The 60,948-nt window shown below is 52.0% G+C and overlaps 5 protein-coding genes across 9 annotated transcripts; 4 read left to right on the top strand and 1 right to left on the bottom strand.

Moving 5' to 3' along the window:
* Positions 1–445: 445 nt before the first annotated feature.
* Positions 446–6,963, top strand: Fxyd3 (FXYD domain containing ion transport regulator 3). Its single transcript, XM_057757526.1, has 8 exons — positions 446–532; positions 3,918–3,971; positions 5,250–5,282; positions 5,373–5,396; positions 6,158–6,232; positions 6,318–6,354; positions 6,602–6,639; positions 6,752–6,963. The coding sequence occupies exons 2-8, from the start codon at positions 3,932–3,934 to the stop codon at positions 6,769–6,771; spliced, it is 267 nt and encodes an 88-aa protein (XP_057613509.1). The 5' UTR covers positions 446–532; positions 3,918–3,931; the 3' UTR covers positions 6,772–6,963.
* Positions 6,964–7,457: 494 nt separating this feature from the next.
* Lgi4 (leucine rich repeat LGI family member 4) lies at positions 7,458–17,734 on the bottom strand. 2 transcript variants are annotated; one of them, XM_057756834.1, is made up of 9 exons: positions 17,084–17,734; positions 16,618–16,689; positions 16,217–16,288; positions 13,998–14,069; positions 13,818–13,889; positions 13,437–13,606; positions 10,231–10,395; positions 9,643–10,148; positions 7,458–8,650 (listed from the first exon to the last, which is right to left on the bottom strand). In XM_057756834.1, exons 1-9 carry the CDS (start codon positions 17,251–17,253, stop codon positions 8,336–8,338), a joined length of 1,614 nt encoding a protein of 537 aa, XP_057612817.1. In that variant the 5' UTR covers positions 17,254–17,734; the 3' UTR covers positions 7,458–8,335. The 2 variants fall into 2 exon arrangements, with proteins under 2 accessions (XP_057612817.1, XP_057612825.1); XM_057756842.1 differs by lacking the exons at positions 16,618–16,689; positions 17,084–17,734 and adding an exon at positions 15,199–15,288 and having other exon boundaries at positions 16,217–16,266.
* Positions 17,735–21,848: 4,114 nt separating this feature from the next.
* On the top strand, positions 21,849–25,978 carry Fxyd1 (FXYD domain containing ion transport regulator 1). Of its 2 annotated transcripts, none has more exons than XM_057757502.1 (8): positions 21,849–21,965; positions 23,169–23,233; positions 23,674–23,706; positions 24,150–24,224; positions 24,578–24,614; positions 25,473–25,522; positions 25,666–25,721; positions 25,843–25,978. In XM_057757502.1, the coding sequence occupies exons 1-7, from the start codon at positions 21,961–21,963 to the stop codon at positions 25,686–25,688; spliced, it is 288 nt and encodes a 95-aa protein (XP_057613485.1). In that variant the 5' UTR covers positions 21,849–21,960; the 3' UTR covers positions 25,689–25,721; positions 25,843–25,978. The 2 variants fall into 2 exon arrangements, with proteins under 2 accessions (XP_057613485.1, XP_057613495.1); XM_057757512.1 differs by lacking the exon at positions 21,849–21,965 and adding an exon at positions 22,522–22,849.
* Positions 25,979–26,177: 199 nt separating this feature from the next.
* Fxyd7 (FXYD domain containing ion transport regulator 7) lies at positions 26,178–35,301 on the top strand. 2 transcript variants are annotated; one of them, XM_057757588.1, is made up of 6 exons: positions 26,178–26,303; positions 30,468–30,497; positions 32,607–32,681; positions 32,897–32,930; positions 33,034–33,074; positions 34,915–35,301. In XM_057757588.1, the coding sequence occupies exons 1-6, from the start codon at positions 26,273–26,275 to the stop codon at positions 34,935–34,937; spliced, it is 234 nt and encodes a 77-aa protein (XP_057613571.1). In that variant the 5' UTR covers positions 26,178–26,272; the 3' UTR covers positions 34,938–35,301. The 2 variants fall into 2 exon arrangements, with proteins under 2 accessions (XP_057613571.1, XP_057613563.1); XM_057757580.1 differs by having other exon boundaries at positions 26,185–26,303; positions 32,897–32,939; positions 34,915–35,293.
* Positions 35,302–35,708: 407 nt separating this feature from the next.
* Fxyd5 (FXYD domain containing ion transport regulator 5) lies at positions 35,709–46,061 on the top strand. Of its 2 annotated transcripts, none has more exons than XM_057757396.1 (9): positions 35,709–35,770; positions 36,378–36,435; positions 37,625–37,693; positions 38,580–38,642; positions 39,707–39,814; positions 41,429–41,506; positions 42,564–42,593; positions 42,690–42,764; positions 45,773–46,061. In XM_057757396.1, exons 1-9 carry the CDS (start codon positions 35,765–35,767, stop codon positions 45,820–45,822), a joined length of 537 nt encoding a protein of 178 aa, XP_057613379.1. In that variant the 5' UTR covers positions 35,709–35,764; the 3' UTR covers positions 45,823–46,061. The 2 variants fall into 2 exon arrangements, with proteins under 2 accessions (XP_057613379.1, XP_057613378.1); XM_057757395.1 differs by lacking the exon at positions 35,709–35,770 and adding an exon at positions 36,054–36,263.
* Positions 46,062–60,948: the final 14,887 nt, after the last annotated feature.

The raw sequence follows: 60,948 nt of genomic DNA, 5'->3' as shown, positions 1-60,948 counted from the left end.
CAGCATTTGGGGGGCAGAGACAGGTGGATCCTGATGACACCAAGGTCAGCATGGTTTGCAATGTGAGTTCCGGGCCAGCCAGGGCTACATAGTGAGACCCTGTCTTAAACAAACAAAGAAAAAGTCCTTCTGAAGCTAAATCCGAGAAGGATCGCATAGACGTTCCACTTTAACCATGTCCCTCCAAAAGAATGGCTTGACACTAAGGAGACGGGAACCTTCCCCATTCTGGGTCTCCTTTGGAGTTCAGGAGACTGGATAAAACATCTTCCCTCTTTTACGATGCTAATCCCCAGCCCACCTTGATCCCCCTGCACTTCACCAGAGGCTACTATAGCTAGAGAATGGGTAGGACTGTCCCTTTAAGGGAGGAATGGGGTGGGGGCGTCCCTGGCCTCAGGGAGACCTGACTTGTGCCTGCCTGCCCAGGTTTGCTCAGGGCGTGGCAGTTGTGAATAAAGGGCTGCCCAGGCTTGGCAGTCCGCTTTCTGCTTTCTCCCGGAACCGCCTCTCAGCCTGTTGAGCTACTCAGGTGAGCGGCCCTGGGGGCCCCTTCCTCTCGGAGCCCTTTGCCTCTGTCCCCCTCCTCTCCCTGGATCTCCTCTGATTATCCTTGCTACATAGAACTGGGGTTAAAGTTCCCAACAGTCTTCCAGCTTCAAGATTTCTTTTCTGGGGGCAGGAGACTATCCTCTCCTGCTTCAGTTGACTGCTCCTCACAGCTCGACTCTGTGGGACTAGATTAGACAACTGGGGTAGCCCACCTGGCATTTACAGTGGCTATCAGGGAAGACTGGGGGGGGGGGATGTCTGAGTGGCTGGGAAGTCTAGGTTTAACGGGTGGGAGTGTCAGAGTAGACAGGAAGTGATTACAACATGGTATCACGATTGGGGATTTTCTTGGGGTAAGGTGGGGAGGGGTACCTGGGGGTAACTCAGTAGACAAGAAGTAATTTAAGTACAGAGGATGATGCGGATGGGGGCTGTGTCTGGACGGACACGCATGTGATATAGGGGCACACGGATGATGATAAATGCCAGGAACGAGGGGTGCTCTCCTCTCTGGAGGCTGTAAAGTGGGACTTGGGTAGGAGATGTGGGGGACTCAGATGACGAGGGTTTCTGCAGGATACCCCGGCAGATGTGGCCATCCTGCACCGTCGTGGAGGAAGAGAGAATGCAGGAGGCAGTGATTGCAGCTGTCCTCCGGCTTGCACAGCCAGGAAGTAGATGGGGGTAGGTAGTGTCTCAGGCAAGCAGGCAGCTTTCTTCAGAATACAGCACCAGCAGGACAGGTCAGCGAGGGTAGATGGTGGTTTCAGGCTCCCTGAAGCCCTGCAGATGCCAGGGTCGAGACTGCGCGCTGGCAGGGCTGCAGATGGAATCTCTGTCTTCCTCCAACCCCGCCCAGGCTCTCAGATTTTGGGTGTTTTGTGGGGATGGGAGAGTGCAGGCTTTGGGGGGCCTCGGAGGGGTCTGTAGGGAGAGACAACAGCGTATGGTGTTAAGATGAGTTCAGAAGTGACAGCTGTGACGGCAGCGCCGACTTCATCCAGCTGTGAAGATGATATGAGGGAATTAGGGTCAAACTGAGAAAAATGCATGGGCTGGGCACTCAGGCGGAGCTCAGTGGTAAGTGAGCTAGTGCCTTACACACACGGGCAACGAAGTATTAGGAGGCAGCCTTCGACCACAGACATCTGCAGCATGTACCCCTAAACACCACTCCAGCTCCCCAAAGTGCTTGCTGGAGCCCTAGACATATGAGATATAGTCCCCAAGTTTACTACAAAGAAAAAAATAGATACTCAATCTAAAATAATGAGTCATATGTGGTGTGTGTGTGTGAGAGAGAGTGAGTGTGTGTGTGTGTGTGTGTGTGTGTGATGAGTATTAAATCCAGGGCCTGGAAAGCAGGCCAAGCAAGCCTCCAGTGCAGAGCCACTCTCCTGGGCCCTCATGGAGGAATTCTAGGCAGAGGCTCTATCACTGAGCCATACCCAGTCCCTCACTAGGGGATTCTAGGCAGAGGCTCTATCACTGAGCCATACCCAGTCCCTCACTAGGGGATTCTAGGCAGGGGCTCTACCACTGAGCCACACCCCAGCCCCTCACTGGGGGATTCTAGGCAGGGGCTCTACCACTGAGCCACACCCCAGCCCCTCACTGGGGGATTCTAGGCAGGGCCTCTACCACGTCCTCACTGGGAGAGCCTATCATTGAGCTGCATTTCACATCCTCTTTTTACTTTTTGTTTTGTGACATCTCACTAAGTTGTTCAGTCTAGCCTTGTACTCTGTATTCCAGGTTGGCCATGAGTTAGCATCTCTCCTGCCTCAGCTTCCCTGGTAGCTTACATCACAGGTCTGGACCAATTTAGATGAATAGAGAAGCTGAAGGATTTCCCAGGCCTCTGGGGGTGGACCCAGGGAAATGGAGATGTCTGTGTGAGCATATGGGACACCCCTGCACCATCGGTGGCTGGCTCCATTCCTTCGAAGTGTGTGCTTTGTTGGGTAAAAAGGGTTAGTTCTGAAGGGTGACATCAGGGCTGCTAAGGATTGAGAAAGGAACCTGCAAGGTCACTGGGCAGTGTCCAGCATGTGGGGAATGGGGACAAGTGTTAGCACTTACTATCTTGATGTGTTTTGTGTGTGTGTGTGTGTGTGTGTGCACCTGAGCTTCTGATAGCTGAACAGGGCAAGCGCAGGAAGTGCACAGAGACCAGGAGTTTATTGCAGGCCTCCAGGGTGACAGAAAGGCAGACTGTTATGGCCAGAGCTGTATGGAAAGGAGCTCTGTGCTGAGCGAGCCTCACTGGGGAACTAGGGGGAGGGGGAGGTTGCTGCCAAGTGAAGCCCCAAAGGGCCAGGGACTGGGGTGAGGAGCAAGCTCAGTGGCGAGTCAGGGGCGAAGGCTGGGTTTGAGCTGGGACAGGGGAGAATGCTCAGTGGGGTCTGAAGGGCAGACCCAAGGGTGGGACAGAAGCTAGGACCCCCCCCCCGCACATGTCCCACCGACCTGGCATTATTTCTGCCATACTCCCACCCAGGAACTCAGGGAGTCAGCTCAGGCCCCAGCTAGAAGCCTGCAGTGTGTGGGCAGAGCCGGGCAGGCTCCAAGCTGTCTGTGGGAGCCACTCCCAGAACCCGGGCCTCATGCCACCTGGCTCCTGACACCCTACTCCCCCAAACACCCCGAGGCCCTCACTGTTCTGCATTATAAACCTCTAGTGGGGGAAAAGGCATTGTTTAAATCTTGTTTCAGGACCAAGTGATCTTGGACATCAGTTTTCACCTCTCAGAACCTCGGTTTCCCCGTCATACAGACAGGGATAACAAGCTGAATGTGGTGCTGGAATCCTAGCACTTGGAGAGCTGAGGCAGGAGGATGACAGGTTTAAGGCCAGCCTGCACATAGCAAAATACCACTCCCCCTCTTCTCTCCGAGAAAAGATTCATGTTGGGCCGTGGTGGTGCACACCTTTAATCCCAGCACTCTGGAGGCAGAGGCAGCCAGATCTCTGTGAATTTGAGGCCAGCCTAGTCTACAGAGTGAGTTCCAGGACAACCAGGGCAACACAGCGAAACCCTGTCTCGAAAAACAAAAACAAAAACAAAAAACCAACCAACCAAACAACAACAACAAAAAAGATTCATTACAGTAAAACCTAAAGTCACTGTCCAGGCAATGCAATGGCTGCTCCTTCCCGGAGCTTGAGTGCTCGCCCAGCCCCCACTTGACTTTGGAGTTTCTTATCTCCAGCCCAGCCAGCTTCAGGCTCACTACCAGCCTTCCTATGTGTACCTTGGGCTGTGCTCCTGTGTGAGCAACAGGTGGGACAGGGAACCAGTGGCGCAGGGCCTTGTGTCCTGGTCACTCTGCTAAGACTGGTCCTATTCTCTGGACTCCTCTAGATCAACGCTGTGCCATGCAAGAGGTCGTTCTGAGCCTGCTGGTCCTCCTAGCAGGTGAGTGTCTGGCCACCAAACTGCCCTTTCCCCTGGGCCTCTCAGCTGGGTGGTGACGAGCTGTGTGTGTGTGTGCTCGCGCACGCGTGCGTGTGTGCGTGTATGTGTGCGTGCATGTGTGGAGTATGTGGTGTGTTTCCAGTGGGGAGAAGCCATTAAATTTTCCATGACAGCAAGCCGAAGGATGGGCCCAGTAATCTTGTGTGTCATGGCCTCTCTACATCGCCTTCCCAGATGCATCTAGGAGCCTAACAGTGATGTAGCGGATAACTGGAGTACCCCGTGCCTCAGTTTCCCCATCTCTGAAAACACAAGAGAAGAACAACACTTAGTCATAGGGGCTTTGTAAGGCTTCAGGGCATTAATGTTTGAACAGCGTGAGACAGGGCCTGGGTGTGTGCAGCTGTGCATGTGTGTGTGTGCATATGTGTGGGTGTGTGCAGCTGTGCATGTGTGTGTGTGCATATGTGTGAGTGTGGCTGTGCCTGTGGCAGCCAGAAGACAACTTTGGCCATCATTTCTTAGGAGTTAACCACCTTTTCTTTTCTTTTCTTTTCTTTTTTTCTTAACATTTTATATGTATGGCTTTTGCCATTTGAGTGCTTGGCAACTGCAGAGGTCAGAAGAGGGTGTCAGGTCCCTTGGAACTGGAGTTACAGATGTTTGGGAACCATCATGTGGGTGCTGGGAACTGAACTTGGGTCTTCTGCAAGAACAATCAAAGTCATCTCTCTCCAGCTGCCCCCACACCTTTTTTTTTTTTTTAACTACTTTTTACTTTACCATTCTTTGGGTACAAGTGGCATTATTTGGAATAGGGGTGTAAGAATTAATTGAAGTTGCCAACTGAGAGTCATTTCAAAGGGGATGGTCGGCAACCCCGATAACGGCAGGTTAGCGCTGTGGAGGACTGTGGGCATTGCTGGTGTGGAGGAAACAGTCCTGGGAACAGAAACCATCTGCTACCTTGAAGAACAAAGCTTCTCCAGCAGGAGGCGTGGCCAGGCCGCATGTCTGGAAACATTCACTCAGACAGAAGCCAAAAAGTACCCAGAATAGGATCTGTTTCCGGTGGCAAAATGCTGGCATGACTTACAGCTGGGGGTGGGTGGGTGAAACCAAATCTCCATGTCCATCCAGGTGGGACAAGCCAGCGGCTGAATCCTGTGCACTTCGGAGGTGGGGCTGCCCCCTGCAGAACAATTCCCTCAGGCAGCAAACCTCCATGGCTTTTCTAGGGCCACCATAGTCACCACTTGTCATTACTTGTCCCCACAGGCCTTCCTGCTCTAGATGCCAATGACCCTGAGGGTGAGTCAGAGCCCACCCCTCCAGCCCACTTACCCCAGACCCCTGCTATTGTCTCAGACTCATGTGTGTGTGCCCTCTTTTTCTTTGCAGATAAAAATAGTCCTTTCTACTACGGTAAGAACGGCGTCCCTTTTTGCTTCTTCCCAATCCTACACATTATTTTGTATCAAGGGTCCCACACAAGGGTGCCTGACAGTTCACAGTGACCCAGGGGCCAGGATAGGAGAGGGTTTGAAATGGGTCACTGAGCATCCAAGCAGATTAAAGGAACCAGTTGTGAGGGATAATGCAAGGCAGACACGGGACTGAGTCCAGTCTGCAAGCTGCGTTAGGTTCAGATCAACCTCCAGAAAGTTGGTCATGAAAATCTTCCCAAAGAAGGTAGGTAATTCTACCCCACTCTTCTCCACTTCCTGCTTCCACTGGGAGCTGCCCCTTGCCCCCTGCCCTCTCCTTCTCCGCTGACCCTCACCCCAGCTCCGGCTATTGTCCTCAGATACAGAAGGCATCTGCTAATCTCACGACCTATACACGTGCTTGTCCTTCTGCCTGGACCACTGTCTTCCATGTGTCTTCAGGGCCGCTCTGTCTCCCTGCAGATCTCCGTTCCAATGGGGCCTCCTCAGAGAGCCCTTGCTTGACAGTGCTCTCTAAAGACCCACATCTTGACTTTCTATCTTTCCCCCAACACTGATGCTTCTCTGCCCCTGAATGCACATGAAGCATCTTGCTTGCTTGGATATGAACTGCAATGTGAGCACAACGGGGCTGGGGTTTTGCTTTTTCCCTTTTACTGCAGCGGAGTGAGTTGGGAGATAGATGTTGGGGGTAGAAGGGGCAGGGGAGCTAGCTTTGCGATTTTCTCTGTTTCTCAGATTGGTATCGACTCAGAGTCGGCGGGCTCATCTGTGCAGGGATTCTCTGTGCTATGGGCATCATCGTCCTTATGAGTGAGTACAGGAGCTTTGGGAGGGGGCGGAATGAACAGGGAAGGGACTGGGTGGTCCTTCCTCTGACCAAATCCCTCTCCAACAGGTGGAAAGTGCAAGTGCAAGTTCAGACAGAAGCCCAGGTGAGATGGGTTCTGGGCATGCCCAAAAGGCTAAGCCTTGTGCAAAGAGAACAGGCCTGGGTACTCTGCCCTGTGGTCTCCTGGGCTTTGTTTCACACAAATCATCCCTTAGAAGGCTTTGGTCCCTAGCTTTGTACAACCCTACAGGGAGAACCAACCAAGAAAGTGTCTAGCTGAGAATCCCTTAGCCCTGTGGGAGAAAACAAAAAAGGGATTTATTTGTATGTTATCCTTTTTATTTCCCTAGTCACCGCCCAGGGGATGGGCCGCCTCTCATCACACCAGGTAAGACACTCAGGGGGTTAGGGTCACAAGTGGCAGCCGGAGAGGGATTATGCCTGCCCTGGGGAGAAGGGGCTCGATAGATCCTTGCAAACGGACCCCATCCCTCCACCAGGCTCTGCTCACAACTGCTGAAGATGGACCAGCTGACGAGCACAGAGTGCCTCTGAGCCCAGGTCCTGGCTTTGGAGGTGGCCTGAACTCTAAGATGGCTGTCCCATCCTCTCCTGGCACTGCCTTGTTGGGGTCTCATTCTTACCTCCCTCATGGTAGCAGGCTCGTTGTTCAGTTTTTAATCTAAAATAATTTTACACCGTGCTCATGCGAGCTAGAGACTCTGTGTGTGTTCTGGAGTGTGGCTGTGGGCAGTGAGGAGGTGGGCGGATGTTGGAGTGGGCGGGGGAGGGCTTGATGGGATAGGCACTTGTGTGCAGCCGGTGGCTGAATCTCGATTAGACCTGCGTGTCATGACCTGATGGTGGACATGAGACGTCCCTCTCTGTCCAGCAGCCTCCTGTCCACTTAGGATGTTTTAGTGGTCAACTAGGGACACTTCTGGGAGTGAAAAAGAGCCCTAATCTCAAGCAGTGACGTTGAGAATAACTAGGGTTATAAATAAATAGGGTCATCCTGCTATGCTGAGGCCACTCAGATATCTTAGCCCCACCCCCACCCCTGCAGTGGCTTTCCCTCTCATTCTGAGACCTCACTTTATCATGAGACCTTCCCATATACCAAGTGTCCCTTTAATTCCCCAGGGCACCCCTAATAGTATACAGTGGTCACATAGAGTGAGACCCTCCACTGACCCCAGGTTTTTTGAGACTCCCCAGCACCTTGATATCAGGGCCTCTAGCAGGATGCCATGTGACACCCTGGAAAATGCCTAAAACCTTTCAAAACAAAATTCTTGCCCAAGGTCCCATCCAGGGCCATCACCCGCCACTCAACAACATTCACAAGACCTTCCTGCCATGAGCCCCCAGACAGGGCAGGTCGTGGGGAGCACAGGGCATTTATTGGACTGATACACTTTCTGTTCTTGCCCCTGTCACATTCTGGGAACCCCCAGACTCATCATTACTGCTTCACCGTTTCTGCACACACGTAAAAGCAACAAGACGCCAGCAGTCAGTCTTTGGCAGCAGACATACCTACATGCAGCAAAGTACCAGGCCCGAAAACTGCCCAACAGCTGTGATGTCACTGAATGTCACAAACATACATACTCCTCCACTAAAGTTTGAGTGGCCAGATTGGGTTTGAGTGGAAAAGAAAGCTTTCTCTAGGTACTTTATATGGAGCAGGACCAAGGGATCATTGAGGGCGGGATATTTGGACCTCTTGGAGCTCAGCAGATTGCCCTTTTGGTTTCTGTATCCCAGCTCCCTGCTGTGTCCCAGACTGAGCACCCAAGTCATTGTCTTTGGGAGCATCTGTCCTCAGTCAAAATGTGGCATCAGACTGCATGGGATCCAAATGTTGTTGGGAGCAGAGAGACCTCTTCCCATTTGCCCCTAAGCTGCAGATCCTCCAGAGTATGGGCTAAGCCTGACCCAGGCTGATGCATTTGGATAGTGAGTGGTCTGTATCATATAGGCCTGACTGTGATGGCCAGGTGACCAGGTCTGAGAGGGTACCCCGATGTCACAGGACGCCCTTGCCAGCCCCTCAACCACTTCCAGGGTTCTGCCCAGCCTCAGGCACTGAGATCCAACTCATGGTGCTGGTAGATCTGTGTGGGGCCCTTGAAGCACGCTGCGAATAGAAAGCGTCTTCCCGCCACGGTGACTTGGGCAAAGGCTCGGGGGGCCACCAAGGCCGGGGGTCCCAGCTCCTGTAGCGGCTCCAAGATCCCTTTATCAGGCTCAAGGCGGAAGACCTGGCTGAAGGCGAAGTCGCTGCCCAGGATGGCCAACTGGTCTCTGGCGATTAGCATTGGCTGGAAGACATGGGAACCTCGAGATGGAAGCTGCTGTACCAGGCGGAACATGGAGCCATCCCAGCGCATGACCTGCAAGGTGTGGAAGATAGAGCTGGTCAAGAGGCGCTGGGCCTGCCCGTCATCCTTAAGGCTCTGGAGGACTTGCAACATGAGCCTGTGGGTCCTCAGTTTCTCGTTAGATTTTTTGTTTTTTAAGACTTGCTGGGAGTGACTGACTGTCTCAAAGCTTCCTGGTAGTGAGATGACTAGCCTGTGACACCAACGCTATGCCTAGCAGCTTCCTTATTGTATAGATAACATTCACCTTCTCAGAGCAGATAATTAATTGTTCTAGACCTTTCTCTCTCCCTCGCATGCTACAGATTGCCCAGCAATGGTCTATTGATCTTACTGTCGTGCGTTACATTTATCCAATCTGTTCTGGCTACATCCTGACCCAGCTTCCAGTCTCCTACTGGTCCCTGACTCCTGTTCTTATCTCCACTGTTTTCCCTTGGAGACCCCTCAAATAACTGAGTTGGGGGGTCTGTCCCCGACTGTACCTCATTCTGAAAAGAGAATCCTGGAGACGGTGAGCGGGGCCTAACACCAGCTCAACCTTGAGGGGGTAGTCTCCCAATGGGAAGGGTGTGGTTGGAGTTAACTGTCATCCTGGAATGTTCTAGCGTTACAGAGCCAAGCTTAGCAGAGTAGAACAAGCTTAGCAGAGCAGATCATGTTGGCACATTCCTGTTACAACAGCACAGGGCTGAACCACGAGATTGAGGCCAGCCTGGACTGCATGTTAAGACCCTATCTGATTCTCTGCCTCGGGCTCTAGTTCATCAGTTGAGGGTCGGGAGTGCAGCTCCATTGTAGAGCTTATGCCTGGAATCCACTAGAAAGGAGCTGGGGGTGTGGCTTGCTTGCCTAGAATTAGTCAGCGATTGGTTGTGGGTGAGGCTCAGTGGTAGAACCCATGCCTGAAATTCACCCTTGAGGGGCTGTGCTGAAATAGCGGTCCAGCCCCCTGTCAATTGCTGTGATCAGGCTTGGCCACCACTGCCTGCCCCCAGTCTCACCATGGAGTCCCCAATGTATCGTGTCAGGCACAGGAACACATCTCCACCGGCCTGAAAGTGTTTCGTGGCATAGACATCTTCGGCCTCTGGAATGTCTGTGCGCCTTTCGAAGCGGCCACCAAACCAATGGAAGAGCACTGGCCTCTGGGAGGCCGAAGCAAGCAGCAGATGCGGTCGGCCATCCAGCTCCAGGACCTCAGCATCGGTGTCGCGGTGCCAGGCGTGCAGGCTCTGGCGTGGGTAGAAACCGGACCCGTCTTGGCACAGCAGGGTGGTGCTACCAGCTTTGGAGGCATCAGCCACAACGAAGCAGGGCTGCCCATCCAACCACAGGAGTTCGGCATCATTGGGTCGCAGTAGGCGTTGAGGGGCTAGGACCTGTATTGGGGCCAGATGCAGGTCGGCGCTGGGCCGAGACCACAGATATGAGCCTCCCCACAAACGGGCAGCCAGTATGAAGAGGCGTGGGCCCAGCACCAGAGGTTTGCAGGACACCACGGAGGGCGCTGTAGGGAGAGTGGGACACAGTCAGGCTCAGTGGCAATTTGGGGACAGGAGGGAAAGGGCCAGGAGAGGAGGGGAGCTCACCAGACACCTCTTCCTCTGTCCGGAAGCGGTGCACGCTGTAGTCCCAGACCAGGATCAAGCAGCGGCCAGCAAAGGGCTGTGCCAGGATCACGTGAGGTTCCCCCTGATAGGAGAAGGACTCCACGCTCAGTGCTGACTCCCCAACAGTCTGGAGCCAGGACAGTTCTAGAGGCAGCAAGAGAGTCAGGGGTGCTGGGAGTGGGTAGGAGACCTCATTGCTGAGCCTTGGTTAGAACGTTTTTGAAAAGACTTCACAGAGTTCACCACATAGGAACCTACAGAATGGAACCTTTTTGTCTACAGATGTGTTAACTCTCAGAAACATGAACGTCTTTCTTTTCAAGGTTATGTGGCATCATCAAATAATCCCTTGGAAACTGTCTTGGACAGATGCCATGGGACACGCTTGTGATCGCAGCCTTGAGGAAGCCGAGGCAGGAGGATCTCTGGTTGCTGGCCAGCCTGGGCTAACAATATAATGCAAGCAAAAATAACATGCTATATATTGTCATCCTGTCTCAAAAACAGAAAACAAATCAAACAGCACATTTAGTTACTCAATTAACTCCACAGCAATCCCGTGAGCTACACTCTGTTACCGCGAGAACTTGAGGATAAGTGGCCGGGGCAGCCAGCTAACCAATGACATTCATTCTCCCCAGCTGGAGCTGGGACATAGAAGACAGGCCTGTCAGCCCAGCTATTCAGGAGAATGAGCCAAGATGATTGAAAGTTCAAGGCCTGTCTGGGATACAAGAGTTCAGGATAGTCTTGGCAACTTAATAGCAGACCCTATCTCAAAACCAACAAAAAGTAAAAAGAGGGTTGGAATGTATGTAACTCAGTGGTAGAGCCCCTGCCTAGAATCCCCCAGTGAGGGGCTGGGGTGTGGCTCAGTGGCAGAGCCCCTGCCTAGAATCCCCTAGTGAGGGGCTGGGGTGTGGCTCAGTGGCAGAATGCTTGCCTAACACGTGAAAGATTCTGAGTCTAATCCCTAGTAACACACACACAACACACAGATGCACACACACAGATACACACACACCACTTTTTCCATGAAGCATGGAGATGACCATCAGGCAGCCCACCAGAATGTTCCAGCCCCTGCTAACACGCTCCCCAGATATCGTGATCAAGTTCACAACAGACAAGAAGTGCGATATCCACTTCACTGTGTGAACATGACTTGTCCTGGATCTGGCCTCTTTCAGTCCCTTTCTCCCATACCCCAAATCACACAGCACTGTCACAACCTGGTCTGAACCATAAAAACAAGGGGCACTCACGCAGAAGATGGGTTATCTGTTCCCACTTGTGTTTTTATGTGTACGGTTGTATGACACATCCCTGGGGGTCAGAGGGCAAGTGTGAGAGCTGGTTCTCTCCTTCCATTAAGTGAGTTCTGGGGATTGAACCCAGGTCATCAGGCTGGGTGGCAAGTGCCCTTATCCACTGAGCCATCTCACAAGCCCAGGAAGCTCTTTAATTCACTCTTCAGCTTGCCAGTGAGAGACCCAGGCTGTAACTCCATCGGTGGTATGCCACCCTATATACCAGGCCCTGTTCTTAGGTTGAAATAATAAGCTAAAACCGAGGACGTTCAACAAAGGGAATCTTTGTTTTTAGGTAGGCCTTTACCATATAACCTACACAGGCCTCAAGTTTATAATCTTCCAGCCTCAGTCGTTCCAGTGCTGAGATTGCAGGCATGTGCTTCCATGCCCCGAAGAATCTTTGAAAACTCAGAGTCCTTTAAACCAGCCCTTCCTGGGCTGGGGAGATGGCTCAGGACACTTGCCAGTCTGATGAAGCTGAGTTCAGTCCCAGAACCCATATGGTACAATGAGAGAATCAGTTCCCGCTTGTCCTCTGATCTCTGCACGTGTGCCATGATACACATGGGGCCACTACTCCCTCACACACATATTTTGAAACAAACAAAGCCAGTCGGTGGTGGTGCACGCCTTTCATCCCAGCACTGAGGGAGGTAGAGAAAGGCGGGTCTCTGTGAGTTTGAGGCCAGCCTGGTCTATAGAGTGAGTTCCAGGACAGCCAGGGCTACACAGAGAAACCCTGTCTCAAAAAGCAACAACAAACTGCAAACAAAACCCGTATTACTGGTGTTTGCACCCTTCCTTGGCTTCCCTGGTCCCAGCTCTGGGCTTCCTCAGATGCTAATATCTTCTCCAGTCCTGACCTCCTCACTCCTACCCCAGACTCTGCCTGTGCCTCCCAATTCTGTCCCTACTCCCTGTCTATGCCTTCTCATTTTGGAGGAATCATCCTGGACTGTGAGGGATTGCCTGACTTCTCTCACCTCAGGAAGGGTGAGATCCAGGGCCACCCATCTCCTGGTCCTTCTGCATGACCCAGAACTCAGAAAATGTCACGATATATTATATATACTTGTGAAAGAGCTAAAAGAAGACAAGCTCCAGGGAGGAGGGATGTACCTGCAGCTACCAGGACCAAACAGGTGCATAGGAGGGACATTTAAAGGCCTCCTATTAACAAGACCAGCAAAGACTCACAAAATGCTTGCAACCCAAGCATAGAGCTGCACACCTGTCTTCCGTACTGGGGAGGCTGAGACCAGAGGATTGCTACAAGTTTGAAGCCAGCTCTGGCTCCATAGTGAGACTTTGTCTCAAAAAAACAAATCAAAAAAATGGCAACCAACAAGGGCAGGAGAGATGGCTCAGGGTTAGGAGCATTTGCTGCTCTTGCAGAGAACTGGAGTCCCGGTTCCCAGCTCCAGTGTAGGACAGTTTACAACGCCTTTAGCTCCAATTCCAGGGAATCCCACATCTGCACTTGAATTCACATGCCATACACAGACAGACACGCATACATATTGCAACAACAACAACCATAATAATATAAAAGTCTCTTGTCCCTGGACCGGCATCAGAAACTGTCCCCACAGAAGGTGGAGGAGGCAGAAGAGTCACAAGTTCAGCGCCAGCCTTGTTGGTGAACTGAGAGCCTGTCAAAAAGGAAAGAGAAATACTGCCCAGCATTCAGTCCTCACAGAGATCTGTGACCACTGGATACATCCCTGCTTTACAAGTGAGGAACCGAGGCTCCGGGAGGATAACGCCTCAGTCCTGTGGCTGTCCCCTTCCTCCCTGATTTCCTCTCTTCTTTGGAGGCCCTGTTGTCCCTCCCACCGCTGAGGAGTTGGGGAGGGGACAGGAAGACTTCACCTGTAGCCCTGCACTTGAACTTCTTCGGGTCAAGGTGGTTGAGTTGCATTTGGGCAAGGGCAGAGGGGCCTGCACAGGCCCCCAGGCCCACGCTGGCATTCACCGTAGGCACCCACTGCAGCAGCCAAAGTACTCGGCAATCACACTGAAATGGGTTTCCACGGAGGTCCCTGGGGTGAGAAGCCAGGAAGAGGCTGTGACCCAGTGTCCCTGGCTTAGAGGCCTAGAAACCTTCTCAAGTGAGGGTCTAGGATGGCACCCTCAGGTGACAGGAAAGTTCAAGAGAAGCACACTGGCCCAGCAAGCCCAAGGAGGTCCACCTCTCCCTTTCTATCAACATTCCCAGGCCCCGCCCTCAACCCTCCCTGAGCCTGAGCTCACAGGTGAGTCAGAGTCTCCAGGCCTCGGAACAGGAATCTGGGGAGAGCCTCGAGGTGGTTGTTGGCCAGGCTTCTGATGGAGCAGGAGAAGAAAGAGTGTCAGCCGTGGCCAGGAGATGCTATGACCTTGAGGGATGGGTCGGGTGCATATGGTGGAGGACTGGGCTGTGGAGATACACACAGGTGTGTGAGCGAGCGGAGTCCTCTCAGGGCATTCTTGGAGATGGAGCCAATCTTGTTGTCCTCAATGAAGCTGTGGGGAGAGGGTGGAGTGAGGGAGAGGCCCCCAGTGCTGGAGAAACCGGCCCTAGAAAGCCACCGGAAGGGCTTCTTTCTCCTCCCTCACCTAGAATGACCACAAGGAGACCATTCTTCACCAGGATGCTCTCACAATAGCCAAGGTCTTGGCTCTATGGCCACTGACAAGCTTATCATAAGTATGGCTACCACCACCACCACCCCCTAGCACCAGTGGCACCAACATGAGTGCCTCTCTTATCATCACTGAACTCAGCATCAGCAACTGCCGTTAACCCCAGAACCATGCTGGTCATCTTCACCCACTTCCAGCAACACCTCCACTAACACCTTCTATTAACACCCATTGCCAACCCCACACCAACATCACACCTTCATGACCAGAAGCAAAACTGTCACCATGATGCCACCACTGCCACTGTTGTTACAAACCTCAGCTGGTACCAACAGCATCACCGTCACCACCAACATTCTCACCACCCACCACCACACCCCCGACCCCAGCATGGTTTTTTCATGAAAAGCAGCAGCTTCATCATCATTGGTAAACCCAGAGCCAACACCACCATCAAAACTGACAACAGGGCTGGGGCATGACTCAACAGGTAAAGGCAGTTGCCACCATGGCAACCCAAGTTCAATCCCTGGGACCCATGTGGTGGAGGAGAGGCTCTGTTCCCACAAATTCTTGTCTGACTTCATATATGGGCCATCGAGTATGCACTGTCACCTCACCCCTCCAAATAAATGCAACATTTTTTTAAAACATGGCACCTGGGCTGAGGTGTGCCTCAGAGATAGGATGCTTACCTAGAATTCCCCAGGGAAGGACTGGGCATGTGTTTTTGGCTTGGTGCTAGAGCCTCTGCCTAGAGTCCCCCACTGAGGGGCTGGGGTGTGTGGCTCAGTGGTAGAGCTCCTGCCTAAAATCCCTCAGTGAGGAGTTAAGAACTACTTTCCTAGCATGCCTGACAGACCCCAGTTTTCAAAACAAACAAACAAATAGAAAATACAAAACTAGAAAATCCCCACCAACATTCTACCCATTGCTGTGACCAACATCAATACACACTATAAGCACGGGCCCCTACACTGACATCATCACAAACACCAGTCCCACACACCTTATACATAGCCCCAATAACACCAACACTATTGTGGCAGCCATTTTGGTCATCATCCTTCATACTCTGTTGGCAGTAATATAACTGTCACTGAAAGAGAGATAAGGCCATGTGGCAGAATGTAGATGAATAGAAATGGGTTAACTTAAGTTGTAAGAGCTAGTTAGTAATAAGCCTAAGCTATTGGCCAACCATTTATAATTTATATTAACTCTCCGTGTTGGTTATTTGGGAATGGTGGGCAGGAAAGAACAGTTCATCTACAATCACGTCCCTTTCATCAGTTACAAGTAACACCCCCTACATGCCATCACCCACAGCAGCATTACCACACTGCCAGGGGCACTGCAAACCTATCATACAGCCGTGCCCTCCAACAACCTGACTCCCGCACACTGGCACTGCCATCCACACTGCCACGTGGTCACTGCATAGCTTCAAGTGGCTTCTGGGTAATTTTTAAATGTTTCCTGGCTCTGACCTCGTTGTATACACTTTCCTAGAATCCCCCTGCATCAGAACAACTGAGTCTGGCTACCTAGACCTTTTGCTAATTCTTGGTTTCCAAGACTGGAACTGAAACCTGGGGTCTCACACAGGCTAAGCAAATATCTACCCCCAAGATGTATCCCTAGTCTTTTACTTTATTATATTTTAATTATTTCTTATTATGAGACAGGGTTTTACTGGGTTGCTCAGGTTAGCTTTGAACTCACTCTGTAGTCCAAGCAGGCCATGAATTAGCCATCCTCCTGCCTCAGCCTCCTGAATAGCTGGGATTACAGGCCTGAGCCACCAGGCCCAGCTTCCATTGTGAATCTTAAAGAACACAGAGGTGAGATTCAATTCTGACCAGTAGCCCCTGAGCTGCCCACACTGCATCCTTCCTCCTAGGGACCTGCTATTGGCCAGATGTACCCTTCCCCAGGCCACCTCCTATTGTCTTCTTACACTGGGAGTCACTGAGAGGCTCGCCCGCCCCTCCAGACCCACTTCCCCAGTCTCTGGCTGTACTCACAGGTACTGAAGGTAGGACAGGCCGATGAAGGCATCGTCCTCAATCACGGAGAAGGTATTGGATGTGAAAAGCCTGGCAAGAGGGCAAGGCAGATGTTTTCAGAGTTGCAAACCAGTATCTATGGCTGTACCCTTAACCTCCATCCAATTTAAAGACACACATGCAAGTGTGGGCATATGTGAATGGGCACAGATGCTGCCATAAGTACACCCAACGTACACGTGTCTTCACAGGTGTCTGAGCACTCCCCATGAATGTCCACATGCATGAGTATGCATGAGATGCACGCACACACAACACACACACACACACACACACACATGCACGCACGCATCTCCACACACACAGGAACAGCCGTTCCCTTGAGAAGAGAGTCGTGGGCCCAGCCAGGACATACTCACAGGAGGTGCAATGATGGCATCTTCATGAAGCTGCCAGCCTTCAGCTGGGAGACCCCCATCCTGACAAGGGATCTGGGGGCATGAGATCAGTGAGCAGGAAGCCATTTCAGCTTCCCTCTCTAAAGTCAGAGGTCTTGGCTGCTCTGGAGGCCCTGGTCTCCCATGTTGAGCCTGGGGTGCCTCATACTACCCTCTATCTCTGCCCTCTGCCATTCCCTCCACACGCATACAAGGTCCTTGGCAGTACTCAGACCCGGGATACTGCACTTCCAGTGTTCCCATTGTTCCCCCTGCTCTTTGGGACACCCCCAATGGGCACCTTTCCAAATCTCAGCATCCCTCTTTCATACATCCCAGAATTCTTTGGTATCCAAGATTCTGATAAAGACCCCCAACCTCCTACCCCAAGCCGTGTAGTTCCAGGTCTCCTCCCTCCCTTTAGGCCCGCAGAGGGCCTGGCACTCACAGTGACAGAAGCGTGGTGGAGAAGCTCTCGGGCAGCTCGGTGGAGCCCTCACACAGAGTACTTTCCTTGGAGCAGGAACAGCGTGGAGGACACTTTCCTTTGGGGGGACTCCAGGCCACTCCTGCCCCAGCTCCGGCCAGCAGCAACAACAGAATGCCTGCCCCTCCCATGCCCCCGGCTCCTGCCCAGGCTCCCACCGACCCTAGTCCACCAGACCTGAACCGCTACATCTTTGTAGGATGCCCCTCCACCCTGCTGCTGGCCATGCTGCCTGTGGCTGCCTCGCCTTGTTCTCTCTCTCAGTCCCTTCCCTGGGGACTCCCTGTATCGGCGTGTGGGATTCTCTGTCACTAGCTTTCTCTCCTATCTTTCTATTACTCTGCTTCCTACCCCTGCAATCTCTTGTCTATTTCTGTCTTTGTCTCTCTGTGTCTCTGATTTGGCCTCTAGAACTCTGGTGTGTGTGTGTGTGTGTATGTGTGTGTGTGTGTGTCTGTCTGTCTGTCCTGGTCCTTCTGCCTGATGTCTGTAACTCTCATCTCCCTGCCCCGTTTCAAGTTTCCATTACTTTCTGTGTGTCCTCCCACACTCTTGTCCCACTTGCTGTGGCCTGGGATGCGCCCAGCAGAAGGGTAGGAAGGAGGGGGTCAGAGGCCATAGGAAGAAAAGGCTCAGGGAAGGGACTGAATGGCCTTTGAGGGGGCGGGGCTGCCAAGAGCTTGAGCCACCCTAGGCACTCCCAACCAACCCCCTCATCAGAGTCCCTACTCAACCCCAGTTGGGGAGAGTGGGTAGGATGTCCCCAGGGTGGAGACCAGATGGCTCTGCAGACTGCAGATGGGAGGGGCTAGGAGGAGAAGTCCCTGGGGGATGGGGGATATTCTAGCTGTCCCACCAGCCCTTTCTCTTAAAGGGTGTGGTCCATCCTGTCACCAAAGCTCCACCAGGCCAGTACCGGTCTGGCTGCTCCCCCTGGTGGTCAGCTTTGGCAGGACTGCTGCCTACCCCAAAGTCAGAGCTCCCTCCAGGTCCCTGGGAATTAACTCTGTGTGATCCAAGACTGAATGCAACTAAGGGGATGGCGCCAGCCTCTCTCTTCCACATCAGATCTATCGAGCTTTGTCCTAAAACGTCGCTACCAGCGTTTTACTCTTCCCATGACCCCCAGGCCAGTGTCATTTGCATGACCAATTTACAATTGAAGAAAGGTCAGGGGCTCAGGGTGGCCAGCTCCAGGGCCCTCATGTTATTCTGTGCGCTTTCTTTGGAGGCTGAGATGTGCAGACATATGTACAACCGGGTATTGTCACCTGTGCTAAGCTTTTAGAAACCGAGACAGATTCTCTCCATTAAATGAGAAAAATATGTAAATCACACAGAACCCAACCAAAGGTCCCGATGGGACGTCCCTCCTATGCCCCTCAAGCTATATGCCAGTCTTTTATGTTTGCTTGCTTGTTTTGAGACCGGCCTGGGACTTATTTTGTAGTCTGGGATGCCCTCAAATGTATACATCTCCTGGCTTCGCCTCCCAAGTGCTGGGATGACAGATGGGCGCCACCATGCTCAACTGTGTGCCAGGTTTTACACGTGTTAGCTCATTGACGTCACAGCAGCTCTGTGAAGTGGGGAGGTAGGTCAGTACTGTTCCTGCTTTACAATCCCTGCTCCAAAATGGGGAAACCGAGGCACGAGACTTTCAGATGCTTAGCTTCACAGAGTCAGTTATGTCTAGCTTAGTAGAAACAACCACTTAATTGCTTGGGGGCAAAAGGCTGGGGAACACCAAGCCTCTTGCCACTAAGATGCCCTGGAGTACTGGAGCCAAACAGATCCTGGGTCCAGCCCAGGCTGTGTTGCCTCAGTCAAGTTACTCAACCTCTCTGCTCCTCAGTGTCCTCATTTGTCAATGGGATCGTTCATGCCATCTATGCCCCGACTGAGGAGATGGCTCAGTGGGCTAACAAAACAAAGAAACAGCTCCGGTCTCTGGGGTTCAGGCAGGCGTGGGGGCAATTATTCTAGACAGGGCCTCACATAACTCAGGCTGGCCATAAATGACCTTGATCTCCCAACCCTCCTGCCTCCTCCTCTGGGAATCAGCCTGTGTGCTCACTCCTCCAGTGTTGAGGACTGAACCCAGGCCTCCGTGAGTGCTGAGTAAGCACTCTGCTAACCGAGCCACATCCTCAGTCCTACAGGGGAGTGCACTAAGAAAGGCTCAGAGTGGTGGGCACACCGCATCTGCAGCGCTCAGAGTGGCGGGCACACCACATCTGCAGCGCTCAGAGTGGCGGGCACACCGCATCTGCAGCTCTCAGAGTGGTGGACACACCGCATCTGCAGCGCTCTGAGTGGCAGGCACACCGCATCTGCGGCGCTCAGAGTGGCGGGCACATCGCATCTGCAGCTCTCAGAAGCCGGAGGCAGAAGGATCCCCGGTTGGAGACTAGTCTAGGCTACATAGTGAGTTCGAGGCCAACCTGGGTGTGTGAAATAAGAGCCTGTCTCAAACAAACACACACACAGATCAGAGCAATTTAAAAGTTTCTACTAGGGGGGCTGGAGAGATGGCTCAGTGGTTAAGAGCATTGCCTACTCTTCCAAAGGTCCTCAGTTCAATTCCCGGCAACCACATGGTGGCTCACAACCATCTGTAATGAGGTCTGGTGCCCTCTTCTGGCCTGCAGACATACACACAGACAGAATATTGTATATGTAATAAATAAATAAAAAAAAAATAAGTAAAAGTTTCTGCTAGGAATCCAAAGGGGACAGTGGCAAGCCTGAACCATTCTGGCAGGTTCTCCCTCCAGTTCATCACGAGAAAGACGGCTTTTACAGTGAAGACAGGGGTAACTTGGTGAAAACAAATATTTACCGTGTGCACTGGCCTTGCAGGACAGGCACCAGTTTTCACTGCTTCGCGTGGACTGTTCTAGATAATCACACCTCCTCCCTCTGTGGGGGAATGCTGCTGGTTTTTTCCATTTTACAGAAGGGATAACTGAGCCCCAGACTGGCTGCCACCATTGTAGCATCACACAGCAACAAAAAAAGGACAGAGCTGTTCCATCCTGAGGCACTGAGCACTTCAGAGCCACTCTGTAAGCAAGGGAAGCTAGCCAGGCAGGTTGACTGCCCCCTATCAGCACCCTCACGGTGTTGTGTGAACATGGGGGTTATCTGTAACCAGGGATGCTGGGACAGCCTGGGTAGAAGAAGGCTGTGGGAGCCCGGAATATATGAGGCTAGGCTGTGTCTGTGACAGGGCTGAGCTCCTGTCTGTAGAGCACGGTGCCTGGGCTGCTGTTTGCCTGAGGCTGAGGACATTTCTACCAGCGGGAAGGCTTAAGGAAAATCAGTTATCTAGACCTCAGTTTACCAGTCTCTAAAATGGAGATGACAAGAAAAAAAAATCAAGTTTGTGGCCCTCTGAGCCTGGCAGGAGTTGCAGGACGTCAGAGGCTTCTCCATTCTGTAGCCCAAGACAGCCAAGCAACAGTGAGGTCTCAAGAGCTCCCCAAGGTCAAAAGTCATACAGCAAGGAGTTTTGAACCCATGCCTGCCTCCCCCCCCCTCCCCCGCAGCACCGGTTTCTCTGTCTCTAGGGCCTGTGAAGATGTTGAAGGTGTTTTCCCCATGGCACCGTTAGGATTACACGAGCTCAGGAAACGGGAAATTCAAGATCAAGTGCGTGTCTGTGGCTTTGGAGCGTGTGGCCCTGCGTGTCTGTAACTTTATAAACCGTGACGTGCCCACGGGTCATCTGTGACCGCATATACCACTGGTCTGTGCATAGTGTGTGGGCTGGAGGTGGCCGTGCAGGAGAGGAGCCCCCACTGCCAATTCGCTGGTGTGCCCACATTCCTATGGACTGCTTGAGTTCACGCGCTCATCTCCTTGTGGTGTGGGAACAGAAGTGCTGGGTGTGAGTCTGTCTTTGAATGTGTTCCTGTGGGCTGGGTGGGATAGTGTGCAGCTGCGTGTAAGAGTAGTCAGAGGCACAGCAATGTCCTTTTTATGAGAAGGAGTGTGTCTCTCTGTGTCACTCTTTCTGTAGCTCTGCAGGCCAGGCTGACCTTGAAATCCCCATCTTCCTCTGCTTCCTGAGTGTACTACCAGACCCATCCAGTGGTTATATCCTGGCTCTATCTGCCCAGATACCCAAGTGTGTGTGTGTGTGTGTGTACGTGTGTACAGATAAGCTGTTGTGTGTACAAATATGCTGGTCACGCTTTGGGTCTAGTGTTAAAGGACTAGCGAGCTAGCTAGGTGTCTGTGACTTTGGTGTACGCGTGTGTGTTACTCCTGGTGAATCTGAGTCAACAACACACAATACACATACAAAATCGAAGCACCACACATTTAAAATAAAAAGCTAGTTACCAAAAGCTGGCAGAACACTGGGTCAGAGGTCAGTGCCCTCGTAAGCACTTAGGTTGTGTGACCTTAGGCCCCAGCTGGGCCAATTCCCAGGAATCCTAGCAGAAAACATTCTCTGACTTTGGTCTAGAAGCAGGCTTGTATTTGTGTTGCATTGTGTGTGTGTGTGTGCGCGCGCACACACACACACACACACACACACACACACACACACACGTCAGTCCACATGCGCCCACATGCTGCTCCCGGCCTGTGCTGAGAGAGTTAATCTAGCGGGCCAGGGCGGTCTGGGCTGGGGGCCGCCCCCTGGCCCCCCTCCAGCCTGGGCTCCAGTTTCAGTTGCTCGTTGGGGAGGGCAAGAGTGGGGTGGGGCCAGGAGGGAAGCCTGCGGGGGTGGAGCGTCCAGTTCTGGGCCAGGGGGTCTAAAGTGCTTAGCTCCCAGGTTGCACAGCTGGACATTTGGGGGTCTCCTGTCAGCAGGGACAGCGTGAATGGGGTGAGCATCGCCCAGCCCTCCCTCCAGGCCTCTCTGCTCTCCTAGTTGGGAGGCCTATTTTGGGAACAAGAGTGGCCAGCCTGTGGCTTCTCAGGCAGGCCTGACCCGAGGGAGGAGAGCATGGGGACAGTTGCACAGGGGCGGGAGAGCCGGTGACTCCTCCCTTTTTCAGTGGCTGCTGTGTGAGACCCCTGGCTGGGGTTGAGGATTGGGTACTCATTTGTGTAGGTCTGTTTCGGTCACTATTTGAGGCACAGAGGGTCCGGAGGAATATGTGCTTATGTCTACACCCTGTGTTCCTCCAATCAGCAGTTTGGGGAGAGGGTGTTGTCTGACACCATTCAAGCCACACCTGTTCTTGGTTTGTGTATGCGTGTGTGTGCACCCACATATAAGTGTGTGTGTGTGCTCATATGTGTCCCTAAACCAGACATCTAACTTCTCTCAGGCCCACTAGCATGGGCCTCTTGTCATTCACTTGCCTAATGTTGTCTTGTTATGAAAGATGTCATCCAGGGGAGGGCTAAGGGAGGGGCACTGTCCCCTTTTCTCACAGCTTCCAGGAAAGGAGATAGGGTGGCCTTTGGGGATGTGGCTCCTGGCTGAGCCTCACCCCAGCAGCATTATACAGGACCCCCCGAGTTTTCAGGAGGGGGGTCTGTTGCCATGGTGGCCTGTGTGCAGCGAATTCCTCCAGGGTGAAGTGGGAGATATTTATACCCAGGGTCAGGGAGAGAGCGGGCAGGCAGCCGAGGGAAGGAGAGCGGGGACTTTCAGGGTCCAGAGAGACCACTGGTTGAGGTGTATAGGGGCAGGTGGGCCCTGGCGTATCCTGGCTGTCTGTTTCCACCTGTGTCCAGAGGCAGCTTGCTTCCCTTACACGGGTAGGTTTGGGGACTCTGGGACCAACAGTTGGTGGGGGGTGGCCTGAGGGAGGCCGCCCGAGGGCTGTGTGTCTCCCCACAGCCTTGATGCTGTGTGTGCTGTGTGGCCTGTCTCCTGATCCCCATATGGAGTTGTTTCAGTGACATAGTTCCTGTGAAGCTGGGGAGCCCCTGCTTCTCGGGCAACTAAGTTGAATGGCTCACACTCCTCCTTCAAGTCCTTCAGCTGTCCTTGACCTAACCCTGTGGGTTCAGGCCCTTCCTAGGAGGGGAGGCGAGCAGGGGAAAGGACATTTCTTGACCCTGGCTGACTCCTTAGGGCAATGGCATCTCCCAGCCACATCCTGGCTCTCTGCGTGTGTCTCCTCAGCATGGCCAGTGCAGGTGAGTCCAAAGGAGATGCCCTCTGCCTCAGCCCTGTGGGTGTCAGAGGGAGGAGAAGGCCCCTGAGAAAACCAGGTGGGAGACCCCAAACTAAAGGAATCATGTAACTGGAAATCAAGAATCACCACAGAGGCTCTGTTCATGGCTGGCGTTTGGGGGAGAGAGGAGGATACCCGAGTTACACAGAACGGGGAGTGGATAGAAGCTGGGTCTCTGGTTGACGGAAGCATGAACAACCTGTAAGATATCAGGGTACTGGGTCACCACAGGAGGTTGCTAGGATACAGAATAGACTGGCAGTCTGTCTGTGGTCCTGTAGCACCCAAACTCCCAGCCTAAGAAGGTCGGTAGAGCCCCCAGAGGGTCCTGCTATGCTTCTCCCTGTCACCAACCCCAAGAGATACTCAAACGTTCATTTTTATTTTTATTTTTGTTTCTAGAAGGTCCACAGGAACCGGATCCATTCACCTATGGTGAGGAAAGCTACTATGGGGTTTGGAGAGAGGGACTGGGTGTTTCCATGCTCTCTCTCTGTCTCTCTCTCTGTCTCTGTCTCTCTGTCTCTGTCTCTCTGTCTCTCTGTCTCTCTCTCTCATTCTTTACTTTCTCCTGCCCTGCTTGTCTTAGACTCCTTTGCCTGTCTTTTGATCTCCTTGTCTCATTTGTACTGGTTTCTCAGTATCAGGGGCCCCATCCCCTACTGCCTCCACTTTTTTTGGCACCCTCCTCTCCAACCTTCCCTTTTCCGGCTACCCTCCCGTCGTCCTCTCTCCCTCTCTCCCTCTTTCCTTTGCCCTGCCCTCTCCTTTCACACATCTGCCCTTCCCTTCCCCTCCTCTCTTCCCCTTTGCCCTGCATACTCTTCCCCATTGGACCCCTCTTCCCCTACGGTCATTCTCCTCGGGGCTATCCACAGATTACCACACACTGAGGATTGGTGGCCTCACCATCGCTGGGATCCTCTTCGTCCTGGGCATCCTTATCATCCTTAGTGAGTGTCTGCACCTGCCTTCTTGGCCCCGCCTCCAGACTTCTCTCCCAAAGCCCGCTCCCGACAACCCACACAACTTGCCCTACCCACATAGGCTCAGCCTTCAACCACAGCTCTCACATCCCACCCCGACTCAAGCCTCGCCCCACACAGACCACACCCCACTTTAAACCACGCCCCTCATCTCCGCCCCTTTCATCCAGACCTCGCCCCCATGTCTAACCACGCCCCCACACTCTACCCTTCCTCCAACCCCGCCCCACGCCCCACCCCCGCAGCCTCCCGAGTTTGGAGGCGAGCCTGGGGATGCGGGAGCACGAAGAAAGCTCAGCCTATACCCTCCCACTCCACAGGCAAGAGATGTCGGTGCAAATTCAACCAACAGCAGAGGTGAGTGCTCCCTCCGGGCCTTCCTCGCTCCTCCCGCAGTGGAGAGGCGGTTGGGGAGAGGCGGCAAGCGCACCCATCCTGCAGTCAAACACGAACCACGTATTAAGCGCTTAGCGTGTGCCAAATTCCAAGTCAAGCTCCTGGACCCAAGCGATGGTCAAGCCCTCTCTTTACTTGGCCCAGTTCCCAGCCAGTGGGGGCGCTGGGCTCCCACCAGCTCGGCAGACGGAAACTCAGGCATAGTGAAGCGAAGCTGGGCAGGAGCTGCCGTGCTGAAATGAGATCACCTCACAGGGCGGCCCAGTTTAGCTCCAGTCCCCATCCTCGCGCAGGATACCTCTCGAAATAAACCTTTAAAGCGCAGGCAACGTAGGCATGCCTTCTGCGTGGTAAGACGATCACAGATGCCTCCATATCACCCTCTGGCATGCATGAGTGCACACCACGCGCCAGGTGCCGCTTCCTTCCCTGTTATGTACCCCTCACCCCACCTGGATGAGGTGGGTACCACCATCAATCCCGTTTTGCAGACGAGGAAACTGAGGCACGGGAGGTAAGGTGACTTAGGGTCATTCACTGGACTCAAGTACCATCAGGGCTGTCTCTCAAGACCCTGTAACTGCCCTCTCCCCAACAATGTTAAGTCCCTTCCCCAACATCCCGGAGGCCTTCACCATGGCCGGCTGGGAGCACCTCCTGTCTCACCCCGAAACAGCAGCAGAGGTTTCTAGATTTGGATGGACCGTGCCCATATCCAAGTCCCCGGTGCGGTTTGAGAAATAAGGCCTGCACTGGGGGCTTCTAGGAAGTGACAGCCTCTCCTGGTCCATCCGAATTCTTCTGTTTGTCCCTTCCCAGAACTGGGGAACCCGACGAAGAGGAGGGAACTTTCCGCAGCTCCATCCGCCGTGAGTTCGTGGACACTGCGGGGGTTTGAGGGGCAGCTGTTTCCAAGAACCCCTCTTCCTGGGCGTGCAGCACGATGGGTTTGGCGGGGAGTTACCTCGGGTTGCCGATACCCCCCTCACCCTGAACTCTGTGTCCCCTTCAGGTCTGTCCACCCGCAGGCGGTAGAACCTCCACCTGGCTCCGGGGAAACTCAGCCAGGTCCTGCAGCTGATGGACTGAGCTGGAAGGGAGGGAGGCAGAGGGGCACAGTTCCAGGGTGGGAGAGTGGCGAGGAGAGCTCGGGGTCTCTGCTTGCCATTCACTCCCTTCACCCCCACAGGCCTCCCTTGACACCTGACTCCTCTCCCAACCCAGCTGCTTGCCGGTGGCCACCTCCAGTGTCCCTTGCCTCAGCCCTGCCTCTCGGACACCCCTTACTGCTAAAACCTCCAATAAAACTCGGTTTTTCCTCTTTATAGCGCTTGGTTGATCTCAATGCCTCTTGTGCGAAAACCCTGGAGCCCCCTTGGCCCCGGCAGGGGGCGCCCCCACCCTTGGGAAAGGGGCGGGGACGTCAGCAGTGGGCGGGGGCGGGGGCGGGGGGATGGCCTGGACGGGGGCGGGCTCTTCGGGCCCCCATTGGCTACAGGCCCCCCGCCCTACCAGGGCTCCCCCACCTTACCCCCCCCACATCAGTCTGTCCTGCTTCCAGCTGCTGCAGCCGCGCCTTCTCTGCCTCAGCATTCAGCAGCCCCCTGCTCCGGCTCAGCATGGCCACCCCAACACAGAGCCCCACAAAAGGTGAGCGTCGCCTAGGGAAAGGGTGCTAGTATGGAGGTGGGGGGGAGGACCCTGGATCTAAAAGCTTAGGGGACAAGATGTGGGGTTAATCCCATACTGAAAGGAAGAGGAAGGGGAAATGTCTGCCCCTATCATGGGCAGAAGCCCAAGAGCACATTCCTTGACGCCCCTTGGGGTTTCTTGGGCACCCTGTACAGGACCTATGATTAGAGAGTGACAGTCCCAAGAGAAAGGATGCTCGGACAGGTTGCTATGGCAACCGGGTGCCTGGTCCAGCACAGCGGTGGAAGCTAAAGGGAAGAGATGGGATTTTAAGGGTGGGAGCTGATGGATCCTGCCTGCAGCCAGAGAGGTTCTGGAAGACTTCAGCACCCTGAGGTGGGCCAGTTAAAGGGGTCATTATCCCATGACTGCCTAGTATAGTGTGGGTATTTCCTGAACTCCCTGACAGGCAAATGCTAAACGACCAGAGGGACTGTTGAAGGGGGAAGAGGGTGGTAGTGGTGTGGCAAGAGATGAGCTAAGAAAGCTTGAAAGAGAAACCAAGGGAAACAGGACAGCCAGAGGCACAAAAACCCAGGTGACAGTCTCTCAGAGATACAGAGTTGGGAGGAAACAGAGAGATAGAGAGACAGACAGAAAGGAAGAGAGGCCAATTTTCAGACGTAGAGACACTGAGACAGGAATATAGACAAGTATGGAGGGAGGGGGAACGGGTGGGGCTGCTGCACTGCAGTGAACGCGCGCAGGGTGGGAAAGGAATGTCGGGGACCCCCCCCCTTCCCAGCCCACATATACTTTGGCTTCATCTTGGAGACACACTTGTCTCCCCACATTCAGTCGCACTGAATTTGCTCTTAGCACCCATTAACCCAGATCTGCGTGCGCCGGCTTAAACATTCTCCGGCTCGGTGGCTTCCTGATCTCTCCCTGCAGAGGAGCTAGTGTTAGGATGCCTGAACCCGGCTGGGGGTAAGGCAGAGTATCCGGGGTGCCGCGGAGCTCCTAGCTGTAGAGGGAACCCCAATTCCACTCTCATGGCACCTTCCCTAACCTCTTTCCCAGCAGGCAGAGGGTGGGTGGGAGGTTGGCTGCTGTGCAGAGCCCTAGCTGCAGAATTCCGGGCAGGGCGGGGGTGAGGGGCTGCAGAGGCTGGGAGCCACCCCAGGGAGAGGTGGGCAGGATTGAGCCAGCAGGTCTGGCGGGAGCCCAGGGTTTCTTTTTCGCAGAGGTGGTGGTTAGCAGGATCGATGGCAGCAGACTGGGTAGAGGTGGGAGGGCAGATGCCTCGCCAATCCCCTTCTCCCTATCACAGCCTGATAGGGGACCGCAGGACTTGGGAAACCCCGGGGGAGGAAAAGCTCCTGTGCATTCTTCGCAGGCAGCTTACGGAAACAAATTAATGAATTGTTGAGGAAGGAAAGGGAGATGCGGTTCTTGTCAGAGAACAAGAGGGAGAATCAGTGATGTGCAGAACGGCGGCGATGTGGGCACACCTGGGTCTAGGTCCCTATTTTTGGGAGCAAAGACACTCAGCTTGGCCAGAAGCCAGGTCTGCAGGGGTAAAGGGGGGAGGTAAGATTGACCCAACCACCACACCTCACACAGAACCCCACCCAGACTAAAGTGCCAGGACCCCAATCACCTCGCAAGATGCCCTGGTTACCATAGCAACCACCTCCTTCTTGATCTCTCCCTGGCAACTGGCCAAGAGTAGTGAACATCGCTTCTCCTGCCTCTTGGCTCCACCCTTAACCCAACCACACCCTGAAGACTGGAACTGCCATGGTCAGGAACGGCAGGGGATCTTTGGAGGAGCCCAGGAATATGTTGGGACAGGCAGCCACCTGGAGAAGGGATGTATGGGAAACCAGGAGATGGAAAGATCCTCAGCCTTTGATGCAATCACCTGCAGGCTCGGAGGTCCTCTCATCACTCATTTACTCATTCATTAATTCCAGAAAACTTCTTAAAACCAGGCTGAACTGCAGAGACCAATCTGCTCAATCTGTGGTGAAGCTAAAATGCAGCCCAGTGGTCCCAGCTGTATGCATCTGAGTTTTATCCTATTAGAAAGTTCCCTTTATTGCTGTTTATTTAAGTTTTTTTCCTTCAGAGAATTAACTTCTTAAACAACAAACGTCAGTGGGCTTTATTTTTTTGTCACCACCACAAACGGAAAATTTGAATTATTTGTTTTTTCTTTTTTTAAAATATTTATTTATTTATTATGTATACAATATTCTATCTGTATGACTAAAGGCCAGAAGAGGGCGCCAGACCTCTTTACAGATGGTTGTGAGCCACCATGTGGTTGCAGGGAATTGAACTCAGGACCTTTGGAAGAGCAGGCAATGCTCTTAACCACTGAGCCATCTCTCCAGCCCCCTATTTGGTTTTTCTATTGCCCTGAAAGATAGGAGGCAGGTGTGGTTGGTGCATGCTGAACATCTCAGCATCCTGAAGGCACAAGCAGGAGGAATATGAGCTTAGGACCATCCTGGACTACATAGTGAGATCCTGTCCAAAAAAGGCAAAACTAAACCACATTTACCAAACAACATTTCAGTTTGCTAAATTCAAATGCTAAAGAAACGTAGGCACCAAGCCAGGACTTCTTTAGAGTGGGAACAGAGACCTGGGAAGGACATACCAGATAAACCAGCTCTATCGGTCAGTTTTAGGCTCCAGGTAGTACTGGTAACACACAGTACCAAAAGTCTCAGTGGAGGAAGGCCACTAGGAAGCATTGCTAACTTGTGGACACGTAGACGGAGGCAGGAGGTCTCCACACCCCAGAGTCAACTAAAGCACTCATCATCTTGAGTATTCATTGGTCGGCTTTAAAGACAGAGCCCCTCCCAATTCCAGGAGAACCCAGAAAGGGGAAGAGAAACACCAGTGTCATCACCGCCCCCCCTTTCACAAGCTGCAGAATTTGCTGGAGACAGGGCAGAGTGTGGTGAGAGTTGCAGGGAGAAGCTGACAGCTATAGGGTGGACATCTTTTAATTTAAGCTTTACAGACAGGGTTTCACGATGTGGCCTCAGCTGGTCTGGAACTCACTATGTAGACCAGGCTGGCCTTAGACTTTCAGAGATCCACCTTCCTCTGCCTCCCGAGTGTTGGGATTAAAGGTGTGTGCTACCATTACTGTTCAGGGTGGACATCTTATACTGGAAGGATTTCTGAGTTCCCTCTCTACGTGGCAGGGTCTCCTTGTAGCCCAGGCTGTCTTTGATGTCTCTATCCTGTCTCATTCTTCCAAGTGCTGGGGTATGGGTGTGGACCACCATGCCCGCCTCTCCTAGCCTGCTGGAAGGGGTTTAGGGCAAATGCAAGAAACTGAAAAAAGACACACACATGCACACACACACGTGCACACACGTGTGTGTGCACTATCTGAGGTTGGAGGAACCCAACCTCCGAGACCTAAGGGCCTTCTGTTTCATGTGGTGGAAAAGATTCATTTACAGAAGAGCACAAAGTTACCACAAGATTGATCTCAACTCTCCAAACTGCTGGTATCTTAGGTGACAGATATGTCAGCACAGGTTGCCCATATGGGCTTTGGTGACAGCCTAAGCCAATGGGAGAGCCCTGCAGGGAGCAGCCTCACAACCTCAGGGACCCTGGGATGACTGGGAGGGTTGAGGGAGTCCTCAAGGAAAGCCAATGCATCCATCTGGTGGTCCTCTTGTGGGACTGGGCTCTGGTGGGTCCAGCGTGTGCATGTGTGCGTGCATGTGTATGCGTGCATGTGTGCGTGACTGTTCATGAGTGCAAGTGTGTGCATATGCACGTGTGTATGCATGTGTGTGCATGTATGTGTGTACACATACGTATGTGCATGTATGCATATGTATGTGTGTGTATGCATGTATGTGCACATGCGTGTGTGTTTCTCAGAATAACTGAGGGGTCTAGGACCAGAACTGTCATGCACAGCTGGGCAGGTGGTACACTGTACAGGGTGTGGCACTGACAGAGTGACTGGGTCTGGAGAGCCTCCCTTGTGTCTACTGAGAGGCGGTATCATCCACAATCGAGGGGCTTCCTACTCCAAGTCCCATAAAGAAACAGCTTGCCCATCTTACTCCTCAAAGATGTCCAGCAAACCAGCACTGAAACGTCTCCCCCTCTTCTCTGTCTTCTTCTCCACAGTTCCTGAAGAAACAGATCCATTTTACTATGGTGAGTGTTGGATCCTGTGCTGGGAAGCTTCAGCGGGGACTGCAGGAAATGGGCCATCAGCTGTGTGGTCACGTGGCTATGGCTCACTGAAGGGGTCTGTGGAGGGCAGAGCCAGGTTGAGGAAAGGGAAGTGGTCTCCTACCCGTCCAGCCCCCAATAGGGACTGTGAGCCTTGTAAAGCCTGTTTTCTCTTGGGTTTGGGGTAGAGATTAACTGGGGTCGGCAAGCACCCACCTAAGGCTGCCTGTTTGGAGACTAGGAAGAGACCTGGAAGGGGCCAAGGAATCCTTGTATCAGTGCTAGATAAACTCCATCAGTTTAAGGAGGCTGCTGCCTGCCTCAATAGCAAATAATACTCAGCCCCTCCCTGGATTATGGGCTCGTGAGCTGAAATAAGCAAGAGGGACCACTTGTGAAGAGCTCTGAGGTTTGAGTCTTAATTTATCCACTTCTATCTGTGTGGCCAAGGGCAAGCAACTTTGCCTCTCTGGACCCTCCTATAAATAAGATGCAGTATGGTTCCCACTTATGAGGACCATGGGAAGAGTTACCATAATGACACCTTTCTCTCATCCCTAAGACTCTGAAGCCCTGGCGCTGGCAGATCAGAGACAGAGCCTGAATCCCCCCCATTTTCTGTCTCCTGGTCCCCTCCATCTTTACTCATGAATATAGACTCCCTCATAGGTCAAGGTCCTTACTAGTAACCTCAGGGCCTTTGGACTTACTGTTTCTTCTGTCAGGAACATGACCCCTTTCCCCCTCCCCCACACAGTGAGCTAAGGCTCCTCTTCTTGCTGGCCTCGGATCAGATATTGACTGCTCCCTAGGAGGCTGTCCCTGAGTCCCCAGCAGTAGCAGCCACACCACACCCTGCCGTGACTTGGGGATTTGTGTGTGGCTTTGTTTCTGTTAGCAATTTTTGTTGGTTGCTGAATGCTTGATCACAGCATCGGAGCCAGCCGCTGAAGGGCAGACGCAGGGAGTACACAGCAGGTGCTCCCCGGTCCTCTCCCTGAGAAGCCTGTGTGCGCTGGGTGGGTGCTAGGCCCCGTACCTGGCTCTGGAGACACCATGGGGCCCTGGCAGCCTCTTGCTCACCTACTCACCACACATGTATAACAGACAAGAACAATTCTTCCCAGCATTCAGGAGGCTGAGGCAGGGGGATGGTGAGTTTGAGATCAGTCTGCACTATGCAGTGAGACCCGGTCTCCAAGGAATAAATTCTTTTGAAAGAAATTCAAAGAGGGAATGGGGTTAAAGAGGGCTGGGACCTCATGAAACCATGAGGCTTTTAAATGGGACATTTCAAGTAAACCCACAGGTTGGTGAGGAAGTCAAGTGCGTGGAGCCTTCAGGTAGAGGAAGCAAGGTGGTGCAAAGGTCCTGAGGCAGGATGGTTGGCATGCTCTAAGATTAGGGGGTTTATACAGCTAAGCAGAGGACTGATAGGAAGATGGGGGGCGGTGAATCCCAAGTAGAATCAGGGCTAGGTCATGCGCATCAGTGCTAGATGAAGTGTGTTAGTCAGGCAAGGATGCTGCCTGCCTCAGTAACAAATAGTACTCAACATAGGTTAGGACCAGGACTATGGGCTCATGCCCTGAAATAATCAGAGAAGCATCTTGGGAAGAGTCGTAAGATGACTCTGAGGTTTGAATATTGCCTTACCTTGGTTTTTGATTGGAAAACTGGGGGGGGGGCAATATGGGAGGCCTCTGCAGGCCCCTGGTCTGACTGGGAGTAATAAGGTTCTTGTTGCTGTGGGAGGGAGAGTGGAGGCAGGATAGTAAGCTCACAGAGAGGTCTGCTGGGATAATCTAGGCCCTGACCATGGAGGACAGGACGAAGATGAGGACCCGAGAAGGGGCAGCTGATGGAGCTGAGTATCTAGTGTGAGACTCCAGAAGGGCAGCATTGGGAAGGAGGGTGGAGGGTAGAGAGACACAAAGGTCTTAGGATACCTCAGGCAACTTGGTTCCTCCCCCAGTCCCCGGTGGAGTTGGTGGGCTCAGCTGGCAGCCTTCCTGTCCTGTTGGGCCACGGACCTGAGCCTCAGGCTGGGTTGAGAGCTGCCATGCCCTGAGGTACCCCTGTCTCCCTTAGACTATGCCACCGTGCAGACTGTGGGGATGACCCTGGCCACTATCATGTTCGTGCTGGGGATCATCATCATCCTCAGTAAGTGCTCCCCACTTGTGGGGTGTGTCCCCACCTTATAGGCTCTCCTGCCCACCCCCACCCTATCCCCATGTGCAAAGGTTCCTCTCTTCAATCTTTGAGGGTTCCCTGCTGGCCCCACCCTCCCCATCCTTACCTGTGAAGGTTCCCTGCTTGCCCTGCCCTGTCTCTTCCTACCCTACCCGCATTGTTCCCTGCTATTTGTTTCCTAACAGGCAAGAAGGTGAAGTGCAGGAAGGCCGACTCCAGGTCTGAGAGGTGGGGCAGCCTGGGGAACTGGGATGGAGACCCCTACCATAGGGCCCAGGGAGCCTAGCCACCCTGCTAAGCTTCCTGCTCTCTCTCTCCACAGCCCAACATGCAAATCCTGTAAGTCGGAACTGCCCTCCTCAGGTGAGCATGGCTTTGGAGGAACTAGCAGGATCCTTAGAAGGCTACCTGGGAGGACCAGAGCCAAGGGCCCCACCAGGCTGCAGCTGATTCTAGGTCCTTCGGGGGACAAAGCTGCAGACGGGGGATTCCAGCAATATCTCAAGGAGGTCCCAAGGAAATGCAGGAGTCAGAAAACTTGGTGGGTGGGGTGGAGCTGGGGAAGTCTGCAAGAATGGAAGCATCCAGCTACTGCCGGGGAAACCCACACAAGCACCTCTACCTTCGAGTGAGCCCGTGGGAAGAGGAAGGGCAGGAGAGAGAGGAGAGGGAAGGAAGAGAGACTGGGCTTCTGAGTAAAGGCATTCAGAAGAAGCATAGGATACAGATTTAGCCTGGCAGTGGTGGCACAGGCCTTTAATCCCAACCCTCAGGAAGCAGAGGCAGGTGAATCTCTGTGAGTTCAAGGCCAGCCTGGTCTACGGAGTGAGTTCCAGGACAGGCTCCATAGCTACATGGAGAAACCCTGTCTCAAAAAAGAAATACAGATTTAAAGATGGAGGGAAAGCAAGAATGGTGGTATACCTTTAATCCCAGTGCTTGGGTGGGGAGCAAGGAGGGTGCATCTCTGCGAATCCCAGGTCAGCCAGGGCTGTGGAGTGAGACTCTGCCTCGTAAAAACAAAACAAATAAACAACAGCAACACCAAAACGACAACAACACAAAAGATGAGGTTTAGAAGGGCGTGCTGCTGGGGATACTGGCCTCCATGCATGAGGCCCTGGGTCTAAGGCCAAGCACGGCCTCAACTGGGCGCAGTGCCTGTCCACGAGAATCAGGAGGATTTTGAGGCCATTCCCGGTAATAGAGAAGGCTAGAGGGCAGCCTGGGCTACACGAGACTGTGTCTCAAAAACAAGAAGAAGCAAAAAAGATTCCAGCTGGAAGGAAGTGAGGGAAGAGGAAGCCGGTGTGGAGGAGAGGAGAGGAGGGCATGGCGAGTCAGTGTAGGGGACAGGAAGATGATAAAGATGGCTGGAAGGTGATGGGGGTGGCTGCGGAGGGGGGAGGGGAAGGGAGGCTGCAGACGGTGAGCAGTTCAGAGGGAGGCGTTGGGGTGTTTGTTAGCAGAATTACCTCCTTTCTAAGGACTTTAGAGGAGTAACAAAATATCAGAGGCAGGAATCTCCACCTCTTACAGTGTCTACTTAGCCCTGGCTATCCAAGAACTCACTGTGTAGCCCAGGCCAACCTAAAACTTATAGCAGTCCTCCTGCCTCAGCCTCCCAAGTGCTGGGGTTGCAGGTGTAAGCCACTGGGCTAGCTTCCCATCATCTCCAGACAAAGGGTGGTGCTCTGAGGAGTTAGGTTACACCGGGGAGGCTGAGGGAGAAATTAGATCTTGTTTCATGTCTTCCTAATGAGAGTTAGGAACATCAGCAGTGTCTCTGTGGTGTTGGGGCAGGAGTTTGGCCCAGCCTTAGCTGAGGCAGGAGAACAAAGATGGCCTGTCCTGGAAGGGAAGTGGAGGCCTGGAGGATGCCTGCTAGATATTTGGGTTCTCCAGAGCCTATGTATAAAAGGAGCTTGTGGGTGTAGCGTGAGGTGGGGCCTCTTTCTGCCAAGGAGATTTTAAGCCCCCAGGAATACCCAGGTTAGCCTTAGGTGTCAACCACAACTAGGTTCTCTTACTCTGTGGCACGGGATGGAGCAGACAGCATCAATGAAGATGTCCCCATAGTGACCAGGTATCAGGGAATGGGAAAATATGTGGATTCTCCAAGCCTAGCCAGAGAGAGACCATCCCTAGACTCTGGTTCTTTCCCTCCCTTGAGTCACTAACGTGGATTCTCTTCTGTTTCCAGCACCTGGAGGTGGCGGAGTGTAGGACCTTCTGCAGATCTCCACTGCTGTCCCTGGCCGGAGCCCAGGAGCCCAAGGACCGGGTGAAGGCGGTGGGGACCCAGCCTAGCGCCGGGGAGTATGCCCCCAATGAGCCGCCACACCCACCCCAAGGCAGGAGCCACTGCACCTCGCTGTCCTTCCCCAGGCCTTGGCAACGACGATCCCCCAAAGAGCCCATTTGCTCCCCAGACCCAGAGACTCAGGCCTCCAGCTCCTGGGATCCAGGAGTCTGTCCCCAGTTCCCTGGGATCCTCATTTCCCTTCCTCCTGCATTTCCTGGTCTTCTCCAGGACCTTCCCGGCTGTCCCCTCAGGGTCCACATGTTAAGCTTAATAAATGTGCATTCGTTTTTCCCCCGTTCTGTCTGTGTGTTGTCGTCTGTGGGCACCCAAGGACTGGGTGGGAGGCTGAGGTGGTTGTGCTGTTTCTTCCTTCCTCCTCTTCTTTTCCTCCTTCTCCTCCTCAAGGGCCTCCTCTTCTCACCACATCCTTTCCTCCAGACCTTCCAAGGGGCCTTCCCTTCTCTTTACCCTTGTCCCCATCTGTGTCCCCCAGACCCTCCAGTGGAGGCCACCGCCCTCAGTCCCCCATCACCCTCCACCGCTCCTGCTCCCACCCCTGCCTGTGGGGCCTGGAAGCCGGAGAGGAAATGACTGAGCTGCTCTGGTCCCCGCCCGCCCTTGCCCGCGCCCCTGGCCACACCCTCCGCCCCGAGGCAGCTCCCACGCGGGACTCTCACTCTCCAGGCTAGAGACCCTGGGATCCGACGTAAGTCCCTCCTTTGCTCTACCCTATTGCTGAGGGCCACGCATGCAGGTGGGAAACAGCTTAGGGGTCGTGGTGGGGGGGGGAGCCTCGATGCCTCTTTGCCTCGCATTCACCCTGGTTCCTCTGTGGGCACACCTCCTGCCTCAGTCTCCACAGAGCGGAGTCTCGGTCCGGGGCAGACCGGTCCCTCAGAGATATTCCCAGCATGGGTGCGGTGGTGCCTGCAGGGCAGCCGGACAACCAGCTCACTTTTTCCTCTGAGTGCAGCCTTGCATTAGTCACCCTTCCTCTTCCCCTCCGGGCCCCACTGCTCTGGGCTCCGGTCCCCGGGGGAACAGACACAGCGGGGGCCCCTGGCTTCCTTTGCCAGGGAACCACCGGCGAGGAGGCTGAGCTCCAGCTGCAGGAGCAGGGAGCGGCTTCTCAGCCTCAGGGGTGTCAGGAGACCAGGCTCAGCTGACGCTTCTGGTTTTCTTTGGGGATCAGCTTTTGGAAGAAGGGGATGGTGGCTTGGGGCTCTAGAAAGCATCCCTTCCCAGAGGCAGGTACCAGAGGGTCCTTGAAGCAGGGGCGGGGGCTGGGGGGCTGCTCCACGGAGGGGTTGAGGCTGCCGAGGGACCATGCCTCACTCTCCTTCGCCTCCACTCACCCACAGATGTCACCGTCCAGTTTGTGTCTGCTCACCGTTGTCGCCCTGATTCTGCCCAGCAGAGGTAAGACGGCCCCCACCCCCAGCCTCAGTGGGCGGCTAGGTATGGGTAACTGAAGACTAAATGCTCAGTTCCATCTTCTCATGCCCCTGGCCCGCAGTGAGCAGGCACCAGGAAGTGGGGGTGGTGAGGCGGGCTCTGGGTTGAACCCTCTTCAGACACTTCACACCTCTGGTGCCTGTTTCCAGAGAGTCTGGCTGGAGCCTGCCTTGCTGAGCGCCCTCCCTTTCACCTCTGAGAAGGACTTGTTGAGTTTGACTTGGCTGGCAGATTGGTGTCAGTTTTCTCCTCGGCAGCCAGGAAACCCCAGGCTCCCAGGAAAGCAGAACTGTGGGGGTTTTCTGAGACAACAGTCAGGCAAAGGGGTCCAGGTGGGGCTAGTGGACAGAGTAGGAGACCCTGAACCTCGCCTGGAAAGCTCTTGTCAAAAGGGACAGGCCAGGTGGCACTTGCCAATGTGTCTGGCGTCTTAGCTCACGTATGCTTAGTTAGGTCCATTCTACATGGCGACATGATCATTGTATGGATGGGAAGCTGGCGCTCAGTGAGCAAGTGTAGGGATAGGGAAGGGGCAGGAGCTGCCTGTGGGAGTCTGAGGCACAGTGGCAGGCTGGGTTGCGGTGAAGTCAATGAGAAGAGGTGGGGGGACTGGAAGCAGGAGAACTTGGGGACCAGGTGAACATTTTGGCTTTGCCTAGAGTGAGATGCAGCTGACCTGGGCTCTGAGCCTTCAGGATCTGTTCTGACTTGGGTGTCCTCACAGGTTCCTTCTGGCTACAGGAGGTCAGAGAGAGGCTTCTGGGCACTCCGGTGGGAGGTGACAGGATCTAGCCCCCAGAAACAGTGAGGAGCTGCCTACAGGGCAGGGGCCACAGTCAGTTACTATCTCACACTTTTCAGATGAGGCAAAGAGGGGGGCTTCAGTGGTTCAGGACACACAGCAAGGAGGAGGTGGCTGGGAGCAGAATCTGAAGCCATGGATGGCCCTGGCTGGCTCTACCCCCGGGCCTCTCCATAAGGCTATCCTGCACGGATGTGCAAAGGCCAGGCTTAATGCATTCTTAGGATCATGGAGTCACCCAGCAAGGCTGTTTCCCCTGGGAGTCAGGACCAGGAGACTTCATAAGGTCAGGCACGGTGGTCCAGAGGGGAGTATGAGGCCCCTTCTGACAGTTCAGCCTTGGTTCCCCAGGGCAGACGCCAGCAAAGGCCACACCAGGTTCTGCGATGGACCAGACTTCCGTGAATACTCCAGTCCCAGGTAAGGAAAGTGATACAGGTCTGTAAAATTTTCACTGCGGGTAACGACACCACTGCACTTGGACCAAACAGGGAAATTTACAGTCATGTAACTGTGAAAGATTTAAAAAAAAAAAAAAGTCAGGGATTGAGCTTCAGGCATGGCCTGAAGTAGCTTAAATGCTACGGTCGGGGACCTAACGACCAACTCTTGCTTCTGGGTCCTCTGTGTTGGTTCCATCCTTAGTCAGCTTCTCATCTAGAAGAATCTAAAACTGGCAGGTGGCGGGGGAGCATTTATATCCCAGGAAGAAAATGCTCTCAGCACGGGCCACCTCCTGAGTGCCCAGCCCGAGGCCTCCTGCTAGAGCAGCTGATACTGGTTGGTGGTCAGGGAGGTTTGGGAAACTGAGTCAAACCCTCTTTTCTGGGAAGGGCTTCTGAGTCTCACTCATGGTCTGGAGACAGGGGAGACCTGGGCATCATGTTTGAGTGCTTATCAAAGGCCCTGAATTCTTCTCATCACCTCAAAATGGAGCTGAAGGCAGTCCAGTGAAAGGCTCGCCTCACAGACATAAGGACCCAAGTTCAATCCCCAGAACGCACGTGAAAGGCCAGGCATAATGGCTACAAATCCCAAGGTGGAAAGGTTGGGGCAGATGGATCCCTAAGGCTTGCCAGCCTAGCTTACCTGGTGAGTTCCGAGCCAATGAGAGAGCCTGTCTTAAAGAAGGTGGGTGGCTTTCACAGAAAGATGGTGGAGATTGCCTCTGCCCCTTCCCCCTTGCACGCATACACGCATTGAAAAAAAAAAGACGGAGTTGCTATGGAAACACTCCAGTCTCCACCTGAGGAATCTCTCTGCTGCTCCCTTCCCACTTCTCTCTCTGACCCTGTTTTTACCTCAGTTCCAGATGAAACCAACCCAGAAGTCCAGCCTACCCCTCCCATTCCGATCGGGGAGACTGATGGTGAGTGAGGTGGGAGGCCCAAAATGTACCCCCTCCTCTGACATCTGAAGTTTCCTTGCTCACCAGCCCACCACAGCTCTGGACCCTTGCCAGCTCCACTCCATGTTCATCTTGTCCCGAAACCACTGCCTTGTAGCCCAGGGAGGCCTTGAACTCAGGGCAATCCTCCTGCCTCAGCCTCTGGGGTGCTGGCATTACAAGCTCCCTGTGCCTGTTTAGCATCTGATTCCATTGACTTAAAAACAAAATAATTTTTTTTAAGTTGACCCATTTTCAAAGTTTAACACTCGCTCTTTACAGACACTCCCAGTGCCTGCTCTGCCATGGCTTCCACTCAGCTCTGTATCTCCCTAAAAGTTGTTTTTCAAGTAATTTTTGTACTTTTTCTTGGAGAATAACATAATTTAGAGTGTTCTTTATCATTTCTTCAGTTAACAATTAATGATGCTGGAGACATGGCTCAGTGGTAGAGCCCCTGCCTAGAATCCCCCAGTGAGGGGTTGGGGTGTGGCTCAGTGGTAGAGCCCCTGCCTAGAATCCCCCAGTGAGGGGCTGGGGTGTGGCTCAGTGGTGGAGCCCCTGCCTAGAATCCCCCAGTGAGGGGCTGGGGTGTGGCTCAGTGGTGGAGCCCCTGCCTAGAATCCCCCAGTGAGGGGTTGGGGTGTGGCTCAGTGGTAGAGCCCCTGCCCAGATTCTCCCAGTGAGGGGTGGTGTGATAGCATGCCAGTCATGTATGAGGCTCTGAGTTCAATCCTTAGTATCCCCCCAAATTAATTATAAATTGTTTTATGCCAGCACACAGAAAGTTGAAGCAAGAGGACAAAAACTTTAAGTCAGCCTGGGCTACATGGTTTTGTTTTTAAAGAAAAGTTGTCCTGGTAGTGACATGGACACACATTTCACTATCCTGCAGTGGTCAAAGGGCCCCACCCCATCAACATAAAGGAACACCTGGTATTTTAGACTGTGTGTACTACAGTGTGGAGGGAGCCTGCCTGCCAGTTCTGTGGCCATCTCATCCCCTCGCTTCTGTCCCTCCCATTATTGTCTTCTCACTGGAGTAGAAACCTCACAAAGCCAGACAGCGGCCAAAACTGAGATCCAGCAACCGACAGGAATGGACACCATAAATCTGGCGACAATGCCAGGGACACACATGAGCAGAGAGAAAGGTAGAGCCTTGGCTGACAGCAGCAGCCTCTAGGTTTTGTTTAATTTCCTCTGTTCTGGGTCAGCATTCCCCTGAGTGCCTTTCTTAAAGTGCCTGCCTGGGGAATTGCTAATAAGCTCTGTGGGGGAGGGTGAGTTCATGTGTGTGTATGAGTGTGTCTATGCATGAGTGTGTGCGTGTGTGTGAGAGGGGGTGAGTGCATGCATGTGTTTGAGTGTGTATGTGCATGTGTGTGCATTGTGTATGTGTGAGGGTGTCTGTCCATGAGTGTGTGCCTGTATGTGTGTGAGAGAGGGGATGAGTCCATGTGTGTGTATGAGTGTGTCTGTGCATGAGTGTGTGCATGTGTGTGAGAGAGGGGGTGAGTGCATGTGTGTATGAGTGTGTCTGTGCATGAGTGTGCGTGTGTGTGAGAGGGGGTGAGTGCATGTGTGTGTATGAGTGTATCTGTGCATGAGTGTATGCGTGTAAGAGTGTGTCTCTCCGTGTGTGTGTGTGTGTGTGTGTGTGTATGAGTGTGTGAGTGTATGTGAAGCTGTCCGGAGTTAAAGTTCAATGCCTCTGTGTGGAAGACCTTCTCAGATCCTTGAGAAGCCACTCTGTAGCAAGCAACTCTGTGCAATAGATGAGCTGACTGGCTGTCTATTTCCCTATTTCTGGGCTGGTTGGCACTGAGAAATGGAGTTGTGGGTTTCCTTTGAATCTCTTTCTGTTACAGCAGAATCTTTTCAGTTGTAAAATATCTCTCTTAAAAAACATGTTATTGGCTCAATTCTGTAAAATCTGAAGATAAAGCATCAGGCACAGCTGGACCAGGAACTGTCAGTGTCTGAATTGCTCCCCCTTGTCTCTGCTGTCAACATTCTCTTTCCTTCTTGGTGGCAAAGATGTCCCATACTTGGGCAGCTAGAAGACACCTAACTCCCATAAGCCTGGAATTGACTCTTATTAACCTGGTTGAGATCACATGTCCTTGTTTGATCCAATGGAAGCCTGAAAAGTGGGCCATTCTGATTGGTCAATGGGGCCTTGTTTCCCCTACCTTGAGGCTGGAAAAGTCCACCCAGCCCAGAATCAGGAAGTAGTTTCCTCTGGACCGGCAGGTTGATGGTGATAGCAGGTTCCAGGAGAGGGGCCTGAGCTGAGACTGAGGCAGGAGATGACCCCCTAATCCTCACGTGATATCAGAACTCGGGAGGTAGAGGTGGAAGAGAGAGCGTGAGGCCAGCATGGCGGAACCTGTCTCCAAAATTTTTAATTAAATTATTATTAAAAAGAGAATGCCCTGCTATTTTTAGTCCCAAATCAGAGGGAATGCTCACAATATCTTCAATAAGTATGTCTCCAGGATGGTGGGGACCAAGTCCATAAAATCCTGACTTCTGAGCTTGGGTTATGACTGGCGTTCAAGGAGAGGGGTACGCTTGGGGCTGAGCAGCTAGTCCTGCCTCGGGGTGTTGGCAGATGTTTGCTGCCAGAGTGTTGGTGGGAGGTGCCTGGGCCCCGTCCCCCAGATGCACAGATGTAGCCCCGTTATTACATCCACACCCGTCTCTGCCCCTGCGGCCCCTCCTGCCTTGTCTTCTGACTGTTTTTTTCTGCCTATCTCGTGAAGGTACGACGGCACCCCCTGAGATGGGGTCTCCAAGCCCAACCATAGAGGAAGTGTGGTTCTACTTTTCTGATTCACACGGTTAGTACCTCCTTGCCCTGACCATTAACAGGTGTCCTTTAGTTTCTGCTCTGTGTGGGGAAGTCTGAAGGGCTCATGCCCCGGAGGAGGCTGACAGAGAATAGGAACACGGTGATGTCTGACTGGACAGATGGCAGCATGTGCCTAAATGGCTGAACAAGCCAGGTCACCACCTCGGCGCGTTTGGGTGGCTGCTTTCTGAGCTCTTGAATTCTGAAAATTGAAATTCAGGCTGGGTATAGCTGGGTGGCTCCTCTAGCCGCTAGAGAATGGCTTACACACCTAACATCACTCGTGGACCAGCAAGGACTCCATTTGGTAGTCTTGATTCTTCCCCTCCTGATCTCCACTTCCTGTCTACCAAACCCCCACGGAAGACATAGAAGCCATATGCCCAGGTCACCCCTTCACCTGTGTATTCATCCCAGAGTCATGTGTGTGCCAGGCAGCCACTAACAAGACAGACAGATATCTCTGCTGTTGATGGGCATGGCGGTGCAGCCCTGTAATCTTTACCTGGAAAGCAGGGAAGAAAGATGCCTGCAAGTTTGAGGCCAGCCTGGATTACACAGCAAGTTCCACGACAGCCTGGGCTATATAGCGAGACCCCCCTTGAAGCTGACACGTTAGTGGGAGAGGACAGCGTATAATAATTGGGGTTCTTATATATCGGGTAAGTTTTCATCTGTTATCAAGAAAAACAGAGTGAAATTGGGGATACGAGAATAGTCGGGGAGCGTCTCATACTCAGCACCAAGGAAGGTTTCCTGGTGCAGGAAGTGTCAGAGAGGCCTTGTGGGTGTCTAGGGGAAGGCTGTTCCTATAAAGGACCTAAGGTAAGGGACCATCTGCTTGGACTCAAGAGCAGGAAGGCCAGCGGATGCCAATAGTGAGACAGAGTGAGTGGCGAAGGATCATGGGAGCCACATGGCACGTCACAGGGAGATTTCCACTTTCCGTTCTAAGGCCTTAGAGGCTGAGTCTCAGGTGTCCTCGCTCGTAGTTCTCGCCACAAACCTCTGCCCAGCTCTGACTCACATTTGTCTGTTCCCTCTAGCCTCGGATGAGAACAACCCCTTCTACTACGGTAAGTAGTCCCCTACCCCAACGCGCAGACCACTGGAGATAAGGGGAGGAGGGACAAAGACCTCCTGACCTGACACCTCCACTTCTGTCTCCATAGATGATTTCACTCTCAGGAAGCGGGGACTCCTGGTGGCAGCAGTGCTGTTCATCACCGGCATTGTCATCCTCACCAGTGAGAGTGGGGCTTGGGCAGAAGGGGCACCGAGACTCGGGGCGGGGCGCCCTGGGGACTGGGGGTCAGGGTCTTAAAAACACCTTGGGCTAGGCTTTGCAAACTCAGGTCCCCCACAGCTGTGACTCAGCTCCTCTCCTGCCACGTGGGAGCTGGCGAGGCCCCGCAGGGCCGTTCTTCGGGTTGCAGTGGGACTGAGTCAGCAGGGGGCGCTGTTCCCAGGGCGCTGGTCGTTTCCCTTTACCATCTTAGTCTCTCTGGGCTTTTCATGGTGTCCGGATGAGAGAGGCAAGGGAACACAGAAGACACACAGACTCAGCTGGCGGCTATGTCCCAACACATTCTGCTTCACTGCAAGCCAAGGGCTGGCTGGCTCAGTTTGGGAGATGAGAAAACAGACTTGACTTTTTTTATTTTTGAACAGGATCTCACTGTGCTGCCCAGGCTGGCCTCAAACTCACAAACTCGCCTTAGCCTCCTGAAGGTTGAGATAGGTGCATGTGCCACGCAGCTCAGCAGTTTTTGTTTCTTTGTTTGTTTGTTTTTTGAGACAGGGTCTCGTGTAGCTTTGACCTTTCTATGTAGCAAAAATGGCCTTGAACATCCTTTTTTATTTTTTTTTTAAAAGGGTTTATTTTTGTTTTCAAATTATGTGTAAACCGGGCGGTGGTGGCGCACGCCTTTAATCCCAACAGTTGGGAGGCAGACACAGGCGGATCTCTGTGAGTTCAAGGCCAGCCTGGTCTATAAGAGTTCCAGGACACAGGCTTGATAACTACAGCGAAACCTTGTCTCAAAAAACCAAAAAAAAAAAAAAAATGTGTATAGGTGTGTGTGTGTGTGTGTGTGTGTGTGTGTGTGTGTGTGTGTGAGTGCCGATGCCCATGGTTCCCGTGGAGCTGGAGTTGCAGGAGATGTAGGCCTCCTATATGGGTATGGGTCCTGGGAGACAAACTTGGATCCTCTCCCCGCCCCCAAAAACGAAGTGACTAACGTTGAACTTCTGATCCTCCTGCCTCCACCTCCCAAGTGCTTAGATTATAGGCTTATAGGCACACTTGGTTAATGCACCACTGGGAATCAAACCCATCGCTTGAGTGTGCTGGGCAAGCATTGTACCACCTAAGCCGCTTCCCCACCCCTCCCCCAGCCCCGTCCCTGCCCCACCCCCTCCCCCGACTTTATTCATCGCTGGGAGCTCTGCTGGGTGCTTTTCTCATTGCTGTGACCAAATACGGGGAGCAATGTGCGGTAGTGCTTATTCTAGTTTATAATTTAAGAAGGGACCCACGGGGCCTGGGAGCTATCAGTGGGTAAAGTGCTCGTGAGAACCTGGATTCAGATGCCCAGCCCCCCCAGGGGGAGCAGCATGTGTCCGTGACACCCCCTCCCCTTGCTGAACAGCAAGAGCCAAGCAGCCTAGCTGAATCAGTGTGTGCCAGGTTCAGCAAAACACTCTGCCTTCAAAGAAAGTAAAGTGGAGAGTGATTGAGGACTCCATGTCCACCTCTGGGGGGGGAAGACTCCATGTCCACCTCCGGGGGGGGGAAGACTCCATGTCCACCTCCGGAGGGGGAGGACTCCATGTCCACCTCCGGAGGGGGAGGACTCCATGTCCACCTCCGGAGGGGGAGGACTCCATGTCCACCTCCGGGGGGGGAGGACTCCATGTCCACCTCTGGGGGGGAGGGTAGCAGAAGAGGTCACATGACAAGACAGGAAGAGAGAGAACAGGGAGGAGACCACAACTCCTTCTCCTGAGGATTAACTGACAGAGAACAGACCTATGACTTCCTGGGTGCCCCATACCTTGCCTCGCAGACCTAGTACTGAGGACCCAGCTCTAAGAGGAGCATTTGGAGGGATAGACCAAACCAACTGACACTTAGCGCAAGGCCTTGACAAGGCTGGCTTGTTCTGGGGGCTTCAGAGCATGGTGGAGCTTGTCGGTGAAGCAAGGGGGGGGGGATGAAATCAGGTTATCCTGAGGATCAGGTGACAAAGCCTCCCTAGGTGGAAGGAGCAGCGTCTGCAGAGGTCCAGGGGCAGAACCGAGCTGGGCACTGAGGTAACAGTGAGACGAGGCCATGGTGACACAGGCAGGAAGGGCAGGACAGGAGGCCAGAGAGGCAGGTGGGCTTCAGTATTCCCATGTGCCTGGGGTTTCTTAAAATTGCTACCCCATGCCCAGCTGACTCTGATCCAGGTCCCAGCCTCTCTCCTGTTCTTTGAACTCATCTCTGCCCTTCTACCCCAGGGCCTTTGCCCAGGCCCTTCCACTCCTGCCTGCATTTATTTACTTCAGTGTGTGTGTGTGTGTGTGTGTGTGTGTATGTGTGTGTGTGTGTGTGTGTATGTAGTACACATATAGAGATTAGAGGGCAACTTTCACAAGTTAGTTCTCTCTTTCTCTCTCTTAAAATGAAGATTAACCAGGTGGTGGCACACTCCTTTAATCCCAGCACTCAGGATGCAGAGGCAGGTGGATCTCTGAGTTTGGGGCCAGCCTGGTCAACAGAGTGAATTCCAGGACAGCCAGGGCTACAGAGGAAAAACCTATCTAAAAACAAAACAAACAAAAAACTACAAAGATTTATTTTATGTATATGGGCATTTTGTCTGTATGTATGTCTGCACACCAGAAGAGGGCATCAGATCCCAGGGGACCACAGGTATTGACGGTTGTGAGCCTCCATGTGGGTGCTAGGAATTGAAAACAGGAGCTCCGGAAGAGCAGCCTGTGCTCTTGAGTGCTGAGCCATTTCTTCCGCCTCTGCTTTTCTCTTTCTACCACATAGGTTCCAGGAATAGAGCTCAGGTTGGCTGGCTCAGCAGCAAGCACCTTTACTGACTGAGCCAGCTCATAGGCCCCCTTCTCATGTTTATGAAGTGGACTGGGAGCTTCCTGAGGGCCAAGACTGGCCTACCTGTCCCCCAGGTGCTTCCCAGAGTGCATGTGATAATCAATAGTTTCCAGCTCATGGGAGAATTGGTCCCTTTTCTTCCAGGTGGGAAGTGTAGACAGTTGTCCCGAGTATGCCTGAATCGCCACAGGTGAGTGGGGACTGACACCCCAATGGGCAGCCCAGCTGGAGCCTCCATGCCACAGCAGCTCACCACCCCCTGCCGCCTCCCTCTGCCCCAAGAGCCTACAGAGTGGCCAACACAAAATGATTCTCGAAGGAAGAGGCCACTGGAGGGAGCCAGGACTTAGACCGGTGGCTTCCCCACCCCGAGGGTGCCTGCCCTGACCCTATCTAATCTGTTCAGATAAATCCAAGTGGTTTTTCTTCCATGGTCTCTGTCTTCTGTGAGTTTGTAACACAGACGTGGGAGGAAGAGTCTGGCCTGGGCTCAGAGTCTTTGGGTGTAGGCAAGGGTGCCACACGCTCGACAGGGAAGGCCTGGTATGTGCAGGGAAGGAGGATATGGCCAGGGTCCTTGGGGGTAAGGCAGGACCCTGGTCCAGCCCACTTTCAGAACTTGGGTTAGGACCAGCAAACCTGGGTATCAGTCAGAGCAAAAATAAGGATGAACTGGGGAACCCTGCCCCTCTGCCCCTCAGGATACCTCATGCATAGGTATGCTGAACCCCCAAGCTTTGTCTCCTACCACATGAGGGGCCTCAGGACATTGCTTAGGCCATGACCTCCAGGGAAGCTGTGGGGCTGTCGGATAGGCTCTGAGCAGAGGGTAGGAGTACACAGTGGAGGAGGAGTGGGCTCTGGCAGACATTTCCTGAGGACCCTTGGACTCTACCTCATGAGGAGCCCTCTGTCAAAACCAGCCAGGCCGGTCCTTTCAGGCTCACGGTGTTGTGGGGGCTGGTAAGAGGGCTCTCCAGGGTTATGGTCAGGGTCACACCATGGTCAAAAGACCAGGTCCCAGGCAGGGGTTTGCAAAATCATTCCAGTAGGCCCTGAGCCACGTGACAATAAGAAGAAATGAAGTCATAAGAAAAGAAAATCTTAGGCTGGCTGTGCAAATGAGCTGGGTGCCCACCAGTATGGCCAGATGTTCCAATCTGAACCCCAGTACCCCATAAAACCAGTTATAGTGGAGCATACCTGGAATCAGCACTTCGAAGGTGGAGGGCAGAAGTTTAATGCCCTTGGCTACATATCTCAAGTTCAAGTCTAGCCTGGGCTACATGAACCCCTGTCTTAAAAATAACTAACTAGGTTGAGTGTCAGTGGTATGCACCTGTAATCCCAGAGCTGGTGGGGGGCAGAGGCAAGAGAATCTCTGTGAGTTCAAATTCAACTTGGTCTGCAGAACAAGTTCTAGGCTAGCTAGAGCTACATAGTGAGACCCTGTCTCAAAGACAGGCAAAAACAAATAAACAAAACTAAATAAATATAAGAGAAAATGCCAGAGTGTTTCATGTAATAAATCACACTAGGTAGATGGCCCAGTAGGGGAGAGAGTGCTCGCAGGACCTGTATTTGGATCCCCAGCACCCACATAAGAAGCCATGTGTGAGCCTGGCATGGTGGCGCACGCCTTTAATCCCATCACTGGAGAGGCAGAAGCAGGCGGATCTCTGTGAGTGTGAGACCAGCCTGGTCTAGAGCAAGTTCCAGGACGGCCAGGGATACACAGAGAAACCCTGTTTGCGAAAAACAAACAAACAAAAAAGTCAGTTGTGGCAGCTCACACCTGTAGGCCCAACACTGGAGAGGAAGTGGAAGCTAGTCTACAGGAGGCAGGGAGGAAGCCCAGGTTCAGTAAGAAGATCCTGTCTCAAAAAATAAGATGAAGGGTCTGGAAAGGTGGCTCAGTCTTTAAGAGTACATACTGATTTCTGGCACCAATATCTGGTGGCTCACAACCGGTTGTAAGATCAGCTGATAGAGAATTTGACCCCCTCTTCTGGCCTCTGTAGTCCCTGCACACACACACACACACACACACACCTGAAATAAAAAGGGTTGGGATCTGCTTCATCAGTTAAGAACATGGAATCTTTTCGCAGAGGATTCCAGTTCAATTCCATGAACCCATGTTGGGTGTCTCCATCTCTAACCCAAGTTCCAGAGGGATGTGATGCCTCTGGTCTCCATGGACACCGACCTAGAGAGGCTCTGGGTGTATGGAGGGGCTATGTACAGAGACCACATCATTCATATAAGGAACATGAACACAACACCCACGGGTTTCGGTGTTCTGGGGCATTCCTGAAGACAGAGGGAGATAGATGGTCTCTGTCTGAAGAGAGGGGGCTGCAAACTCATTACTGACACCGACCACCTTATCAGAGCAGGAGCAACTGCTGGGAGCTATTTCCTCACAGTTGAAGCAGCCTTGGAAGACTCAGAGAGTGACCTGCCAAGTGTAAACAGATCTTTTTTCACATCTCAAGGGAAAAGCAAGCAAAATCTACCAATCTGCAAATCTTCTCTCTCTCTCTCTCTCTCTCTCTCTCTCTCTCTCCCTCCCTCCCTCCCTCCCTCCCTCCCTCCCTCCCTCCCTCTCTCCCTCTCTCTCTCTCACATACACACACACACAATCAAATCATCTGAAAATGTTACTATTCTATTCTTTTTAAGGAGGGTCTCTCTGTAGCCCAGGCTGGCCTCTTGTGGCAGTCCCGTTTCCACCTCCTGAGTGATAACAGACATGTACTTCAGCCACTTACCACACTCCGTTTCATATGGTGCGAGGGATTGAACCCAGGGTCCCCCATGTGCTTAGCAAGCACTTTACCGACTCAGCCCTACTTTTCATTGTTAGTATTGTTGTCTCTTCTTAAAGTCCTGAGACAGACTCATTACTTAGCCCAGGCTGGCCTCACGCTCAATGCCCTCTGCTTCAACTTCCCAGTCGTTGGAATTATAGGGGTGCACCAACCATGTCTTTCTGATTTAAATATGTATAATATAAAAAAATTAATACATAATACCAATGATAAAAAGTTTATTGCCAACTATGGCTTATTTTATTTTATTTTTGAGACAAGGTCTCAAAATGTAGCCCTGCCTATCCTATGTAGACCAGGATGACCTTGAACCCACAAACGTCCATCCACATGCTTCTGCTTCCCAAGTACTGGAATTAAAGGTGTGCACCACTACGAACAACTGTGGGTCACTTCTTAAAAAACATTGCACAGCCCTGGGGAAGAAGCAAAAAGACTGTCACAGGGAGGGAAAGTGCCATTTAGACTAGGAAAAATAGCTGTGTCTTTGCCCCCGGCTGGGCAGTCACACCAGAATACAGACGCTCTAGGATGTTCCTAGGGTGTTCTTTCTCAAACACGGCATCCTCCAGCCTTCGCCACATCTTCCTCCACCTGTACAATACACTACTTTCATGTAAGGACCAACTTCTTTTAACTTAATAAATTTACTCTAAAAGCCAGTCCTGTGGGAAGCCGATACTATTCGATATAAATAGAAGATAGCCATTACGATAGCTGCAGTGAAAACACATGGGGACGAAGTATTATATTGCCTTCAAGCTGAGTATCAAGTTGCTGACCAAGGGCTCTGAGCCAGTGCCATTCTTCTCTGTTGGAGGACCATCAAATATCAGGGGCATGACTGTCACCCTGACCCCCAAAGGGACGGCAGAGTTTTGGAGGTTCGAGAACACCCACATTTCTGACACCAGTTGCAAGTTTGAGGGTGCCTGAGGTGACTCTTGGTTCTGTGGTTTGGATCTGAAGTGTCCCTCGAAAAAGCTCATGGGTTGAAGGCTGGGTCTCAGGTAGTGATGCTGCTGAGAGGTAATTGGACCACGAGGGTGGCGACATCACTGATGGGCTAACCCATTGGTGTACACAGGGCTGGATGGGGCTGTTAGGAGGTGGGGTCTGATTGGAGAAAGCAGATAACTGGGGATGTGGCTTGCCTTTGGATCCTCCCTGTTACTCTCCATATCCTGACCGCAGAGATATGAGGAGCTTCGTACTGGGTGTTCCATGGTGTTCTGCCTTGCCACAGATCCATAGCAGCGGGGCTGGGGATGCTGGGTTGAACCATCTGAAATTGTGAGTCAAAATCAATCTTTTTCCCATGAGTTGCTACCCTTGGGTAGTTTGTTCCAGTAACAGAATGCTGACCTCCTTTGGTCCGATCATCCCCCAGAAGGACGCACCAAACCCACTGGGTGCTGTGAGTGTCGTGGTCACGGTGGTTTTTATTTTATTATTTTACATGGGTGGGTATTTTGCCTGCATATATGTCTGTGTATCACATGCGTGCCATGTCCCCAGAGGCCAGAAGAGAGCATCAGAGCTCCTGGTATGGAGATTGTGAGTCACCACGTGGGATTTCAGGCTGGTCCTCTGGAAGACCAGCCAGCGCTTTTAACCTCTGAGTCATCGCTTCTTACAGCAAAGAAGAAACCTCTTAAAACCCACTAGAGACTTCAGTGGTCCATGTACAATGCTTCTGAATGGCCCACCTCCCTGGTGTGCTTATCTGTGGACAGTGTTAACTTTTTCAAGCAACAGAATGCGACAGCAAACATGGAATTTTGCCAGCTGTCTTGGTCCCAATATCAAATGTCTCCCACAGGATCATTCTTGTCTAGCCAGTGATGTCCTAACTTTGGATGGCTCTAGAAGCATGGGGCCACACTGGAGGAAGATGGTTCCAGGGGCAGGTGTACCTTTAAAGGTTCTAGGATATGCATATGTGCTCTCTCGTCCCTCCCTGATCTCTCTGCTTCCTGGCTACTATGAAATGGACAGCCTCTCGTACACGCTATCACCATCAGAATGTCCAAGACCATTGGGTCAAGTGACCACAGACTGAATGTTCTGAAATCATGATCCTTCCTGCATTCTTGATTTTGCAACAGAACAAACTAACGAACCAGGGATACCCACTGTTGTCTTGGTATCTGAGTTTTTTTTTTTTTTTTTTTTTTTGCTGGGGATGCCTTATCCCTGATGGTCTGATATCATCACCATAGGTGACATTAGCTTCCAGCTGCCAAGGAGCTGGCACTGAGACTGTGACACTCACCACAAATTACACTGTTACACACCTTCTAGTATGACCAGAAACATGGACATTCTTTCTTTTCTCAGGACAGAGTTTTTCTGTATAGACAAGACTGGCCTTAAACTCACAGAGATCCACCTGCCTCTGCCTCCTGAGGGCTGGGATTAGAAGTGTGGGCCACCATGCCCAGCTGACATGGACATTCTTAAGGTAGAGTTTTCAGGGGCTGAGAAATGGCTGTCCAGCTGCCAAGAGCAACATGAGGGGCTTATTCCTTATAACACACGTGCTTAGAGTAACCTTTGTTATAGGGAAATAACAGAAACAGAACCCAAAAGTGTTGGGTGTGGTGGCGCACACCTTTAATCCCAGCACTCAGGAGGCAGAGGCAGTTGTATCTCTGTGAGTTCGAGTCCAGCCTGGTCTAGATAATGAGTTTCAGGACAGCAGGGGATATGTAGTGATACTCTTGTCTCAAACAAAAACAAAACATAAACCCTCTTCAGAATAGTAATTATGTTCACTATCAGTGTGTATTATGTCTTTAGGGCTGGGATGACTGCAAAAGATATGTTGGGACCTAAGAAATAAAACAGCGGTCACTTTGCTTTTTTTTTTTTTCTTTTTTTTTTAAAGTCAGGGTCTCATGTAGCCCACCCCAGCGTTGGTGCAACTACTGAAAGCTGTGTCCTTGAAGCTGCCTACTTGACTTGTAGGCCACTCCGGCCGCTGGAGGAAACCCTTCTCCAGCTCTTCTCATAGGCATTCTAACCTTGGGGAGGGACCCTGTGAATCTGGTAAGTTTCAAGAGCTTCCTGAGCCTTCTGAGTTGCTTTTGTTTCTGAGCACTCAAGAGATGATATTTCAGGACAGGGGAACTAACAAAGAAGCAGGGTGTGTTACTGTCTATTTGTGTCGGCTAGAAGAGATGTAAGTGTACATTTAAAAATTCTTAAAGTTTTTTTTTTTTTCTGTAGATGTTGTATCCCCATGCAAGCCACAGTACAATTGAAAACAAAACGTCAGTTCTCTGGGTGGGGACAATTCCCAGACCCTGGCTTTCAGACATAACGGGGTTCTGAAGGCGGCTTGTGTACTCCAGCATTTGGTGAAGAGAAGATTTTTTTAGTGGGTTGGTTTGGTCGAATCCTGGGAATCACTGCAGCTTGGCACCACTCCCACTATCCTCCTCAGAGACCTTGTCAATCTCCAGTTTCCACTAATAGGTCAGACAATTCTTGCTCTGATAACCACGAAATCACCTCACAATATTGATGACTTATACTCAAGGCTGGTTTCCCACACATCTTGCCTGTCCATCATGGGCAGCCTGGAGCTACGATGGAACCAGAGCTGAGAGGGTCATCACTGTTAGAGATGTTTATGATTGTGATGGAGAAAAGCAAGAACAAGGAGACAGCCTCCACCAAGAAGAGAGATGCCTCATTTCCTTTCACCCTTTCAGTGGCCACAAGTCATGGGGCCACATGCAAGTTCAATATTTGTTAGGCTGATCCAAAGATGGAGTCACCTAAGACTGTGAGCGCAGTTTTCCCGTGCTGGCAGCTGTTCTCAAATGACCTCTTCAGAGTCTTAATATTAATTATAAATGTTCGGCCAATAGCTCAGGCTTATTACTAACTAGCTCTCACAAATTAACCCATATTTTTTATCTGTGCTTTGCCATGTTGCTTGGTACCTTTTCTCAGTATGGCATGCCCATTTTGCTTCTCTTTCTGCATCTTCTGGTGACTCCAGACTCTGCCCTTCTTGCTACCAGCGTTCTCAGTTTGGCTCTCCCGCCTACCTATATCCTGTTCCACTATTGGCCAGCCAGCTTCTTTATTAACCAATGAGAGTGATACATATTCACAATGTACAGAAAGATTACTCCACAGCATAAGACACTAAAATGGTGGCACATGAGGGACCCAGTCCCTTCAGGGGAATGGAAGTTGAACCTTCTGTACATCTCAGAAGTGTGTTGACCCCTTATCTCAGGAGAAGGGCTTGACCACAGCCTCCTGCTACCTAATGGCCAGAGGTCCCGGGAAGTTATACTTACAGTAGTTATTGTCATTTACATCACATCCGGGGTCCCAGCGCCATCAGCATTCAGGCAAAAAGCTTGGTCACCCTAGGTGCTAGCATTTCCAGGGTCCCACTGCTGCGCATGCACCATCAGCATTTAGGCAAATAGCCTAGTCAGCCTTGAGTCTAAGTCCTGCGTAATCTATGTACATGTGCAATGTGGCCACATACTCTATACATGTGCAAGTCCCTATAGGCATGCCTTGAACTCCCTCTAAAAAGCAGACATGCCCACCCCACGCTCTCTTCTGACACATTTCCTTCAGACAGGCCTGTGCACCCCTCTTTTCTTCCTCTTTGTTAATGCCAACTCCTAAGGTGGGTCTCATTGTATATCTTGTGGTTCGTTCTCATGCAGGGTACTACCAGCCATCCCTTTTGTCCGTCCTTTTTCTTGATGCTCTCCCTCACTCTCCCACCCAGTTTAAACCATCCGATAAACTCCAAATTCCCCCTTTTTGGCAGGACTGCTCTCCCTTTTCTTGGAGCACCCTGGCAGTTCATACCAGAAATAAAAATGTCTTTTGGCCTCAGTGTGGCTCTGGCTGTTAGTTCTCTTGTTAAGACTCATGATATTAGCTACGTTCTCTTGGTTATGATAAAAAGTCCTGACAGAAGTGACTTCAGGGGGCTTTATTGGGGTTCATGGTTTCAGAGGATCTCTGCCCACATAGTGGGTCAGTATGGCAGTGTGGCTTGGTCTGTGCAGTGAGTGTTGACAGGGAGGTAATACAGAAAGCAGCTGTAGAAGAAGCTGCTGGGCTGAAATTGTTGAGGGTGTGTGTGTGTGTATGTGTGCGCGTGCGTGCATGTGTGCATGCATGCGTGTGTGCGTGTGCGTGTGCGTGCGTGCGTGTGTGTGTGTGTGTGTTGCTGGAGATGGACCTCGGGCCTTGCAGGTGCTGGGCAAGAGCTCTGCTGCTTAACCCCTCACCAGGGGACCCGAGGCAAATGTTCCACGGGCTATAATCCTCCAAGTCCTGCCTCTAGTGACCTACTTCTGCCAGCCAGGCTCCACCTTCTAAAAGTTCCAAAGTCTCCCAGAATAGCCCCACCACCATTTCAAATAGTGAGCCTGTGGGGACATCTCATCTCAGGTTCAAACCATAACAGCAGGGAAATAGAACTCTCTTGTATGGAGAAAAACAGACCTTGATGGACAGTAGTACAGCTTACCGTAAGACAAGCTAGCCATGTCGTGGGACAACTCTTCAGGCAGAAATAACAGTGACTTAGAGAGGCCCCTTATTTCTCTGTCTCACCATAGAAACTAAAGTATGGTGTCCAGGTCTGCAGAAACATGTTTGTTCATTCTCCCTCTCCCTCCCTCCCTCCCTCCCTCCCTCCCTCCCTCCCTCCCTCCCTCCCTCTCCTTTTTTCATGTGTGTGTGTGTGTTCATCTGTATGTGTAAAAGATGGGGGCTACCCTTTTATTAAATGCAAAAGGAAAAGGTAACTCAACACCGTGAGCTCTTGGGACTTTCAGGGCTCAGCCACAGGGAATCTCCAACTTGGAAAACTTCCAGAAATCTTTCCTGGGCTCCCAAGAGGGTGCTCACCAGCTACCTGAATGCTTCTGGATATAAGACACCTCTTATGTCTGTTGCCCTGTGGTCTGTCCTCCTCCTCCACTCTGAGATGAGGCGTGTTGAATGGGACAGATGCCAAAAGTTAATGGAATTGGTCTTGTCATTCAGCCAACCTCCTGCACAGAGCTGTCAAGACTTTTGCTTTGGAAGAATCGAGGTCAAATCGCATTAGCTGGAGATAATCCGTTTAAAGGGAAAGGTAGTTCTTGACACTGTGGGCTCTGGGAGCTTTCAGGACTCAGGTACAAGAGCCTTGATGTCGCAGTGGGGTATGTATGTGTGCACCTCCCATGCCCACTTTGGTGTAGGGTGCTGCAGGCTGGTGAGTGGATGGCTCTGGCTCTCAGGGATGGGAGATAGGTTAAACAGGATTGAAAGCAGTGTAAGCTGGGTGTGGTGGCTCACACCTAGGCTGGGAGACAGCTCAGTTGGGGAAGTGTTTACCACACAAGTGTGAGGACAGGCATTCAAAACCCAGAACCCACAAGAAAAATATGGGCGTGGTGGTGGTGATGTGTTTGCAAACCCTGTACCAGACAGATGGAGGCTGGAGACTCCTGGGGCTCCTGGCCAGCCAGCCCAGCTAAAATGGTGAATTCCAGGTTCAGTGAGAGACCCTCTTTAAAAGAAAAAAAGTGAGGGCCATAGAGTTAGATATCAAAAACCTACCTCTGGCCACCATTGGCACATGTGTAGGTGAGAGGGGGGGTTGACTGATATGTCCCATATGCTTGGGCATGTGAATACTTGGTCCCCAGGTATTGATGGCCCTGTTTGGGAAGGTTGAGGAGGTGTGGCATTGTTGGAGGAAGTATGTGATTGGAGGGCTTTGATATTTCAAAAGCCACACATCATTTCAAGTGGCTCTTTCTGCTTCCTGCTTGGGGTTTAAGATATGAACTCTCAGCTTATGGCTGGAGTCGCAAGCTTGCCTGGGGCCATACTTCCCAGTCATCATGGTGATGGACTCTAACCCTCTGGAACTGTGAGCCCAAATAAACCCTTCCTTCTGTAAGTTGCCTTGGTGCTGTTTCATCCAGCAATAGAGAAGTAGTAAAAACACAGGCATACACACACCACACACACAGATACAGTTACAAGGTTACAAGGTTATATAGAGCGCCTGATCACTATGTGAGGTTGGTCGGACGTGGCCTTTTCAACATAAGAATGTTGTCACTGCCTGGGGGGATATTGACAGACCGTGGACCCACCAGACCCGTTGCTCAGAAGGGAATGTCTGAGAAACAGAAGCCTCCTCTGATGCTAACCACAGCTGGTGCATTAGCAGACCTGTTTCAACAGCCTGAGGTCAAAGGCAGCACAAATTCACCCAAATGATGGGCTCTGTTTGTCCTGCTGGCTCCAGCCTGCCCTCTGGGGTCTAGGTCATTTTTCACTGTCCTTGACCCCACCTCCACGTACCCGCCCCAGTCTGCCCCTGGCCTTTGACTTCCAGCATCAGGCCCAGGGACCATGGCCTTAAAGAGAGCCTCACTAGCTTCAGCACCTGTTCAAGGTTGAATTGTGTGTATGTGTGTGTAGAGTGTGTATATACACGTGTGTATATGTGTATATCCATGTGTATAGTGTGTATATTTGTATACTGTGTATATATGAGTATGTGTGTATAATGTGTATAATGCATATATGTGGGGGTCTGTGCGAATAATATATACACACACACATATATACCCGTGTATATATATGTGTGTATATGTACATACACTTGTATATGTGTGTATGTGTGTACATAAATATGTGTGTATATATGTGTGTATGTGTTTGTGTATAGTGTGTGTGTGTGTGAATGAGCTGAGATTAAGCTTTGCTGACACAGAAGTTGGTATTAAGAGTGGCTCAGAAGAACAGAATTTTACTGAGGGTGGAGCTCAGTGCTAGAATGTGTGCTTAACATGCATTTCTGGGTTCCACCTCCAGCATCACCAGAGGAAGGGGAGGAGGAAAAGGAAAGAGGAGGAGGAGACACTCAGAAATAAGTTTTGGGTTTTCTGGAATTGTTCTCTGCCCTAATTAGATCTAAAGGCCTTCGTTTGTTACCGTGTCCAGTGAGAATGGGCATGGTGATAACCCACGGCATAAGTGTGGCTAACTGTTCCTCAGTCGGCGGCAGCTTCCTCTATCAGGTTCTTGTAGACCACAATGCTTTGTGTGACAAATTATTTTTTTTTTGGTACCAAAATTCTTTATTTAAAGAAATGGTACAAATTAAAGAACTTAAGTGGACGTTTTGGTGCGTCTTATAGAAAAGATAAAGGCAGACCAACATGCACACACTGCCTCCGTGGCCAGAAAAGTCCCTTGTGGCTTTGGGGAAGTCAGCTTAGTTCTCATTACTGTATCCCAGGATATGCTTGTCAAAAAAATACTCTACCATGCCAGCTTCAGGGGCTCCCATCTTAATTTCACCTGCTCATTCAGGTAACGTGGTGTGACAGAATTTTTGCCCCCACAGAAGACTGCAGCAAGAATAAGTCACAGTGTCTGGGGGCCGCTTCATCACGTTTCACTGCATGGAAGAGTCGCGGGATGAAAATGCTGAGCTCAGAGCGCTAAGGTTTCTGCTCAAGTTCTCCCATCCAAATACTACGCAGGCCCAAGCCTGCTTAGCTTTAGGGACCAGATAAGGTCAGGATCATTTGCCCAGATGCCCAGCTCAGGAGCTCCATGAAAGACCTGAAGCTCCCTGCAGACTCTCTGCATGGATTGTGCTCCCCAGAGTCACGCAACTATGGGTTTCTACGGTTGTTTGTGTAAGAATGGCCCCATAGGCTCATATATTTGAATGCTTAGTCACCAGGGAGTGGAACTCTTTGATGGAATTAGAAGGATTAAGCTTGGCTGACATAGAACTGGTACACACCAAGAGGTGTGGCCTTGTTGGAGGAAGTGTGCTGCTGTTGTGGGCTTTGAGGTTTCAAAAGCCCTTGCCAGGCTCAGTCTTTCTCTCCGCCCACGGATCAGGATGTAGCTCGCAGCTACTGTTCCAGCACCGTGCTTGCTGCCACGATGGTAAATGACTGACCCTCTGAAATGGCAAGCAAGCCCCAATTAAATGCTTCCTTTTATGAGTGGCCATGGTTATGGTCTCTTCACAGCGACAGAACGCTGACTAAGACAGTTCTGAAAAGAAGATGCCAAGTCCGATTTTGAGGATAATTCACTTACGGCAAAACCTGAATGTCTAAGCTTGCTATGGTGTTTGTTAAAAGTCTGGGCAGGGGTTGGGAGGAAATGTGACCCTGCTTGAAGACATGGGGACATGTGAGTAGGCTCCATCATACCTGGTGCCTTGCTGAGCCACTGTATTATTGCTGTGAAGAGACACCGTGCCAGAAGCAACTTAGAAAAGAAAAGCATTTAACTGAGGCTTGCTTACAGTTTCAAGGGTCAGTCCATCATCATCATGGTGACAGGAAGACAGGCAGGCATGATGCTGGAGCAGTTGCTAAGAGCTCACATCCTGAACTGAAAATATTGAAAGCAGAGAGGAGAGAGGGAAAAGAGGAGCAGGGCGGAGGAGGAAGGACTGGGCCTAGCGTCAAAGTGGCTAGTTACTCAGTCACTAGTATCTTTTGAAACTTTTAAAGCTTTTTGAAACCTCAAAGCCCACCTCCAGTGACATACCTCCTCCACAAGGCCACACCTTCTGATCCTTCCCAAACAATTCCACCAACTAGGGATCAAGCATGCAAACATCAGAGCCTATAGAGGCCACTCTCATCCGAACCACCACACCCAGGGACCACAAACCCCTAGATCCTATTACCATTTATTTAGTTATTTACTTATTGGGCAGTAGAAACCTTTTCCTCTCTCTATGCATGTGTTGTCCATTGCCTGGAGCTGCCAGCGTGGCTTCCTGAGGTACTTGCCTTATGGGGTGCAGCTACTGCTGGGGACCTCCCCCTACTCCCTCCTCATCTTAAGCCTGCTATCAGACGCCAGGTTCAGCTGAACTCAAAGGTGACTGTGTTAGGCTGTGTTAGATTTCTTATCCACACACACCATGGCTAAGGGGACAGTTTTCACTGTGGGGCTCAGACATAGATGTGGGAAGATGAGTCACAGGCGAACTGGTGAACTCTGAGTGGTCCTTGTAGGCCATTCTGACCAAATGACAACCACTGAACTGGAATTTTTGTGTTCAGGGGTAGTGGTGAGGTGCTATAGGTGTGCGTGAAGGTGTGGATGCGTGTGTATGCGTGAGTATGGAGGCCAGAGGTCAACACCGGATGCCATTCCTCAGGAGCTGTCACCTTTTGTTGCTGTTGGTGCTGTTTTGTTTGTTTGCTTGTTTGTTTGTTTTATGGCCAAGTAAGGTGGTGCAGATCTTTAATCCCAGCACTTGGAAGACAGAGGCAGGAGGACCTCTGTAAGTTTGAGGCCAGCCTAGTCTGCAAAGCACATTCCAGGCCAGCCAGGACTACATAGTGAAACCCTGTGTCTTGGGGTTTCTATTGCTGTGAAGAGAAACCATGACTACAGCAACTCTTACAAAGGAAAACATTTAACTGGGGCTGGCCTATAGCTCAGAGGTTTAGTCTATTATCATCATGGTGGGAAGCAAGGCACCATGCAGGCAGACATGGTGCTGGAGTGATAGCTGAGAGTTTCACATCTGGACTGGCAGACAGAAAAAAGAGGAAGCGACACTGGGCCTGGCTGGAGTATCTGAAACCTGAAAGCCAACCCTCAGTGACACACTTCCTCCAACAAGGCCACACTTCCTAATAGTGCCACTCCCTATGAGCCTGTGAGGGCCATTTTCATGTGTGTGTGTGTGTGTGTATGTGTGTGTGTGTATGTGTCTGTCTGTGTCTGTCCTCCATGGGTCAGAGGACAGGTCTGTGGAGCTGGTGCTCTCTTTCCACCTTCACACGGGCTCTGGGGGTCAAACTTACATCATGAGGCTTACCCAGCCCTTTACCCACCATGCCATTTCTCCAGCCCCTTGAAGTGAGAATATTTTTAATTGCAAAAAGCATGATAGGAGTCTGAGAGGCCAGAGGTGCTGGTGGCTCTCTACTTACTTAGTTACAGGAGTCAGGATTTCACTGTAGCCCTGGCTGTCCTGGAACTCACTGTGTAGACCAGGCTGGCCTTGAACTCACAGATCTACCCGCCTCTGCTTTCTGAGTGCTGAGACTAAAGGCGTGCACCACTATGCCAGGCTGTGTGGTGCTGCATCACAGAGACAGGTGAGCAAGGTTCCTACAGTGAGTAGTGAAGCCAAAATAGCAACAAGCGAACTGACTCACAGATGCACTTGGCATTCGTGGGCTTATAAGGAATTCCTAGAAAGGAAACATGCGTGAGTTTACTGAATCTCACTTCATCTGAGTGGGCGGGTTCAGGTCTAGAGTCTTGGAATACGACCCAAACAGCCGAATCAGAATCAGAGCCTTCAATCATTTCCCACAGTTGGATCTGTGCCTGAAGGAGGGGCTGGGTACCTGCGTGGAAGGAATTTGGTGTGCTGCCAAAATGTCATGTTGTTCATCTCCTCTCACACACTCCTTCTCGGGAGAGCGCTGCAGGCATTTAGAGCGGGTATGTGCAGTCGAGAGAGGGAAGTGATTCTGCTTTCCAAAGATGGCTGGTCTCGGGGTCTGAACGCCTGATTCCCAGCCGTGCAGGGTGCTTAGGGAAAGCCTGTTTGAATCTAAGTTTACTGGCTTATTGCATTCCTCCCTGGACTTTCCCCCCCCAAGCACTGCTGGAGAGTGATGAAGCCAGGACCTGCATCCAGGCACTGTGATAGCTGTTAGAGTGGCTGGACTCACCGCAGGAAATCCATCTCAGGGGGGCCTTATATACTGAAGTACCGGCCACCTCTTCTGTCCCATCGGGGTGGCCACATCTTACCAAAAACTCTGAGAAGTCTCCCTTGGTCACCATAATTTCTGGAAAAACTGGGGTTTATTTCTGTGGGTTCTTAGTCCCATAAATAGAAGAATTTTTCAATGAACTTGCATGGAAACTTGAAGACAATTTAATCTGAGTTTAGACAAAACACAGCAAGGCAGCTAAAATCTGGTGGCTGCTCCAGGAGGGTGGGGAAGAGAAAGCGAGAAAGTCCCGTGTTTGTGAGCAGCAAGGGATGCTTCAGAGAAAGATGAGAACGCCCAGAGTGTCAGGGAAAGTTTGGCCAGGCGGTGGGAAAACTGATCAAAGGGAAATCAGGAAGGAAATTGAAAAATTGAAAAGAAAATTAGGGAAGTAACTCAGAGAAGCAGCCAGGAGAAGTGGTGATGCCCCGGGCTTTGGCAAGCTTCTGCCAGCAGAGGGCCGGTCGTTTTTTGCCCAGTTGGGACCAACATCACCACATGTGGCTGAAGTACCTTGCTGGCGCACCTCTGCATTGTGAAGGCCAGCTGCTCTCCTGCAGCCTCTGCTAGTGGCTCTCCAGAGCGCTCTAACAGAGGAGACTGGCAAGAACATCTTTCCGGCATCCCTGAGAATCACCTTGTGTGACCAGGTCAGCATAAAAAGCCGGGCGTGGCCATCGTATTGGCATCTTCAGTCTGG

Source organism: Chionomys nivalis, chromosome 2 (genome assembly GCF_950005125.1).
Source record: "Chionomys nivalis chromosome 2, mChiNiv1.1, whole genome shotgun sequence".
Taxonomy (NCBI): domain Eukaryota; kingdom Metazoa; phylum Chordata; class Mammalia; order Rodentia; family Cricetidae; genus Chionomys; species Chionomys nivalis.
Note: the sequence above shows the minus strand (reverse complement) of the source record. Positions and strands in the feature narration are given on the sequence as shown.

What these genes read in the sequence shown, in the direction of transcription:
- Fxyd5 (XM_057757395.1), top strand. Translation starts at nt 36,225, where the DNA reads ATGGTGGCTTGGGGCTCTAGAAAGCATCCCTTCCCAGAG. An exon ending in CGTGAATACTCCAGTCCCAG is followed by an intron (nt 37,694 to 38,579) that starts GTAAGGAAAGTG and finishes TTTTTACCTCAG; the next exon opens with TTCCAGATGAAACCAACCCA. An exon ending in TCCGATCGGGGAGACTGATG is followed by an intron (nt 38,643 to 39,706) that starts GTGAGTGAGGTG and finishes TCACTGGAGTAG; the next exon opens with AAACCTCACAAAGCCAGACA.
- Lgi4 (XM_057756834.1), bottom strand. Translation starts at nt 17,253, where the DNA reads ATGGGAGGGGCAGGCATTCTGTTGTTGCTGCTGGCCGGAGCTGGGGCA. An exon ending in CTCCGCTCGCTCACACACCT is followed by an intron (nt 13,890 to 13,997) that starts GTGTGTATCTCC and finishes CTGCTCCATCAG; the next exon opens with AAGCCTGGCCAACAACCACC. An exon ending in CTGGAGACTCTGACTCACCT is followed by an intron (nt 13,607 to 13,817) that starts GTGAGCTCAGGC and finishes TTCTCACCCCAG; the next exon opens with GGACCTCCGTGGAAACCCAT.
- Fxyd3 (XM_057757526.1), top strand. Translation starts at nt 3,932, where the DNA reads ATGCAAGAGGTCGTTCTGAGCCTGCTGGTCCTCCTAGCAG. An exon ending in AAATAGTCCTTTCTACTACG is followed by an intron (nt 5,397 to 6,157) that starts GTAAGAACGGCG and finishes TCTGTTTCTCAG; the next exon opens with ATTGGTATCGACTCAGAGTC. An exon ending in GCCGCCTCTCATCACACCAG is followed by an intron (nt 6,640 to 6,751) that starts GTAAGACACTCA and finishes TCCCTCCACCAG; the next exon opens with GCTCTGCTCACAACTGCTGA.
- Fxyd7 (XM_057757580.1), top strand. Translation starts at nt 26,273, where the DNA reads ATGGCCACCCCAACACAGAGCCCCACAAAAG. An exon ending in AACACAGAGCCCCACAAAAG is followed by an intron (nt 26,304 to 30,467) that starts GTGAGCGTCGCC and finishes TCTTCTCCACAG; the next exon opens with TTCCTGAAGAAACAGATCCA. An exon ending in GGGGATCATCATCATCCTCA is followed by an intron (nt 32,682 to 32,896) that starts GTAAGTGCTCCC and finishes GTTTCCTAACAG; the next exon opens with GCAAGAAGGTGAAGTGCAGG.
- Fxyd1 (XM_057757502.1), top strand. An exon ending in CCTCAGCATGGCCAGTGCAG is followed by an intron (nt 23,234 to 23,673) that starts GTGAGTCCAAAG and finishes TTTTGTTTCTAG; the next exon opens with AAGGTCCACAGGAACCGGAT. An exon ending in GGGCATCCTTATCATCCTTA is followed by an intron (nt 24,225 to 24,577) that starts GTGAGTGTCTGC and finishes CCCACTCCACAG; the next exon opens with GCAAGAGATGTCGGTGCAAA.